The sequence below is a fragment of the Osmerus eperlanus genome, chromosome 2 (genome assembly GCF_963692335.1).
Source record: "Osmerus eperlanus chromosome 2, fOsmEpe2.1, whole genome shotgun sequence".
NCBI classification, from domain to species: Eukaryota; Metazoa; Chordata; class Actinopteri; order Osmeriformes; family Osmeridae; genus Osmerus; species Osmerus eperlanus.
Genome location: NC_085019.1, coordinates 21,729,079 through 21,796,249, shown reverse-complemented (window position 1 = coordinate 21,796,249; position 67,171 = coordinate 21,729,079). Strand labels below are relative to the sequence as shown.

Below are 67,171 nucleotides of genomic sequence, written 5' to 3'. Positions count from 1 at the left end.
GTTACCAGGGTTGGCAGGTTCCCCAGGCTCCCCCCAGTATCCAGGGCAGCCAGGGTCCCCCCAGTATCCAGGGCTGCCAGGTTCCCCCGGGTTCCCTCAGTTACCAGGCCAGCCAGGTTCCCCCGGGTTCCCAGGCCAGCCAGGTTCCCCCAGCTCCCCTCAGTTACCAGGGCTGCCAGGTTTCCCTGAGTACCCTCAGTATCCAGGGCTGCCAGGTTCCCCCGGGTTCCCTCAGTTACCAGGCCAGCCAGGTTCCCCCGGGTTCCCAGGCCAGCCAGGTTCCCCCAGCTCCCCTCAGTTACCAGGGCTGCCAGGTTTCCCTGAGTCCCCTCAGTATCCAGGGCTGCCAGGTTCCCCCGGGTTCCCTCAGTTGCCAGGTTCCCCCGGGTTCCCAGGCCAGCCAGGTTCCCCCAGCTCCCCTCAGTTACCAGGGCTGCCAGGTTTCCCTGAGTCCCCTCAGTATCCAGGGCAGCCAGGGTCCCCGCAGTATCCAGGGCTGCCAGGTTCCCCCGGGTTCCCTCAGTTACCAGGCCAGCCAGGTTCCCCCGGGTTCCCAGGCCAGCCAGGTTCCCCCAGCTCCCCTCAGTTACCAGGGCTGCCAGGTTTCCCTGAGTCCCCTCAGTATCCAGGGCTGCCAGGTTCCCCCGGGTTCCCTCAGTTAACAGGCCAGCCAGGTTCCCCCGGGTTCCCAGGCCAGCCAGGTTCCCCCAGCTCCCCTCAGTTACCAGGGCTGCCAGGTTTCCCTGAGTCCCCTCAGTATCCAGGGCTGCCAGGTTCCCCCGGGTTCCCTCAGTTGCCAGGTTCCCCCGGGTTCCCAGGCCAGCCAGGTTCCCCCAGCTCCCCTCAGTTACCAGGGCTGCCAGGTTCCCCCGGATTCCCTCAGTTACCAGGCCAGCCAGGTTCCCCCGGGTTCCCAGGCCAGCCAGGTTCCCCCAGCTCCCCTCAGTTACCAGGGCTGCCAGGTTTCCCTGAGTCCCCTCAGTATCCAGGGCTGCCAGGTTCCCCCGGGTTCCCTCAGTTGCCAGGTTCCCCCGGGTTCCCAGGCCAGCCAGGTTCCCCCAGCTCCCCTCAGTTACCAGGGCTGCCAGGTTTCCCTGAGTCCCCTCAGTATCCAGGGCAGCCAGGGTCCCCCCAGTATCCAGGGCTGCCAGGTTCCCCCGGGTTCCCTCAGTTGCCAGGCCATCCAGGTTCCCCTGGGTCCCCCCAGTTTCCAGACTCCCCTCAGTTTCCAGGGTCCCCCCCGTATCCAGGGCTGCCAGGTTTCCCCAGACCGTTCCCAACCACTGCAAGCCTTTCCAATTCTGACTCGGCAGAGCTGCCTCCATACCCCTGGTTCCCGGGCTTCCCTCTATTACCCAGACCGCTCCCAGCAACTGCCACTACAAGAGCTACGCCAGGGCTTCCTTACCACTCTTTTCCAAGGTCCCCTCAGTACCCCTGGTCTCTGACTCCTGCCAACATAGCTGGACCCACTCATCCCCAGAGGCCTCCCTGTGTTAACTCCGCCCACTACAAACGCAAGCCAAAGAGGGTTAAGCAGATGGTCCCTCCAGTGTACAACATTATGTTCCGGGACGATGCTTCCCTTCAGTTGAATGTTACACAGGCTCCAGCAGGGACCCCCAAGTCTTCCACCACTGCTGGTGTCGAGGACCAGAGGAGGATTCCTGGGTTTGGTTCTGCCAGTAGGGGTGCCCTCCCTCCTCCACCTGCTGAGGACTCGTAGCAAGTGACTCTTAACAATTCTTTTGAGTAGTTGTGTAATGTCACTTCTGCACTTTTATAATAAAGAATTCTTAACTTTAAACTGACTGGGTTGGAATTTGTTGCTGTGAACATGAATTTCTGTATGGCATGGTTTGATCATTAACTTGTTTGATTTAAATGCTTGAAACTTTACCGAGTTGGTTATTTGACATGCAGTTCTGCCCAATGGATTTGTGTACTCTAATATACTTATTCACAAGTCCGTTGGTAAGACTTTCACTCTAGACCAAAAGTGCTTGCGTTTGTCTGCCCCTCACAAAGGAAGCAGCGCTCTGAAGTGACTTTCTAGAGGATTATTGGGTTTCAGAGTGCTACTGTATAGCCCAGGCTGACACTTTCTATCCTTCAGCAGCCACGCTGAAACCACAGTTCTGTCGGCGCCTTACTCTGGTTTTGAGAATAATCTAACAAAACATTTGCCACGATTGCAGTGCAGACTTTAAAATGTAGCCTTGCCTTTTCCTCAAACCTTATAGATTCTTATGAACAAGCTACTAAAACCGATAGTCTTTGTTGTAAATATGTTAACGTTTTAAGAATGGACATTTTATTGTGGGTGCCACCGTAGCTCATTAGCTGAGACCTTGATGCAGCGGCCTCAGTTCGAATCCAGCGCCGGTCATTTCTGCATGTCACCCCCCCTACATTTCCTTTCTCAACTGTCTAATAAAGGCCAACAATATATCTTAAAACATTCTGCATATTTTATTGTACATGTGGTTTTACAGGCAGGCGCTAGACTGCCTCTGAAACGACAACGCCTCACCATTTTAATGCTACGGAGGAGACACCAGAACCTCCTGAGGGTGCAGGTGGGGACCAGAAGCCATCCCCCTCCCCTGACTTGGAGCCCCCAGATGAGGACCCACCCAGATCCAACGTGTCGGGCGGAGTCCCAGCTGTCTCTCAGGAGAATGACTGTAAAAAAATAAATAAGAAAGCTGACAAACCAGCTACAGATCCAGCTTTTCAATTCTCTCTCATAGTCTGGATGGTAATTACTTGACATTATTCAAATCAATTATTAATATATTTCATAACATATTAATAATATTTCAGAAGCAAACTGTAAGTTCAAAAACAGACATAACTAAATGGATGTAATAAAAATAATTGGAAAGTAATATTTATATGATTTCCGAGTCAGATTGGCATGAGCTCATCAGCACTAAATTGACTGAAACACATTGCCAATTGGGAGCATCAAAGTGAACCAACCCCTCTACTCTGAACAACCACTGAGAAAGTCACTTCATGACAGTGATCCAATTGCACTTCAGGTGCGTTTGAATGAAGTCTTGCCCACCTCAAATTTACAAATTTGATTGGTCGTCCAATTTGAGCGAGCACCTTAAAGCTGTGTAGAATGTGTATTTGCGTTATGTTGGGTAGGGCCGCGTTGAGAGGTTGTTCAACATGGTGTGGTGTAATTCTCAGTTTTGCTTCTTGGTACTGAGGACTTTGGCCTGTTTTGTAGCAGTTTCCTATGGAAGTATTAGAGATGGGAGCACATTTAGGTTAACAAATGAAGAGACCGATCCGACGGAATTCGAAACCAAATTTAGAAGAGACTTCCTTCGTGACGCAAATGAGCCCAGATCTCCGACTGGCGTCGTAACTGGAAACGGCTCTCTTGCCTTTGATTCAGACGGTCGGGAGTCTAACCAAACAACAGGCATGGCTTGTGAGTATACACGACATCCCTCAAGTTGGCCAACGCGTGTTTAGCGGTTCCTCCAGTATAGTAACTTCCTCCCTACTGTTTTAGCTCGGCACCTGTTGATGAATGCTAAACTAAAACGCATGGGACCTTCGGTGCAGTGCGCTGATGATGCTATGACCTTGCGGGTGAAGGGAGGGAAGACTCCTCATTTTCTGGTTGACAATGGTGAGATCAATGATGCATTTCTGTGGATTTCCCGTGAAAACGGCGAGTAGTTTGATCTGAGGATCTGCTTTCTGCAGGTGACGGGACTCTCATTCCCGTGACTCGGATGCCTTCTCAGTGTGGATTCTCTGTGAGAAGGTCACGCAGAGATGTGCTTTTTGTAGCTCCATACCAAGGCTGCCATGTTACTCAACGGGTAATTCATAATGAAGCAATGGCAGACTAGAGACGCCCCTCTTTTTATTTGGTTGCATTTGAGCCAAGTGGTCTACTCTTCCAACAGGGTGGAGATCATGTACTGCATTTAAAGCTGTGGGGGGAATCCATGACAATGTCTTGTCCTCTTGCACCTCCTCGCCCTTCAGTCTCCTGCCTCAGAAACGGCATGGTGTTGAATATGGGTAACATTGCAGCAGATGCACTCTCTGTAAAAGGTACATTTCAGCAGTTGCTCTCGTTTTGAAACAAGCCAATCCGAGTTTGTCTACTGTGTTTCAACAACCGTTTGCCAAGTGACCTGATGGTTAACTCTTTCTCGTTTAGTCTCTAACGTATGGGAGCCCCTGCTGTCATCCAGACAACTTTGTGGATTTTCTGTGGCATCACATTCTAGCAGATTGATGATCAGGGCTCCTTACAAAGAACCCTGCGTCAAGATGGAGGTTTAGTGCCAACTTCTGATCACAAATATGTGTATGGTGTATATTTGGGTCTTCCACTAATGCTTTTGTGTTTACAGGATCAGGTGCATGTTCTTGTCCTGCTGATGAATGGCCAACAGTTTGCAGTATCCTGCCCATCTCCACCTGCTGCTCCGGCAACAACTGATCCCCTGACACCAGACAATCTTCCTTACCCTCAGTTTCCAGGGCTGCCGGGCTCCCCCGGGTCCCCCCAGTATCCAGGGCTGCCGGGGTCCCCCCAGTATCCAGGGCTGCCGGGCTCCCCCGGGTCCCCCCAGTATCCAGGGCTGCCGGGCTCCCCCGGGTCCCCCCAGTATCCAGGGGTGCCGGGCTCCCCCGGGTCCCCCCAGTATCCAGGCCAGCCAGGTTCCCCCGGGTCCCCCCAGTTTCCAGGGTCCCCCCAGTATCCAGGGCAGCCAGGGTCCCCTCAGTATCCAGGGCTGCCAGGTTACCCCGGCTCCCCCCAGTTTCCAGGCTCACCTCAGTTCCCAGGGCTGCCAGGTTCCCCCCAGTTCCCAGGGCTGCCAGGGTCCCCTCAGTTCCCAGGCCTGCCAGGTTCCCCTGAGTACCCTCAGTATCCAGGGCAGCCAGGTTCACCTCAGTATCCAGGGCAGCCAGGTTCCCCTCAGTCCCCTCAGCTTCCAGGGTCCCTCGAGTATCCAGGGCAGCCAGGTTCCACAGGGTCCCCCCAGTTTCCGGGCTCCCCTCAGTTTCCAGGACTGCCAGGTTCCCCAGGCTCTCCTCAATATCCAGGTCTGCCAGGTTCCTCAGGGTCCCCTCAGTTCCCAGGCTCACCTCAGTTACCAGAGCTGCCAGGTTCCCCCCAGTATCCAGGGCTGCCGGGTTCCCCCGGGACCCCTCAGTTTCCAGGTTCCCCTGGGTCCCCCCAGTTCCCAGGCCAGCCAGGTTCCCCCGGGTCCCCCCAGTTTCCAGGGTCCCCCCAGTATCCAGCACTGCCAGGTTCCCCAGGCTCTCCTCAATTTCCAGGTCTGCCAGGGTTCCCTCAGTTCCCAGGCCTGCCAGGTTCCCCTGAGTACCCTCAGTATCCAGGGCAGCCAGGTTCCCCTCAGTATCCAGGGCAGCCAGGTTCCCCTCAGTCCCCTCAGCTTCCAGGGTCCCTCGAGTATCCAGGGCAGCCAGTTTCCCCTCAGTCCCCTCAGCTTCCGGCCTCACCTCAGTTACCAGGGCAGCCAGGTTCCCCCGGGTCCCCCCAGTTTCCAGGCTCACCTCAGTTACCAGGGTTGGCAGGTTCCCCAGGCTCCCCCCAGTATCCAGGGCAGCCAGGGTCCCCCCAGTATCCAGGGCTGCCAGGTTCCCCTGAGTCCCCTCAGTTCCCAGGCCTGCCAGGTTTCCCTGAGTACCCTCAGTATCCAGGGCAGCCAGGGTCCCCCCAGTATCCAGGGCTGCCAGGTTCCCCCGGGTTCCCTCAGTTACCAGGCCAGCCAGGTTCCCCTGGGTTCCCAGGCCAGCCAGGTTCCCCCAGCTCCCCTCAGTTACCAGGGCTGCCAGGTTTCCCTGAGTCCCCTCAGTATCCAGGGCAGCCAGGGTCCCCTCAGTTCCCAGGCCTGCCAGGTTCCCCTGAGTCCCCTCGGTTCCCAGGCCTGCCAGGTTCCCCTGAGTCCCCTCAGCTTCCGGGCTCCCCTCAGTTTCCAGGACTGCCAGGTTCCCCAGGCTCTCAATTTCCAGGGCTGCCAGGTTCCCCAGGCTCTCAATTTCCAGGGCTGCCAGGTTCCCCAGGCTCTTCTCAGTTTCCAGGGATGCCAGGTTCCCCAGGGTCACCCCAGTATCCAGGCCAGCCAGGTTCCCCTGAGTCCCCTCAGTTCCCAGGCCAGCCAGGTTCCCCTGAGTCCCCTCAGTTCCCAGGCCAGCCAGGTTCCCCCGGGTCCCCCCAGTATCCAGGGCTGCCAGGGTCCCCTCAGTATCCAGGGCAGCCAGGGTCCCCTCAGTATCCAGGGCAGCCAGGTTTCGCTGAGTCCCCTCAGTTACCAGGCCAGCCAGGTTCCCCCGGGTCCCCCCAGTATCCAGGGCTGCCAGGATACCCTCAGTTCCCAGGCTCCACTCAGTTACCAGGGTTGGCAGGTTCCCCAGGCTCCCCCCAGTATCCAGGGCAGCCAGGGTCCCCCCAGTATCCAGGGCTGCCAGGTTCCCCCGGGTTCCCTCAGTTACCAGGCCAGCCAGGTTCCCCCGGGTTCCCAGGCCAGCCAGGTTCCCCCAGCTCCCCTCAGTTACCAGGGCTGCCAGGTTTCCCTGAGTCCCCTCAGTATCCAGGGCTGCCAGGTTCCCCCGGGTTCCCTCAGTTACCAGGCCAGCCAGGTTCCCCCGGGTTCCCAGGCCAGCCAGGTTCCCCCAGCTCCCCTCAGTTACCAGGGCTGCCAGGTTTCCCTGAGTCCCCTCAGTATCCAGGGCTGCCAGGTTCCCCCGGGTTCCCTCAGTTGCCAGGTTCCCCCGGGTTCCCAGGCCAGCCAGGTTCCCCCAGCTCCCCTCAGTTACCAGGGCTGCCAGGTTTCCCTGAGTCCCCTCAGTATCCAGGGCAGCCAGGGTCCCCGCAGTATCCAGGGCTGCCAGGTTCCCCCGGGTTCCCTCAGTTACCAGGCCAGCCAGGTTCCCCCGGGTTCCCAGGCCAGCCAGGTTCCCCCAGCTCCCCTCAGTTACCAGGGCTGCCAGGTTTCCCTGAGTCCCCTCAGTATCCAGGGCTGCCAGGTTCCCCCGGGTTCCCTCAGTTGCCAGGTTCCCCCGGGTTCCCAGGCCAGCCAGGTTCCCCCAGCTCCCCTCAGTTACCAGGGCTGCCAGGTTTCCCTGAGTCCCCTCAGTATCCAGGGCAGCCAGGGTCCCCTCAGTTCCCAGGCCTGCCAGGTTCCCCTGAGTCCCCTCGGTTCCCAGGCCTGCCAGGTTCCCCTGAGTCCCCTCAGCTTCCGGGCTCCCCTCAGTTTCCAGGACTGCCAGGTTCCCCAGGCTCTCAATTTCCAGGGCTGCCAGGTTCCCCAGGCTCTCAATTTCCAGGGCTGCCAGGTTCCCCAGGGTCACCCCAGTATCCAGGCCAGCCAGGTTCCCCTGAGTCCCCTCAGTTCCCAGGCCAGCCAGGTTCCCCTGAGTCCCCTCAGTTCCCAGGCCAGCCAGGTTCCCCCGGGTCCCCCCAGTATCCAGGGCTGCCAGGGTCCCCTCAGTATCCAGGGCAGCCAGGGTCCCCTCAGTATCCAGGGCAGCCAGGTTTCGCTGAGTCCCCTCAGTTACCAGGCCAGCCAGGTTCCCCCGGGTCCCCCCAGTATCCAGGGCTGCCAGGATACCCTCAGTTCCCAGGCTCCACTCAGTTACCAGGGTTGGCAGGTTCCCCAGGCTCCCCCCAGTATCCAGGGCAGCCAGGGTCCCCCCAGTATCCAGGGCTGCCAGGTTCCCCCGGGTTCCCTCAGTTACCAGGCCAGCCAGGTTCCCCCGGGTTCCCAGGCCAGCCAGGTTCCCCCAGCTCCCCTCAGTTACCAGGGCTGCCAGGTTTCCCTGAGTACCCTCAGTATCCAGGGCTGCCAGGTTCCCCCGGGTTCCCTCAGTTACCAGGCCAGCCAGGTTCCCCCGGGTTCCCAGGCCAGCCAGGTTCCCCCAGCTCCCCTCAGTTACCAGGGCTGCCAGGTTTCCCTGAGTCCCCTCAGTATCCAGGGCTGCCAGGTTCCCCCGGGTTCCCTCAGTTACCAGGCCAGCCAGGTTCCCCCGGGTTCCCAGGCCAGCCAGGTTCCCCCAGCTCCCCTCAGTTACCAGGGCTGCCAGGTTTCCCTGAGTCCCCTCAGTATCCAGGGCTGCCAGGTTCCCCCGGGTTCCCTCAGTTGCCAGGTTCCCCCGGGTTCCCAGGCCAGCCAGGTTCCCCCAGCTCCCCTCAGTTACCAGGGCTGCCAGGTTCCCCTGGGTTCCCTCAGTTACCAGGCCAGCCAGGTTCCCCCGGGTTCCCAGGCCAGCCAGGTTCCCCCAGCTCCCCTCAGTTACCAGGGCTGCCAGGTTTCCCTGAGTCCCCTCAGTATCCAGGGCTGCCAGGTTCCCCCGGGTTCCCTCAGTTGCCAGGTTCCCCCGGGTTCCCAGGCCAGCCAGGTTCCCCCAGCTCCCCTCAGTTACCAGGGCTGCCAGGTTTCCCTGAGTCCCCTCAGTATCCAGGGCAGCCAGGGTCCCCCCAGTATCCAGGGCTGCCAGGTTCCCCCGGGTTCCCTCAGTTGCCAGGCCATCCAGGTTCCCCTGGGTCCCCCCAGTTTCCAGACTCCCCTCAGTTTCCAGGGTCCCCCCCGTATCCAGGGCTGCCAGGTTTCCCCAGACCGTTCCCAACCACTGCAAGCCTTTCCAATTCTGACTCGGCAGAGCTGCCTCCATACCCCTGGTTCCCGGGCTTCCCTCTATTACCCAGACCGCTCCCAGCAACTGCCACTACAAGAGCTACGCCAGGGCTTCCTTACCACTCTTTTCCAAGGTCCCCTCAGTACCCCTGGTCTCTGACTCCTGCCAACATAGCTGGACCCACTCATCCCCAGAGGCCTCCCTGTGTTAACTCCGCCCACTACAAACGCAAGCCAAAGAGGGTTAAGCAGATGGTCCCTCCAGTGTACAACATTATGTTCCGGGACGATGCTTCCCTTCAGTTGAATGTTACACAGGCTCCAGCAGGGACCCCCAAGTCTTCCACCACTGCTGGTGTCGAGGACCAGAGGAGGATTCCTGGGTTTGGTTCTGCCAGTAGGGGTGCCCTCCCTCCTCCACCTGCTGAGGACTCGTAGCAAGTGACTCTTAACAATTCTTTTGAGTAGTTGTGTAATGTCACTTCTGCACTTTTATAATAAAGAATTCTTAACTTTAAACTGACTGGGTTGGAATTTGTTGCTGTGAACATGAATTTCTGTATGGCATGGTTTGATCATTAACTTGTTTGATTTAAATGCTTGAAACTTTACCGAGTTGGTTATTTGACATGCAGTTCTGCCCAATGGATTTGTGTACTCTAATATACTTATTCACAAGTCCGTTGGTAAGACTTTCACTCTAGACCAAAAGTGCTTGCGTTTGTCTGCCCCTCACAAAGGAAGCAGCGCTCTGAAGTGACTTTCTAGAGGATTATTGGCTTTCAGAGTGCTACTGTATAGCCCAGGCTGACACTTTCTATCCTTCAGCAGCCACGCTGAAACCACAGTTCTGTCGGCGCCTTACTCTGGTTTTGAGAATAATCTAACAAAACATTTGCCACGATTGCAGTGCAGACTTTAAAATGTAGCCTTGCCTTTTCCTCAAACCTTATAGATTCTTATGAACAAGCTACTAAAACCGATAGTCTTTGTTGTAAATATGTTAACGTTTTAAGAATGGACATTTTATTGTGGGTGCCACCGTAGCTCATTAGCTGAGACCTTGATGCAGCGGCCTCAGTTCGAATCCAGCGCCGGTCATTTCTGCATGTCACCCCCCCCTACATTTCCTTTCTCAACTGTCTAATAAAGGCCAACAATATATCTTAAAACATTCTGCATATTTTATTGTACATGTGGTTTTACAGGCAGGCGCTAGACTGCCTCTGAAACGACAACGCCTCACCATTTTAATGCTACGGAGGAGACACCAGAACCTCCTGAGGGTGCAGGTGGGGACCAGAAGCCATCCCCCTCCCCTGACTTGGAGCCCCCAGATGAGGACCCACCCAGATCCAACGTGTCGGGCGGAGTCCCAGCTGTCTCTCAGGAGAATGACTGTAAAAAAAATAAATAAGAAAGCTGACAAACCAGCTACAGATCCAGCTTTTCAATTCTCTCTCATAGTCTGGATGGTAATTACTTGACATTATTCAAATCAATTATTAATATATTTCATAACATATTAATAATATTTCAGAAGCAAACTGTAAGTTCAAAAACAGACATAACTAAATGGATGTAATAAAAATAATTGGAAAGTAATATTTATATGATTTCCGAGTCAGATTGGCATGAGCTCATCAGCACTAAATTGACTGAAACACATTGCCAATTGGGAGCATCAAAGTGAACCAACCCCTCTACTCTGAACAACCACTGAGAAAGTCACTTCATGACAGTGATCCAATTGCACTTCAGGTGCGTTTGAATGAAGTCTTGCCCACCTCAAATTTACAAATTTGATTGGTCGTCCAATTTGAGCGAGCACCTTAAAGCTGTGTAGAATGTGTATTTGCGTTATGTTGGGTAGGGCCGCGTTGAGAGGTTGTTCAACATGGTGTGGTGTAATTCTCAGTTTTGCTTCTTGGTACTGAGGACTTTGGCCTGTTTTGTAGCAGTTTCCTATGGAAGTATTAGAGATGGGAGCACATTTAGGTTAACAAATGAAGAGACCGATCCGACGGAATTCGAAACCAAATTTAGAAGAGACTTCCTTCGTGACGCAAATGAGCCCAGATCTCCGACTGGCGTCGTAACTGGAAACGGCTCTCTTGCCTTTGATTCAGACGGTCGGGAGTCTAACCAAACAACAGGCATGGCTTGTGAGTATACACGACATCCCTCAAGTTGGCCAACGCGTGTTTAGCGGTTCCTCCAGTATAGTAACTTCCTCCCTACTGTTTTAGCTCGGCACCTGTTGATGAATGCTAAACTAAAACGCATGGGACATTCGGTGCAGTGCGCTGATGATGCTATGACCTTGCGGGTGAAGGGAGGGAAGACTCCTCATTTTCTGGTTGACAATGGTGAGATCAATGATGCATTTCTGTGGATTTCCCGTGAAAACGGCGAGTAGTTTGATCTGAGGATCTGCTTTCTGCAGGTGACGGGACTCTCATTCCCGTGACTCGGATGCCTTCTCAGTGTGGATTCTCTGTGAGAAGGTCACGCAGAGATGTGCTTTTTGTAGCTCCATACCAAGGCTGCCATGTTACTCAACGGGTAATTCATAATGAAGCAATGGCAGACTAGAGACGCCCCTCTTTTTATTTGGTTGCATTTGAGCCAAGTGGTCTACTCTTCCAACAGGGTGGAGATCATGTACTGCATTTAAAGCTGTGGGGGGAATCCATGACAATGTCTTGTCCTCTTGCACCTCCTCGCCCTTCAGTCTCCTGCCTCAGAAACGGCATGGTGTTGAATATGGGTAACATTGCAGCAGATGCACTCTCTGTAAAAGGTACATTTCAGCAGTTGCTCTCGTTTTGAAACAAGCCAATCCGAGTTTGTCTACTGTGTTTCAACAACCGTTTGCCAAGTGACCTGATGGTTAACTCTCTCGTTTAGTCTAACGTATGGGAGCCCCTGCTGTCATCCAGACAACTTTGTGGATTTTCTGTGGCATCACATTCTAGCAGATTGATGATCAGGGCTCCTTACAAAGAACCCTGCGTCAAGATGGAGGTTTAGTGCCAACTTCTGATCACAAATATGTGTATGGTGTATATTTGGGTCTTCCACTAATGCTTTTGTGTTTACAGGATCAGGTGCATGTTCTTGTCCTGCTGATGAATGGCCAACAGTTTGCAGTATCCTGCCCATCTCCACCTGCTGCTCCGGCAACAACTGATCCCCTGACACCAGACAATCTTCCTTACCCTCAGTTTCCAGGGCTGCCGGGCTCCCCCGGGTCCCCCCAGTATCCAGGGCTGCCGGGGTCCCCCCAGTATCCAGGGGTGCCGGGCTCCCCCGGGTCCCCCCAGTATCCAGGCCAGCCAGGTTCCCCCGGGTCCCCCCAGTTTCCAGGGTCCCCCCAGTATCCAGGGCAGCCAGGGTCCCCTCAGTATCCAGGGCTGCCAGGTTACCCTGGCTCCCCCCAGTTTCCAGGCTCACCTCAGTTACCAGGGCTGGCAGGTTCCCCCCAGTTCCCAGGGCTGCCGGGTTCCCCCGGGACCCCCCAGTTTACAGAGTACCCCGGGTTCCCTCAGTTAACAGGCTCCCCCCAGTATCCAGGGCTGCCAGGGTCCCCTCAGTATCCAGGGCTGCCAGGTTACCACGGGTTCCCTCAGTTACCAGGCCAGCCAGCTTCCCCCGGGTCCCCCCAGTTTCCAGGTTCCCCCCAGTTCCCAGGGCTGCCGGGTCCTCAATTTCCAGGTCTGCCAGGGTTCCCTCAGTTCCCAGGCCTGCCAGGTTCCCCTGAGTACCCTCAGTATCCAGGGTAGCCAGGTTCCCCTCAGTATCCAGGGCAGCCAGGTTCCCCTCAGTCCCCTCAGCTTCCAGGGTCCCTCGAGTATCCAGGGCAGCCAGGTTCCCCTCAGTCCCCTCAGCTTCCGGGGTCACCTCAGTTACCAGGGCTAACAGGTTCCCCCGGGTCCCCTCAGTTACCAGGACAGCCAGGTTCCCCCGGGTCCCCCCAGTTTCCAGGCTCACCTCAGTTACCAGGGTTGGCAGGTTCCCCAGGCTCCCCCCAGTATCCAGGGCAGCCAGGGTCCCCCCAGTATCCAGGCCTGCCAGGTTCCCCTGAGTACCCTCAGTATCCAGGGCAGCCAGGGTCCCCCCAGTATCCAGGGCTGCCAGGTTCCCCCGGGTTCCCTCAGTTACCAGGCCAGCCAGGTTCCCCTGGGTTCCCAGGCCAGCCAGGTTCCCCCAGCTCCCCTCAGTTACCAGGGCTGCCAGGTTTCCCTGAGTCCCCTCAGTATCCAGGGCAGCCAGGGTCCCCCCAGTTCCCAGGCCTGCCAGGTTCCCCTGAGTCCCCTCAGTTCCCAGGCCTGCCAGGTTCCCCTGAGTCCCCTCAGTTCCCAGGCCTGCCAGGTTCCCCTGAGTCCCCTCAGTTCCCAGGCCTGCCAGGTTCCCCTGAGTCCCCTCAGTTCCCAGGCCTGCCAGGTTCCCCTGAGTCCCCTCAGTTCCCAGGCCTGCCAGGTTCCCCTGAGTCCCCTCAGCTTCCGGGCTCCCCTCAGTTTCCAGGACTGCCAGGTTCCCCAGGCTCTCAATTTCCAGGGCTGCCAGGTTCCCCAGGCTCTCAATTTCCAGGGCTGCCAGGTTCCCCAGGCTCTTCTCAGTTTCCAGGGATGCCAGGTTCCCCAGGGTCACCCCAGTATCCAGGTCTGCCAGGTTCCCATGAGTCCCCTCAGTTCCCAGGCCAGCCAGGTTCCCCTGAGTCCCCTCAGTTCCCAGGCCAGCCAGGTTCCCCTGAGTCCCCTCAGTTCCCAGGCCAGCCAGGTTCCCCCGGGTCCCCCCAGTATCCAGGGCTGCCAGGGTCCCCTCAGTATCCAGGGCAGCCAGGGTCCCCTCAGTATCCAGGGCAGCCAGGTTTCGCTGAGTCCCCTCAGTTACCAGGCCAGCCAGGTTCCCCCGGGTCCCCCCAGTATCCAGGGCTGCCAGGATCCCCTCAGTTCCCAGGCTCCACTCAGTTACCAGGGTTGGCAGGTTCCCCAGGCTCCCCCCAGTATCCAGGGCAGCCAGGGTCCCCCCAGTATCCAGGGCTGCCAGGTTCCCCCGGGTTCCCTCAGTTACCAGGCCAGCCAGGTTCCCCCGGGTTCCCAGGCCAGCCAGGTTCCCCCAGCTCCCCTCAGTTACCAGGGCTGCCAGGTTTCCCTGAGTCCCCTCAGTATCCAGGGCTGCCAGGTTCCCCCGGGTTCCCTCAGTTGCCAGGCCAGCCAGGTTCCCCCGGGTTCCCAGACCAGCCAGGTTCCCCCAGCTCCCCTCAGTTACCAGGGCTGCCAGGTTTCCCTGAGTCCCCTCAGTATCCAGGGCTGCCAGGTTCCCCCGGGTTCCCTCAGTTACCAGGCCAGCCAGCTTCCCCCGGGTCCCCCCAGTTTCCAGGTTCCCCCCAGTTCCCAGGGCTGCCAGGTCCTCAATTTCCAGGTCTGCCAGGGTTCCCTCAGTTCCCAGGCCTGCCAGGTTCCCCTGAGTACCCTCAGTATCCAGGGCAGCCAGGTTCCCCTCAGTATCCAGGGCAGCCAGGTTCCCCTCAGTCCCCTCAGCTTCCAGGGTCCCTCGAGTATCCAGGGCAGCCAGGTTCCCCCGGGTCCCCCCAGTTTCCAGGCTCACCTCAGTTACCAGGGTTGGCAGGTTCCCCAGGCTCCCCCCAGTATCCAGGGCAGCCAGGGTCCCCCCAGTATCCAGGGCTGCCAGGTTCCCCTGAGTCCCCTCAGTTCCCAGGCCTGCCAGGTTCCCCTGAGTACCCTCAGTATCCAGGGCAGCCAGGGTCCCCCCAGTATCCAGGGCTGCCAGGTTCCCCCGGGTTCCCTCAGTTACCAGGCCAGCCAGGTTCCCCTGGGTTCCCAGGCCAGCCAGGTTCCCCCAGCTCCCCTCAGTTACCAGGGCTGCCAGGTTCCCCTGAGTCCCCTCAGTTCCCAGGCCTGCCAGGTTCCCCTGAGTCCCCTCAGCTTCCGGGCTCCCCTCAGTTTCCAGGACTGCCAGGTTCCCCAGGCTCTCAATTTCCAGGGCTGCCAGGTTCCCCAGGCTCTTCTCAGTTTCCAGGGATGCCAGGTTCCCCAGGGTCACCCCAGTATCCAGGCCAGCCAGGTTCCCCTGAGTCCCCTCAGTTCCCAGGCCAGCCAGGTTCCCCTGAGTCCCCTCAGTTCCCAGGCCAGCCAGGTTCCCCTGGGTCCCCCCAGTATCCAGGGCTGCCAGGGTCCCCTCAGTATCCAGGGCAGCAAGGGTCCCCTCAGTATCCAGGGCAGCCAGGTTTCGCTGAGTCCCCTCAGTTACCAGGTTAGCCAGGTTCCCCCGGGTCCCCCCAGTATCCAGGGCTGCCAGGATCCCCTCAATTCCCAGGCTCCACTCAGTTACCAGGGTTGGCAGGTTCCCCAGGCTCCCCCCAGTATCCAGGGCAGCCAGGTTTCCCCGGGTTCCCTCAGTTACCAGGCCAGCCAGGTTCCCCCGGGTTCCCAGGCCAGCCAGGTTCCCCCGGCTCCCCTCAGTATCCAGGGCTGCCAGGTTTCCCTGAGTCCCCTCAGTATCCAGGGCTGCCAGGTTCCCCCGGGTTCCCTCAGTTACCAGGCCAGCCAGGTTCCCCTGGGTTCCCAGGCCAGCCAGGTTCCCCCAGCTCCCCTCAGTATCCAGGGCTGCCAGGGTCCCCCCAGTTTCCAGGGCTGCCAGGTTTCCCCGGGTTCCCTCAGTTACCAGGCCAGCCAGGTTCCCCCGGGTTCCCAGGCCAGCCAGGTTCCCCCAGCTCCCCTCAATATCCAGGCCTGCCAGGTTCCCCTGAGTCCCCTCAGTTCCCAGGCCTGCCAGGTTCCCCTGAGTCCCCTCAGCTTCCGGGCTCCCCTCAGTTTCCAGGACTGCCAGGTTCCCCAGGCTCTCAGTTTCCAGGACTGCCAGGTTCCCCAGGCTCTCAATTTCCAGGGCTGCCAGGTTCCCCAGGCTCTTCTCAGTTTCCAGGGATGCCAGGTTCCCCAGGGTCACCCCAGTATCCAGGTCTGCCAGGTTCCCCTGAGTCCCCTCAGCTTCCGGGCTCCCCTCAGTTTCCAGGACTGCCAGGTTCCCCAGGCTCTCAGTTTCCAGGACTGCCAGGTTCCCCAGGCTCTCAATTTCCAGGGCTGCCAGGTTCCCCAGGCTCTTCTCAGTTTCCAGGGATGCCAGGTTCCCCAGGGTCACCCCAGTATCCAGGTCTGCCAGGTTCCCCCGAGTCCCCTCAGTTCCCAGGGCTGCCAGGGTCCCCTCAGTATCCAGGGCAGCCAGGGTCCCCTCAGTATCCAGGGCAGCCAGGTTTCGCTGAGTCCCCTCAGTTACCAGGCCAGCCAGGTTCCCCTGGGTCCCCCCAGTATCCAGGGCTGCCAGGATCCCCTCAGTTCCCAGGCTCCACTCAGTTACCAGGGTTGCCAGGTTCCCCAGGCTCCCCCCAGTATCCAGGGCAGCCAGGGTCCCCCCAGTATCCAGGGCTGCCAGGTTCCCCCGGGTTCCCTCAGTTACCAGGCCAGCCAGGTTCCCCCGGGTTCCCAGGCCAGCCAGGTTCCCCCAGCTCCCCTCAGTTACCAGGGCTGCCAGGTTTCCCTGAGTCCCCTCAGTATCCAGGGCTGCCAGGTTCCCCCGGGTTCCCTCAGTTGCCAGGTTCCCCCGGGTTCCCAGGCCAGCCAGGTTCCCCCAGCTCCCCTCAGTTACCAGGGCTGCCAGGTTTCCCTGAGTCCCCTCAGTATCCAGGGCAGCCAGGGTCCCCCCAGTATCCAGGGCTGCCAGGTTCCCCCGGGTTCCCTCAGTTACCAGGCCAGCCAGGTTCCCCCGGGTTCCCAGGCCAGCCAGGTTCCCCCAGCTCCCCTCAGTTACCAGGGCTGCCAGGTTTCCCTGAGTCCCCTCATTATCCAGGGCAGCCAGGGTCCCCCCAGTATCCAGGGCTGCCAGGTTCCCCCGGGTTCCCTCAGTTACCAGGCCAGCCAGGTTCCCCCGGGTTACCAGGCCAGCCAGGTTCCCCCGGGTTCCCAGGCCAGCCAGGTTCCCCCAGCTCCCCTCAGTTACCAGGGCTGCCAGGTTTCCCTGAGTCCCCTCAGTATCCAGGGCAGCCAGGGTCCCCCCAGTATCCAGGGCTGCCAGGTTCTCCCGGGTTCCCTCAGTTGCCAGGCCATCCAGGTTCCCCTGGGTCCCCCCAGTTTCCAGACTCCCCTCAGTTTCCAGGGTCCCCCCCGTATCCAGGGCTGCCAGGTTTCCCCAGACCGTTCCCAACCACTGCAAGCCTTTCCAATTCTGACTCGGCAGAGCTGCCTCCATACCCCTGGTTCCCGGGCTTCCCTCTATTACCCAGACCGCTCCCAGCAACTGCCACTACAAGAGCTACGCCAGGGCTTCCTTACCACTCTTTTCCAAGGTCCCCTCAGTACCCCTGGTCTCTGACTCCTGCCAACATAGCTGGACCCACTCATCCCCAGAGGCCTCCCTGTGTTAACTCCGCCCACTACAAACGCAAGCCAAAGAGGGTTAAGCAGATGGTCCCTCCAGTGTACAACATTATGTTCCGGGACGATGCTTCCCTTCAGTTGAATGTTACACAGGCTCCAGCAGGGACCCCCAAGTCTTCCACCACTGCTGGTGTCGAGGACCAGAGGAGGATTCCTGGGTTTGGTTCTGCCAGTAGGGGTGCCCTCCCTCCTCCACCTGCTGAGGACTCGTAGCAAGTGACTCTTAACAATTCTTTTGAGTAGTTGTGTAATGTCACTTCTGCACTTTTATAATAAAGAATTCTTAACTTTAAACTGACTGGGTTGGAATTTGTTGCTGTGAACATGAATTTCTGTATGGCATGGTTTGATCATTAACTTGTTTGATTTAAATGCTTGAAACTTTACCGAGTTGGTTATTTGACATGCAGTTCTGCCCAATGGATTTGTGTACTCTAATATACTTATTCACAAGTCCGTTGGTAAGACTTTCACTCTAGACCAAAAGTGCTTGCGTTTGTCTGCCCCTCACAAAGGAAGCAGCGCTCTGAAGTGACTTTCTAGAGGATTATTGGGTTTCAGAGTGCTACTGTATAGCCCAGGCTGACACTTTCTATCCTTCAGCAGCCACGCTGAAACCACAGTTCTGTCGGCGCCTTACTCTGGTTTTGAGAATAATCTAACAAAACATTTGCCACGATTGCAGTGCAGACTTTAAAATGTAGCCTTGCCTTTTCCTCAAACCTTATAGATTCTTATGAACAAGCTACTAAAACCGATAGTCTTTGTTGTAAATATGTTAACGTTTTAAGAATGGACATTTTATTGTGGGTGCCACCGTAGCTCATTAGCTGAGACCTTGATGCAGCGGCCTCAGTTCGAATCCAGCGCCGGTCATTTCTGCATGTCACCCCCCCTACATTTCCTTTCTCAACTGTCTAATAAAGGCCAACAATATATCTTAAAACATTCTGCATATTTTATTGTACATGTGGTTTTACAGGCAGGCGCTAGACTGCCTCTGAAACGACAACGCCTCACCATTTTAATGCTACGGAGGAGACACCAGAACCTCCTGAGGGTGCAGGTGGGGACCAGAAGCCATCCCCCTCCCCTGACTTGGAGCCCCCAGATGAGGACCCACCCAGATCCAACGTGTCGGGCGGAGTCCCAGCTGTCTCTCAGGAGAATGACTGTAAAAAAATAAATAAGAAAGCTGACAAACCAGCTACAGATCCAGCTTTTCAATTCTCTCTCATAGTCTGGATGGTAATTACTTGACATTATTCAAATCAATTATTAATATATTTCATAACATATTAATAATATTTCAGAAGCAAACTGTAAGTTCAAAAACAGACATAACTAAATGGATGTAATAAAAATAATTGGAAAGTAATATTTATATGATTTCCGAGTCAGATTGGCATGAGCTCATCAGCACTAAATTGACTGAAACACATTGCCAATTGGGAGCATCAAAGTGAACCAACCCCTCTACTCTGAACAACCACTGAGAAAGTCACTTCATGACAGTGATCCAATTGCACTTCAGGTGCGTTTGAATGAAGTCTTGCCCACCTCAAATTTACAAATTTGATTGGTCGTCCAATTTGAGCGAGCACCTTAAAGCTGTGTAGAATGTGTATTTGCGTTATGTTGGGTAGGGCCGCGTTGAGAGGTTGTTCAACATGGTGTGGTGTAATTCTCAGTTTTGCTTCTTGGTACTGAGGACTTTGGCCTGTTTTGTAGCAGTTTCCTATGGAAGTATTAGAGATGGGAGCACATTTAGGTTAACAAATGAAGAGACCGATCCGACGGAATTCGAAACCAAATTTAGAAGAGACTTCCTTCGTGACGCAAATGAGCCCAGATCTCCGACTGGCGTCGTAACTGGAAACGGCTCTCTTGCCTTTGATTCAGACGGTCGGGAGTCTAACCAAACAACAGGCATGGCTTGTGAGTATACACGACATCCCTCAAGTTGGCCAACGCGTGTTTAGCGGTTCCTCCAGTATAGTAACTTCCTCCCTACTGTTTTAGCTCGGCACCTGTTGATGAATGCTAAACTAAAACGCATGGGACCTTCGGTGCAGTGCGCTGATGATGCTATGACCTTGCGGGTGAAGGGAGGGAAGACTCCTCATTTTCTGGTTGACAATGGTGAGATCAATGATGCATTTCTGTGGATTTCCCGTGAAAACGGCGAGTAGTTTGATCTGAGGATCTGCTTTCTGCAGGTGACGGGACTCTCATTCCCGTGACTCGGATGCCTTCTCAGTGTGGATTCTCTGTGAGAAGGTCACGCAGAGATGTGCTTTTTGTAGCTCCATACCAAGGCTGCCATGTTACTCAACGGGTAATTCATAATGAAGCAATGGCAGACTAGAGACGCCCCTCTTTTTATTTGGTTGCATTTGAGCCAAGTGGTCTACTCTTCCAACAGGGTGGAGATCATGTACTGCATTTAAAGCTGTGGGGGGAATCCATGACAATGTCTTGTCCTCTTGCACCTCCTCGCCCTTCAGTCTCCTGCCTCAGAAACGGCATGGTGTTGAATATGGGTAACATTGCAGCAGATGCACTCTCTGTAAAAGGTACATTTCAGCAGTTGCTCTCGTTTTGAAACAAGCCAATCCGAGTTTGTCTACTGTGTTTCAACAACCGTTTGCCAAGTGACCTGATGGTTAACTCTTTCTCGTTTAGTCTCTAACGTATGGGAGCCCCTGCTGTCATCCAGACAACTTTGTGGATTTTCTGTGGCATCACATTCTAGCAGATTGATGATCAGGGCTCCTTACAAAGAACCCTGCGTCAAGATGGAGGTTTAGTGCCAACTTCTGATCACAAATATGTGTATGGTGTATATTTGGGTCTTCCACTAATGCTTTTGTGTTTACAGGATCAGGTGCATGTTCTTGTCCTGCTGATGAATGGCCAACAGTTTGCAGTATCCTGCCCATCTCCACCTGCTGCTCCGGCAACAACTGATCCCCTGACACCAGACAATCTTCCTTACCCTCAGTTTCCAGGGCTGCCGGGCTCCCCCGGGTCCCCCCAGTATCCAGGGCTGCCGGGGTCCCCCCAGTATCCAGGGCTGCCGGGCTCCCCCGGGTCCCCCCAGTATCCAGGGCTGCCGGGCTCCCCCGGGTCCCCCCAGTATCCAGGGGTGCCGGGCTCCCCCGGGTCCCCCCAGTATCCAGGCCAGCCAGGTTCCCCCGGGTCCCCCCAGTTTCCAGGGTCCCCCCAGTATCCAGGGCAGCCAGGGTCCCCTCAGTATCCAGGGCTGCCAGGTTACCCCGGCTCCCCCCAGTTTCCAGGCTCACCTCAGTTCCCAGGGCTGCCAGGTTCCCCCCAGTTCCCAGGGCTGCCAGGGTCCCCTCAGTTCCCAGGCCTGCCAGGTTCCCCTGAGTACCCTCAGTATCCAGGGCAGCCAGGTTCACCTCAGTATCCAGGGCAGCCAGGTTCCCCTCAGTCCCCTCAGCTTCCAGGGTCCCTCGAGTATCCAGGGCAGCCAGGTTCCACAGGGTCCCCCCAGTTTCCGGGCTCCCCTCAGTTTCCAGGACTGCCAGGTTCCCCAGGCTCTCCTCAATTTCCAGGGCTGCCAGGTTCCCCAGGGTCCCCCCAATATCCAGGTCTGCCAGGTTCCTCAGGGTCCCCTCAGTTCCCAGGCTCACCTCAGTTACCAGAGCTGCCAGGTTCCCCCCAGTATCCAGGGCTGCCGGGTTCCCCCGGGACCCCTCAGTTTCCAGGTTCCCCTGGGTCCCCCCAGTTCCCAGGCCAGCCAGGTTCCCCCGGGTCCCCCCAGTTTCCAGGGTCCCCCCAGTATCCAGCACTGCCAGGTTCCCCAGGCTCTCCTCAATTTCCAGGTCTGCCAGGGTTCCCTCAGTTCCCAGGCCTGCCAGGTTCCCCTGAGTACCCTCAGTATCCAGGGCAGCCAGGTTCCCCTCAGTATCCAGGGCAGCCAGGTTCCCCTCAGTCCCCTCAGCTTCCAGGGTCCCTCGAGTATCCAGGGCAGCCAGTTTCCCCTCAGTCCCCTCAGCTTCCGGCCTCACCTCAGTTACCAGGGCAGCCAGGTTCCCCCGGGTCCCCCCAGTTTCCAGGCTCACCTCAGTTACCAGGGTTGGCAGGTTCCCCAGGCTCCCCCCAGTATCCAGGGCAGCCAGGGTCCCCCCAGTATCCAGGGCTGCCAGGTTCCCCTGAGTCCCCTCAGTTCCCAGGCCTGCCAGGTTTCCCTGAGTACCCTCAGTATCCAGGGCAGCCAGGGTCCCCCCAGTATCCAGGGCTGCCAGGTTCCCCCGGGTTCCCTCAGTTACCAGGCCAGCCAGGTTCCCCTGGGTTCCCAGGCCAGCCAGGTTCCCCCAGCTCCCCTCAGTTACCAGGGCTGCCAGGTTTCCCTGAGTCCCCTCAGTATCCAGGGCAGCCAGGGTCCCCTCAGTTCCCAGGCCTGCCAGGTTCCCCTGAGTCCCCTCGGTTCCCAGGCCTGCCAGGTTCCCCTGAGTCCCCTCAGCTTCCGGGCTCCCCTCAGTTTCCAGGACTGCCAGGTTCCCCAGGCTCTCAATTTCCAGGGCTGCCAGGTTCCCCAGGCTCTCAATTTCCAGGGCTGCCAGGTTCCCCAGGCTCTTCTCAGTTTCCAGGGATGCCAGGTTCCCCAGGGTCACCCCAGTATCCAGGCCAGCCAGGTTCCCCTGAGTCCCCTCAGTTCCCAGGCCAGCCAGGTTCCCCAGGGTCACCCCAGTATCCAGGTCTGCCAGGTTCCCCCGAGTCCCCTCAGTTCCCAGGGCTGCCAGGGTCCCCTCAGTATCCAGGGCAGCCAGGGTCCCCTCAGTATCCAGGGCAGCCAGGTTTCGCTGAGTCCCCTCAGTTACCAGGCCAGCCAGGTTCCCCTGGGTCCCCCCAGTATCCAGGGCTGCCAGGATCCCCTCAGTTCCCAGGCTCCACTCAGTTACCAGGGTTGCCAGGTTCCCCAGGCTCCCCCCAGTATCCAGGGCAGCCAGGGTCCCCCCAGTATCCAGGGCTGCCAGGTTCCCCCGGGTTCCCTCAGTTACCAGGCCAGCCAGGTTCCCCCGGGTTCCCAGGCCAGCCAGGTTCCCCCAGCTCCCCTCAGTTACCAGGGCTGCCAGGTTTCCCTGAGTCCCCTCAGTATCCAGGGCTGCCAGGTTCCCCCGGGTTCCCTCAGTTGCCAGGTTCCCCCGGGTTCCCAGGCCAGCCAGGTTCCCCCAGCTCCCCTCAGTTACCAGGGCTGCCAGGTTTCCCTGAGTCCCCTCAGTATCCAGGGCAGCCAGGGTCCCCCCAGTATCCAGGGCTGCCAGGTTCCCCCGGGTTCCCTCAGTTACCAGGCCAGCCAGGTTCCCCCGGGTTCCCAGGCCAGCCAGGTTCCCCCAGCTCCCCTCAGTTACCAGGGCTGCCAGGTTTCCCTGAGTCCCCTCATTATCCAGGGCAGCCAGGGTCCCCCCAGTATCCAGGGCTGCCAGGTTCCCCCGGGTTCCCTCAGTTACCAGGCCAGCCAGGTTCCCCCGGGTTACCAGGCCAGCCAGGTTCCCCCGGGTTCCCAGGCCAGCCAGGTTCCCCCAGCTCCCCTCAGTTACCAGGGCTGCCAGGTTTCCCTGAGTCCCCTCAGTATCCAGGGCTGCCAGGTTCCCCCGGGTTCCCTCAGTTACCAGGCCAGCCAGGTTCCCCCGGGTTCCCAGGCCAGCCAGGTTCCCCCAGCTCCCCTCAGTTACCAGGGCTGCCAGGTTTCCCTGAGTCCCCTCAGTATCCAGGGCTGCCAGGTTCCCCCGGGTTCCCTCAGTTGCCAGGTTCCCCCGGGTTCCCAGGCCAGCCAGGTTCCCCCAGCTCCCCTCAGTTACCAGGGCTGCCAGGTTTCCCTGAGTCCCCTCAGTATCCAGGGCAGCCAGGGTCCCCGCAGTATCCAGGGCTGCCAGGTTCCCCCGGGTTCCCTCAGTTACCAGGCCAGCCAGGTTCCCCCGGGTTCCCAGGCCAGCCAGGTTCCCCCAGCTCCCCTCAGTTACCAGGGCTGCCAGGTTTCCCTGAGTCCCCTCAGTATCCAGGGCTGCCAGGTTCCCCCGGGTTCCCTCAGTTACCAGGCCAGCCAGGTTCCCCCGGGTTCCCAGGCCAGCCAGGTTCCCCCAGCTCCCCTCAGTTACCAGGGCTGCCAGGTTTCCCTGAGTCCCCTCAGTATCCAGGGCTGCCAGGTTCCCCCGGGTTCCCTCAGTTGCCAGGTTCCCCCGGGTTCCCAGGCCAGCCAGGTTCCCCCAGCTCCCCTCAGTTACCAGGGCTGCCAGGTTCCCCCGGGTTCCCTCAGTTACCAGGCCAGCCAGGTTCCCCCGGGTTCCCAGGCCAGCCAGGTTCCCCCAGCTCCCCTCAGTTACCAGGGCTGCCAGGTTTCCCTGAGTCCCCTCAGTATCCAGGGCTGCCAGGTTCCCCCGGGTTCCCTCAGTTGCCAGGTTCCCCCGGGTTCCCTCAGTTGCCAGGTTCCCCCGGGTTCCCAGGCCAGCCAGGTTCCCCCAGCTCCCCTCAGTTACCAGGGCTGCCAGGTTTCCCTGAGTCCCCTCAGTATCCAGGGCAGCCAGGGTCCCCGCAGTATCCAGGGCTGCCAGGTTCCCCCGGGTTCCCTCAGTTACCAGGCCAGCCAGGTTCCCCCGGGTTCCCAGGCCAGCCAGGTTCCCCCAGCTCCCCTCAGTTACCAGGGCTGCCAGGTTTCCCTGAGTCCCCTCAGTATCCAGGGCTGCCAGGTTCCCCCGGGTTCCCTCAGTTACCAGGCCAGCCAGGTTCCCCCGGGTTCCCAGGCCAGCCAGGTTCCCCCAGCTCCCCTCAGTTACCAGGGCTGCCAGGTTTCCCTGAGTCCCCTCAGTATCCAGGGCTGCCAGGTTCCCCCGGGTTCCCTCAGTTGCCAGGTTCCCCCGGGTTCCCAGGCCAGCCAGGTTCCCCCAGCTCCCCTCAGTTACCAGGGCTGCCAGGTTCCCCCGGGTTCCCTCAGTTACCAGGCCAGCCAGGTTCCCCCGGGTTCCCAGGCCAGCCAGGTTCCCCCAGCTCCCCTCAGTTACCAGGGCTGCCAGGTTTCCCTGAGTCCCCTCAGTATCCAGGGCTGCCAGGTTCCCCCGGGTTCCCTCAGTTGCCAGGTTCCCCCGGGTTCCCAGGCCAGCCAGGTTCCCCCAGCTCCCCTCAGTTACCAGGGCTGCCAGGTTTCCCTGAGTCCCCTCAGTATCCAGGGCAGCCAGGGTCCCCCCAGTATCCAGGGCTGCCAGGTTCCCCCGGGTTCCCTCAGTTGCCAGGCCATCCAGGTTCCCCTGGGTCCCCCCAGTTTCCAGACTCCCCTCAGTTTCCAGGGTCCCCCCCGTATCCAGGGCTGCCAGGTTTCCCCAGACCGTTCCCAACCACTGCAAGCCTTTCCAATTCTGACTCGGCAGAGCTGCCTCCATACCCCTGGTTCCCGGGCTTCCCTCTATTACCCAGACCGCTCCCAGCAACTGCCACTACAAGAGCTACGCCAGGGCTTCCTTACCACTCTTTTCCAAGGTCCCCTCAGTACCCCTGGTCTCTGACTCCTGCCAACATAGCTGGACCCACTCATCCCCAGAGGCCTCCCTGTGTTAACTCCGCCCACTACAAACGCAAGCCAAAGAGGGTTAAGCAGATGGTCCCTCCAGTGTACAACATTATGTTCCGGGACGATGCTTCCCTTCAGTTGAATGTTACACAGGCTCCAGCAGGGACCCCCAAGTCTTCCACCACTGCTGGTGTCGAGGACCAGAGGAGGATTCCTGGGTTTGGTTCTGCCAGTAGGGGTGCCCTCCCTCCTCCACCTGCTGAGGACTCGTAGCAAGTGACTCTTAACAATTCTTTTGAGTAGTTGTGTAATGTCACTTCTGCACTTTTATAATAAAGAATTCTTAACTTTAAACTGACTGGGTTGGAATTTGTTGCTGTGAACATGAATTTCTGTATGGCATGGTTTGATCATTAACTTGTTTGATTTAAATGCTTGAAACTTTACCGAGTTGGTTATTTGACATGCAGTTCTGCCCAATGGATTTGTGTACTCTAATATACTTATTCACAAGTCCGTTGGTAAGACTTTCACTCTAGACCAAAAGTGCTTGCGTTTGTCTGCCCCTCACAAAGGAAGCAGCGCTCTGAAGTGACTTTCTAGAGGATTATTGGGTTTCAGAGTGCTACTGTATAGCCCAGGCTGACACTTTCTATCCTTCAGCAGCCACGCTGAAACCACAGTTCTGTCGGCGCCTTACTCTGGTTTTGAGAATAATCTAACAAAACATTTGCCACGATTGCAGTGCAGACTTTAAAATGTAGCCTTGCCTTTTCCTCAAACCTTATAGATTCTTATGAACAAGCTACTAAAACCGATAGTCTTTGTTGTAAATATGTTAACGTTTTAAGAATGGACATTTTATTGTGGGTGCCACCGTAGCTCATTAGCTGAGACCTTGATGCAGCGGCCTCAGTTCGAATCCAGCGCCGGTCATTTCTGCATGTCACCCCCCCTACATTTCCTTTCTCAACTGTCTAATAAAGGCCAACAATATATCTTAAAACATTCTGCATATTTTATTGTACATGTGGTTTTACAGGCAGGCGCTAGACTGCCTCTGAAACGACAACGCCTCACCATTTTAATGCTACGGAGGAGACACCAGAACCTCCTGAGGGTGCAGGTGGGGACCAGAAGCCATCCCCCTCCCCTGACTTGGAGCCCCCAGATGAGGACCCACCCAGATCCAACGTGTCGGGCGGAGTCCCAGCTGTCTCTCAGGAGAATGACTGTAAAAAAATAAATAAGAAAGCTGACAAACCAGCTACAGATCCAGCTTTTCAATTCTCTCTCATAGTCTGGATGGTAATTACTTGACATTATTCAAATCAATTATTAATATATTTCATAACATATTAATAATATTTCAGAAGCAAACTGTAAGTTCAAAAACAGACATAACTAAATGGATGTAATAAAAATAATTGGAAAGTAATATTTATATGATTTCCGAGTCAGATTGGCATGAGCTCATCAGCACTAAATTGACTGAAACACATTGCCAATTGGGAGCATCAAAGTGAACCAACCCCTCTACTCTGAACAACCACTGAGAAAGTCACTTCATGACAGTGATCCAATTGCACTTCAGGTGCGTTTGAATGAAGTCTTGCCCACCTCAAATTTACAAATTTGATTGGTCGTCCAATTTGAGCGAGCACCTTAAAGCTGTGTAGAATGTGTATTTGCGTTATGTTGGGTAGGGCCGCGTTGAGAGGTTGTTCAACATGGTGTGGTGTAATTCTCAGTTTTGCTTCTTGGTACTGAGGACTTTGGCCTGTTTTGTAGCAGTTTCCTATGGAAGTATTAGAGATGGGAGCACATTTAGGTTAACAAATGAAGAGACCGATCCGACGGAATTCGAAACCAAATTTAGAAGAGACTTCCTTCGTGACGCAAATGAGCCCAGATCTCCGACTGGCGTCGTAACTGGAAACGGCTCTCTTGCCTTTGATTCAGACGGTCGGGAGTCTAACCAAACAACAGGCATGGCTTGTGAGTATACACGACATCCCTCAAGTTGGCCAACGCGTGTTTAGCGGTTCCTCCAGTATAGTAACTTCCTCCCTACTGTTTTAGCTCGGCACCTGTTGATGAATGCTAAACTAAAACGCATGGGACCTTCGGTGCAGTGCGCTGATGATGCTATGACCTTGCGGGTGAAGGGAGGGAAGACTCCTCATTTTCTGGTTGACAATGGTGAGATCAATGATGCATTTCTGTGGATTTCCCGTGAAAACGGCGAGTAGTTTGATCTGAGGATCTGCTTTCTGCAGGTGACGGGACTCTCATTCCCGTGACTCGGATGCCTTCTCAGTGTGGATTCTCTGTGAGAAGGTCACGCAGAGATGTGCTTTTTGTAGCTCCATACCAAGGCTGCCATGTTACTCAACGGGTAATTCATAATGAAGCAATGGCAGACTAGAGACGCCCCTCTTTTTATTTGGTTGCATTTGAGCCAAGTGGTCTACTCTTCCAACAGGGTGGAGATCATGTACTGCATTTAAAGCTGTGGGGGGAATCCATGACAATGTCTTGTCCTCTTGCACCTCCTCGCCCTTCAGTCTCCTGCCTCAGAAACGGCATGGTGTTGAATATGGGTAACATTGCAGCAGATGCACTCTCTGTAAAAGGTACATTTCAGCAGTTGCTCTCGTTTTGAAACAAGCCAATCCGAGTTTGTCTACTGTGTTTCAACAACCGTTTGCCAAGTGACCTGATGGTTAACTCTTTCTCGTTTAGTCTCTAACGTATGGGAGCCCCTGCTGTCATCCAGACAACTTTGTGGATTTTCTGTGGCATCACATTCTAGCAGATTGATGATCAGGGCTCCTTACAAAGAACCCTGCGTCAAGATGGAGGTTTAGTGCCAACTTCTGATCACAAATATGTGTATGGTGTATATTTGGGTCTTCCACTAATGCTTTTGTGTTTACAGGATCAGGTGCATGTTCTTGTCCTGCTGATGAATGGCCAACAGTTTGCAGTATCCTGCCCATCTCCACCTGCTGCTCCGGCAACAACTGATCCCCTGACACCAGACAATCTTCCTTACCCTCAGTTTCCAGGGCTGCTGGGCTCCCCCGGGTCCCCCCAGTATCCAGGGCTGCCGGGCTCCCCCGGGTCCCCCCAGTATCCAGGGCTGCCGGGCTCCCCCGGGTCCCCCCAGTATCCAGGGCTGCCGGGGTCCCCCGGGTCCCCCCAGTATCCAGGGCTGCCGGGGTCCCCCCAGTATCCAGGGCTGCCGGGCTCCCCCGGGTCCCCCCAGTATCCAGGGCTGCCGGGCTCCCCCGGGTCCCCCCAGTATCCAGGGCTGCCGGGCTCCCCCGGGTCCCCCCAGTATCCAGGCCAGCCAGGTTCCCCCGGGTCCCCCCAGTTTCCAGGGTCCCCCCAGTATCCAGGGCAGCCAGGGTCCCCTCAGTATCCAGGGCTGCCAGGTTACCCCGGCTCCCCCCAGTTTCCAGGCTCACCTCAGTTACCAGGGCTGCCAGGTTCCCCCCAGTTCCCAGGGCTGCCGGGTTCCCCCGGGACCCCCCAGTTTAGAGTACCCCGGGTTCCCTCAGTTAACAGGCTCCCCCCAGTATCCAGGGCTGCCAGGGTCCCCTCAGTATCCAGGGCTGCCAGGTTACCACGGGTTCCCTCAGTTACCAGGCCAGCCAGCTTCCCCCGGGTCCCCCCAGTTTCCAGGTTCCCCCCAGTTCCCAGGGCTGCCGGGTTCCCCTGAGTACCCTCAGTATCCAGGGCAGCCAGGTTCCCCTCAGTATCCAGGGCAGCCAGGTTCCCCTCAGTATCCAGGGCAGCCAGGTTCCCCTCAGTCCCCTCAGCTTCCAGGGTCCCTCGAGTATCCAGGGCAGCCAGGTTCCCCTCAGTCCCCTCAGCTTCCGGGGTCACCTCAGTTACCAGGGCTAACCTGTTCCCCCGGGTCCCCTCAGTTACCAGGACAGCCAGGTTCCCCCGGGTCCCCCCAGTTTCCAGGCTCACCTCAGTTACCAGGGTTGGCAGGTTCCCCAGGGTCCCCCCAGTATCCAGGGCTGCCAGGTTCCCCTGAGTCCCCTCAGTTCCCAGGCCTGCCAGGTTCCCCTGAGTACCCTCAGTATCCAGGGCAGCCAGGGTCCCCCCAGTATCCAGGGCTGCCAGGTTCCCCCGGGTTCCCTCAGTTACCAGGCCAGCCAGGTTCCCCTGGGTTCCCAGGCCAGCCAGGTTCCCCCAGATCCCCTCAGTTACCAGGGCTGCCAGGTTTCCCTGAGTCCCCTCAGTATCCAGGGCAGCCAGGGTCCCCTCAGTTCCCAGGCCTGCCAGGTTCCCCTGAGTCCCCTCAGTTCCCAGGCCTGCCAGGTTCCCCTGAGTCCCCTCAGTTCCCAGGCCTGCCAGGTTCCCCTGAGTCCCCTCAGCTTCCGGGCTCCCCTCAGTTTCCAGGACTGCCAGGTTCCCCAGGCTCTCAATTTCCAGGGCTGCCAGGTTCCCCAGGCTCTTCTCAGTTTCCAGGGATGCCAGGTTCCCCAGGGTCACCCCAGTATCCAGGTCTGCCAGGTTCCCCTGAGTCCCCTCAGTTCCCAGGCCAGCCAGGTTCCCCTGAGTCCCCTCAGTTCCCAGGCCAGCCAGGTTCCCCTGAGTCCCCTCAGTTCCCAGGCCAGCCAGGTTCCCCCGGGTCCCCCCAGTATCCAGGGCAGCCAGGGTCCCCTCAGTATCCAGGGCAGCCAGGGTCCCCTCAGTATCCAGGGCAGCCAGGTTTCGCTGAGTCCCCTCAGTTACCAGGCCAGCCAGGTTCCCCCGGGTCCCCCCAGTATCCAGGGCTGCCAGGATCCCCTCAGTTCCCAGGCTCCACTCAGTTACCAGGGTTGGCAGGTTCCCCAGGCTCCCCCCAGTATCCAGGGCAGCCAGGGTCCCCCCAGTATCCAGGGCTGCCAGGTTCCCCCGGGTTCCCTGAGTTACCAGGCCAGCCAGGTTCCCCCGGGTTCCCAGGCCAGCCAGGTTCCCCCAGCTCCCCTCAGTTACCAGGGCTGCCAGGTTTCCCTGAGTCCCCTCAGTATCCAGGGCTGCCAGGTTCCCCCGGGTTCCCTCAGTTGCCAGGCCAGCCAGGTTCCCCCGGGTTCCCAGACCAGCCAGGTTCCCCCAGCTCCCCTCAGTTACCAGGGCTGCCAGGTTTCCCTGAGTCCCCTCAGTATCCAGGGCTGCCAGGTTCCCCCGGGTTCCCTCAGTTACCAGGCCAGCCAGCTTCCCCCGGGTCCCCCCAGTTTCCAGGTTCCCCCCAGTTCCCAGGGCTGCCGGGTCCTCAATTTCCAGGTCTGCCAGGGTTCCCTCAGTTCCCAGGCCTGCCAGGTTCCCCTGAGTACCCTCAGTATCCAGGGCAGCCAGGTTCCCCTCAGTATCCAGGGCAGCCAGGTTCCCCTCAGTCCCCTCAGCTTCCAGGGTCCCTCGAGTATCCAGGGCAGCCAGGTTCCCCTCAGTCCCCTCAGCTTCCGGGGTCACCTCAGTTACCAGGGCTAACAGGTTCCCCCGGGTCCCCTCAGTTACCAGGACAGCCAGGTTCCCCCGGGTCCCCTCAGTTGCCAGGCCAGCCAGGTTCCCCCGGGTTCCCAGACCAGCCAGGTTCCCCCAGCTCCCCTCAGTATCCAGGGCTGCCAGGTTTCCCTGAGTCCCCTCAGTATCCAGGGCTGCCAGGTTCCCCCGGGTTCCCTCAGTTACCAGGCCAGCCAGGTTCCCCTGGGTTCCCAGGCCAGCCAGGTTCCCCCAGCTCCCCTCAGTATCCAGGGCTGCCAGGGTCCCCCCAGTTTCCAGGACTGCCAGGTTCCCCAGGCTCTCAGTTTCCAGGACTGCCAGGTTCCCCAGGCTCTCAATTTCCAGGGCTGCCAGGTTCCCCAGGCTCTTCTCAGTTTCCAGGGATGCCAGGTTCCCCAGGGTCACCCCAGTATCCAGGTCTGCCAGGTTCCCCCGAGTCCCCTCAGTTCCCAGGGCTGCCAGGGTCCCCTCAGTTCCCAGGGCTGCCAGGGTCCCCTCAGTATCCAGGGCAGCCAGGGTCCCCTCAGTATCCAGGGCAGCCAGGTTTCGCTGAGTCCCCTCAGTTACCAGGCCAGCCAGGTTCCCCTGGGTCCCCCCAGTATCCAGGGCTGCCAGGATCCCCTCAGTTCCCAGGCTCCACTCAGTTACCAGGGTTGGCAGGTTCCCCAGGCTCCCCCCAGTATCCAGGGCAGCCAGGGTCCCCCCAGTATCCAGGGCTGCCAGGTTCCCTCAGTTACCAGGCCAGCCAGGTTCCCCCGGGTTCCCAGGCCAGCCAGGTTCCCCCAGCTCCCCTCAGTTACCAGGGCTGCCAGGTTTCCCTGAGTCCCCTCAGTATCCAGGGCTGCCAGGTTCCCCCGGGTTCCCTCAGTTGCCAGGTTCCCCCGGGTTCCCAGGCCAGCCAGGTTCCCCCAGCTCCCCTCAGTTACCAGGGCTGCCAGGTTTCCCTGAGTCCCCTCAGTATCCAGGGCAGCCAGGGTCCCCCCAGTATCCAGGGCTGCCAGGTTCCCCCGGGTTCCCTCAGTTACCAGGCCAGCCAGGTTCCCCCGGGTTCCCAGGCCAGCCAGGTTCCCCCAGCTCCCCTCAGTTACCAGGGCTGCCAGGTTTCCCTGAGTCCCCTCATTATCCAGGGCAGCCAGGGTCCCCCCAGTATCCAGGGCTGCCAGGTTCCCCCGGGTTTCCTCAGTTACCAGGCCAGCCAGGTTCCCCCGGGTTACCAGGCCAGCCAGGTTCCCCCGGGTTACCAGGCCTGCCAGGTTCCCCCGGGTTCCCAGGCCAGCCAGGTTCCCCCAGCTCCCCTCAGTTACCAGGGCTGCCAGGTTTCCCCGGGTTCCCTCAGTTGCCAGGTTCCCCCGGGTTCCCAGGCCAGCCAGGTTCCCCCAGCTCCCCTCAGTTACCAGGGCTGCCAGGTTTCCCTGAGTCCCCTCAGTATCCAGGGCAGCCAGGGTCCCCCCAGTATCCAGGGCTGCCAGGTTCCCCCGGGTTCCCTCAGTTGCCAGGCCATCCAGGTTCCCCTGGGTCCCCCCAGTTTCCAGACTCCCCTCAGTTTCCAGGGTCCCCCCCGTATCCAGGGCTGCCAGGTTTCCCCAGACCGTTCCCAACCACTGCAAGCCTTTCCAATTCTGACTCGGCAGAGCTGCCTCCATACCCCTGGTTCCCGGGCTTCCCTCTATTACCCAGACCGCTCCCAGCAACTGCCACTACAAGAGCTACGCCAGGGCTTCCTTACCACTCTTTTCCAAGGTCCCCTCAGTACCCCTGGTCCCTGACTCCTGCCAACATAGCTGGACCCACTCATCCCCAGAGGCCTCCCTGTGTTAACTCCGCCCACTACAAACGCAAGCCAAAGAGGGTTAAGCAGATGGTCCCTCCAGTGTACAACATTATGTTCCGGGACGATGCTTCCCTTCAGTTGAATGTTACACAGGCTCCAGCAGGGACCCCCAAGTCTTCCACCACTGCTGGTGTCGAGGACCAGAGGAGGATTCCTGGGTTTGGTTCTGCCAGTAGGGGTGCCCTCCCTCCTCCACCTGCTGAGGACTCGTAGCAAGTGACTCTTAACAATTCTTTTGAGTAGTTGTGTAATGTCACTTCTGCACTTTTATAATAAAGAATTCTTAACTTTAAACTGACTGGGTTGGAATTTGTTGCTGTGAACATGAATTTCTGTATGGCATGGTTTGATCATTAACTTGTTTGATTTAAATGCTTGAAACTTTACCGAGTTGGTTATTTGACATGCAGTTCTGCCCAATGGATTTGTGTACTCTAATATACTTATTCACAAGTCCGTTGGTAAGACTTTCACTCTAGACCAAAAGTGCTTGCGTTTGTCTGAAGGAGGACGTGAGACATAGCGCGCCACTAGCAACGCGTCATTTTATGCGCAGGGCACTCCCTCCTAATAGGGCGGGGTATATAAGGGATTCCCGGCATATGCATCGCTAGTGCGACATAGACTTTAGTCTTCCTGCTGGTATGTCGTGTCTTTCCGGGTCTGATTTGGAGGAGTTCCATGGGGAGTCATTGGTCGACGACGGACCTTGTGAGGAAGCGGGGATCCCTCCAGCCGGAGGTTTCAAACCCCGTCGGAGTTCTCGTCTGGCGGTGAGGCAGCCGGTCCCGATCGAGGAATGGCCCGTTCCTCGACTCCTTTGCGGATACTATGAGAAGGGCCTTAGTCCACCTGTCGGTCTGTCCCATGAGGAGTTATACCTCCATTTCATGGACGCGTGTGAGGAGGATGCCGGGGTTTCCGTTCCCCGCAAAGCGCTGGGGAAGAGCAAGTGGGGTTCCGCTGCGGGTGCTGGCCTGGCCAAGAAGCCCAGAGCGGGGTCCGCAGGAGGCTCGTTCGTACCGCCGCCCGACCCCGTGCAGTTTCCTGCTCCCGTGACGAGGCCCGATCCCGTGCTGGCGGCACATAGATCTGCGGAGCACGCTCACCGGCATGGATGCCCGTCTCCAGCACCTCGAGGGAGCCAGGGCCTTGGGTGCGGCTCCCGTAGCCGCGGCTGCGGGCGTGCTTACTGCGGTGCAGGAGATCCGGCCCTCGTACGTCTTGGCCAGCGCGGTGCCGGCCGCTGCCTCTGGGGCCTCCTTTCTGCCTCCGTCGGCCGCCGTTCCGGCGAGTCTCCGCGACCAGATCCTTTCAGGTAAGGATGTGAACCTGGTGAAGATCTTGCTGTGTGGGCCTGACTCAGTCGAAAGCCGCATGGTAGAGTGCGGTAACGTGGCTGTGTTTTTGCGGGACGCCGATCCCCGTCTGACTAAGACGCTCACGATGTCGGAATTCGTCGTGGCTTTTGGGGTTTTCCGTGACGTCTTGTGCGAGGGGTTCCCCGGGAGGCGTGTCGAACTGGACACGTATCTGGCCATCATAGCTGACCTGTCGCTCACCTACGGGGGAACGCTGTTCTACGAATATCACAAGGGTTTCTCTGCCAAGGCAGCCCTCTACGTTCAGCGTTTTAATATACGTCTGGACTGGTCCGTGCTAGATCTCGAGCTGGTTAGCCGCACATTCACCGGGGTTCGTCCCTTGTCGTGTGTGGTGTGTGGGTCTTTCTCCCATCCTACTGGGCTTTGCCCTCTCACGGTGCCGTCTAAAATGGGGGAACCTTCCCGTGACGCGAAGCCTGGGTCCAGCGGCATGGAGCGTCGCTCCTCCAGACGCCAGGTGGTTAATGCTGGTTCCGCTCCTCCCGTGTGCATGTATTTCAATGAGGGGGCCTGTACCTACCCTAATTGTCGATTTCTTCATGTCTGCAGTCAGTGCTCGGACGCCCATCCGAGGTCGACCTGCCCGCGTCGGTTCCGACCGGCGGGCAAGGGCATGAAATAAATAACCATCCTTCTACCCCTGTTGACATTGGTCGTCTTTCTGACGTTTTGAGTGGTCACCCCAACCGATGTTTTGTGAAGTACCTCCTCACTGGGTTGCGGGAAGGGTTTATGGTTGGGGTGGAATGTGTGCCCACTGTAACTCATGTGTGTACTAATTTGCAATCGGCGCTCAGGGAGCCCGACGTGGTAGATGCGTTACTCGCTAAAGAGATCGGCAAGGGGTATTTGCTGGGGCCGTTTGCGGAGTCGCCGTTTCCCGTGTTTCGCGTGAGTCCCATTGGCGTGGCTACTCGCAAATATTCTGGGAAGAAACGGCTGATCGTTGACCTGTCGGCTCCGCACAATACTTGGGTCCCTAACATTAACAGCCTGATTCCTTCGGAGGCGTTTTCTCTGTATTACACTACCATCGATCACGCGATTCGGTTGATCAAACATCATTTGGGGGTGCCGCTCTCGGAGGAGAAGACGCAGGGGCCTCTCACGTCCATCGAGTTTTTGGGCATTCAGCTGGACAGCCTGTTGATGCGTGCGTCTCTCCCGGCGGAGAAGCTCGAGCGGGTGCGCGCTGTTCTGGCGGCGGCGGCTGCGTCGGTTTCATTGACTTAACGGGATCTTTTGTCGTTGCTCGGGCACCTGAATTTTGCTATGCGCATCATTCCCCACGGTCGGTCGTTCGTCTCCCGTCTGCTCGTCGTGGCTAACAGTGCGTTCACACTGCAGCGGAGCGGGCGGCGCGCGGCGTCGGCTTCCAATTCATTTTCAATGAAACCAGGCGTTGACGCTCGCGTAGGGCATTGTGGGAAGGCGAGCGGAGCGGAGCGGAGCGTTGCAAGTTGGATTTTCTCAACTTTATGTAAATGAGGAGCGTGAAAACGCTAGCGTTGGCCAATCGGATTGTTTTCTTGTTTCTTGTAACGTAGCAACTGTTCGTCATGGTAAACATTTCTAGGTTTGACAATTTCAAGATGGAGGAGAAACTTTTCGTATGTGTCTGCACACCCAGTTCTGTTCAGAACAAAGTTACTAATGTGACGAGCCTGAATTTAAAGATTACATTAAACTAATAATGCATGGTGCATGGTTGCCGATGTCGTCATTGTTCCTAGTGTGTTTTTATAGCCTACTTTTAAATGTAGTCGTCACATTACGTGACTGTTCTGTGCCACTGCTAGCTCGCTAGCCCAGCCTACAAACGACTGGTTGAGTGACCGGTGGCGTAACATGTATTCTACTGTAATCTTGCACTAGTAAAATCTTGCACTTACATAAATGTTGTGTAAAAGTGGTATTTTGATCGATATTGTGAGTACATGAACCCAAATCTGCACGCTTGGCCATGACTACAACAGTGACCTTAGAGAACTACAACTCTGTATTAACTTGTCTAACACGCCCCCGAGCGTGGTGTACTGTGGGAAGGCAAGCGATGCAGAGCGTTAAAAAACGCTGCAGTGTGAACGCACTGTTAGTCTGTTCCGGCGCTGCACGACGTTGTGCGTTTGGATGAGGGTTGCCAGTCCGATTTGCGTTTTTGGGCCGTGCTTTGCGAGCATTGGAACGGTTTGTCGTTTTTTTTACAACGACGAGGTGGAGACGTCCAGCGCCTTGGCGTTCTACACCGATGCGGCGTTGTCCATTGGGTTTGGGGTTTTTTTCGCGAACGAGTGGTTCAGCGAGTCGTGGCCCGTTGAACTGGAGTTTCTGGCGCGCGATTGCAAATCCACAGCATTGTACGAACTGTATCCTATTGTCGTAGCGTGTCTTTTGTGGGGTAAACACTGGTGTAGGAAGAGGATTGTGGTGTTCTGTGATAACGAGGGCACGGTGAACATCATCAACAAGGGTAGATCTTCCGTTGCATTGATGAACAAATTAGTGAGGCGTCTGACCTGGACATGCATCACAGGCAATTTCGTGTTGCGGGCCGCATACATTCCTGGGTTCCTGAACAATGTGGCTGATGCTCTGTCACGTTTTCAATTTCAGGAGTTCCGGGCACTATGTCCGGAGGCAGAGCCGGGCGGCCTGGTGTGCCCAGCGTTTCAGGAGACACTGTTAGATTAGACAGGTCACTAGAAGGCTACATGACGGTCGCTGCTCGATACATGCGAGCAGGCTTAGGCAAGGGCACATTAAAATCCTACGATTGTGCTTGGTTGTATTACTGTTCCTTCTGCCGCGCACTCGATACACCCCCTCACCCGGTGAGCCTGCTCGTCATATGCGCATACATCGTTCACTGCTTCACCTCCCGGAAGCTCCAGCCGTCGACAATCAAGGCAGCGGTGGCCGGCATTCAGTTCCATCTCAGATGTCTGGACCCTTCTGTGCAGAGCCTATTGGGGAACCCGTCGGTTCGACTATTATTCAACGGGCTGCGGAAAGAGCGACCGCAAAGCAATGACAGGCGACTTCCCATAACCCTTCCTATACTTCAGCACTTGGTGTCAGCGTTGCGGGCGGGGTGTTTTAACGTTCCCACTGATGTCATGCTAGAAGCTGTGTGTCTCATGGCTTTTTATGGGTTCATGCGGTGCGACGAATTCACTTGTCAGTCAAGCACATTTGAAACCACGCACGATCTCACCCTCGGCGATTTAACCATGGATACGGGTATGTACACAGTGGTGTTGAAACACAGCAAGGGTGTGAAGGCCGGTGTGAGTACTCCTGTCATCGTATCGCGGAATAACTCAGCTTTCTGTCCCCTCTCCTCCATGGCGAAATATCTCCGATGGCGTTCGTCCACGGCAACGAGCGAGCCCCTGTTCGTCACCGATGCTGGGAAAGCCATGACCCGTTACTGGTTCACTGGGAGGCTCGGAATCCTGTGCCGGCGCTGTGGTCTGGACCCCAAGCTGTACACGGCGCACTCGTTCCGGATTGGTGCGGCTACGTCAGCGTCTCAAGTGGTCTCAGCCTCGACGCTGAAAGTCATGGGTCGTTGGTCATCTGCAAGTGTTCAACGTTACATCAGACTGAATGCCACTGATGTTCTGGAAGGCCAGAGGAGAATGGCTTCCACTCTCCCTACCTCCCAATAACATGCTTTCACGTGTGTATCGCATTTCGTTCACTAATACCATGTGTATGTGCATATTAACCATAATAAATGTCATCAGGTGGCTGGCCGGGCGCGGGTATGCAGCAGCACGTAACAGGCGACAAGCACCATCAACGTTGGTAAATCGAGGCCGTGCCTCAGTTGGGAATACGAGGTGTGGCTCAGTTGGTAAGTAGAGGCCGTGCCTCAGTTGGTATGTCGAGGCAGTGCCTCAGTTGGTATGATGAGGCAGTGCCTCAGTTGGTATGACGAGGCAGTGCCTCAGTTGGTATGTCGAAGGCCGTGCCTCAGTTGGTATGTCGAGGCCGTGCCTCAGTTGGTATGTCGAGGCCGTGCCTCAGTTGGTATGCCAAGGCGTGCCTCAGATGGTATGCCGAGGCGTGCCTCAGTTGGTATGCCGAGGCAGTGCCTCCGTTGGTATGTTCGAGGCAGTGCCTCAGTTGGTTTCACGAGGCAGTGCCTCAGTTGGTATGTCGAGGCGGTGCCTCAGTTGGTATGACGAGGCGGTGCCTCAGTTGGTATGTTCGAGGCAGGGCCTCAGTTGGTATGACGAGGCGGTGCCTCAGTTGGTATGTGAGGCAGTGACTCAGATGGTACCACTTCATTCGATTCATTTCGGTCACGAGATGCATCCGGGGCACCAGGGCGCTGGGATTCAATGCTGAGGTATGTATGGGTAACATGACGCCCATCTCATTCTTTTGCAGGGGCACCAACTATACACAGGAGTCTCTTCGTGGTCTCATTTGGCATGTGGTTTTGTGTTGGGGAATGCGTCGCCGCTCTCTGCTCGGAGGTCGAGACGGTGTCTCGTCGGATGCGGCAGGGAGCCGATGCGAGCAGAACCACAATGCCAAATCAAATCAAATGTACAATCGTGTTTGTATAGTGGGAAATAAAGTATTCGTAAAGTCATACTGAGTCCTCCTGCCTGAAACAAGCGGAGCTGGTTCATGAAGGAGGACGTGAGACATAGCGCGCCACTAGCAACGCGTCATTTTATGCGCAGGGCACTCCCTCCTAATAGGGCGGGGTATATAAGGGATTCCCGGCATATGCATCGCTAGTGCGACATAGACTTCAGTCTTCCTGCTGCCTCCGCCTCCCCGGCCTCCACCCTTGGTTCTGTTTTCTGTTTCCTGTTTCAGGGGGAATGCGTCGCCGCTCTCTGCTCGGAGGTCGAGACGGTGTCTCGTCGGATGCGGCAGGGAGCCGATGAGAGCAGAACCACAATGCCAAATCAAATCAAATGTACAATCGTGTTTGTATAGTGGGAAATAAAGTATTCGTAAAGTCATACTGAGTCCTCCTGCCTGAACCACAGTTCTGTCGGCGCCTTACTCTGGTTTTGAGAATAATCTAACAAAACATTTGCCACGATTGCAGTGCAGACTTTAAAATGTAGCCTTGCCTTTTCCTCAAACCTTATAGATTCTTATGAACAAGCTACTAAAACCGATAGTCTTTGTTGTAAATATGTTAACGTTTTAAGAATGGACATTTTATTGTGGGTGCCACCGTAGCTCATTAGCTGAGACCTTGATGCAGCGGCCTCAGTTCGAATCCAGCGCCGGTCATTTCTGCATGTCACCCCCCCCTACATTTCCTTTCTCAACTGTCTAATAAAGGCCAACAATATATCTTAAAACATTCTGCATATTTTATTGTACATGTGGTTTTACAGGCAGGTGCTAGACTGCCTCTGAAACGACAACGCCTCACCATTTTAATGCTACGGAGGAGACACCAGAACCTCCTGAGGGTGCAGGTGGGGACCAGAAGCCATCCCCCTCCCCTGACTTGGAGCCCCCAGATGAGGACCCACCCAGATCCAACGTGTCGGGCGGAGTCCCAGCTGTCTCTCAGGAGAATGACTGTAAAAAAATAAATAAGAAAGCTGACAAACCAGCTACAGATCCAGCTTTTCAATTCTCTCTCATAGTCTGGATGGTAATTACTTGACATTATTCAAATCAATTATTAATATATTTCATAACATATTAATAATATTTCAGAAGCAAACTGTAAGTTCAAAAACAGACATAACTAAATGGATGTAATAAAAATAATTGGAAAGTAATATTTATATGATTTCCGAGTCAGATTGGCATGAGCTCATCAGCACTAAATTGACTGAAACACATTGCCAATTGGGAGCATCAAAGTGAACCAACCCCTCTACTCTGAACAACCACTGAGAAAGTCACTTCATGACAGTGATCCAATTGCACTTCAGGTGCGTTTGAATGAAGTCTTGCCCACCTCAAATTTACAAATTTGATTGGTCGTCCAATTTGAGCGAGCACCTTAAAGCTGTGTAGAATGTGTATTTGCGTTATGTTGGGTAGGGCCGCGTTGAGAGGTTGTTCAACATGGTGTGGTGTAATTCTCAGTTTTGCTTCTTGGTACTGAGGACTTTGGCCTGTTTTGTAGCAGTTTCCTATGGAAGTATTAGAGATGGGAGCACATTTAGGTTAACAAATGAAGAGACCGATCCGACGGAATTCGAAACCAAATTTAGAAGAGACTTCCTTCGTGACGCAAATGAGCCCAGATCTCCGACTGGCGTCGTAACTGGAAACGGCTCTCTTGCCTTTGATTCAGACGGTCGGGAGTCTAACCAAACAACAGGCATGGCTTGTGAGTATACACGACATCCCTCAAGTTGGCCAACGCGTGTTTAGCGGTTCCTCCAGTATAGTAACTTCCTCCCTACTGTTTTAGCTCGGCACCTGTTGATGAATGCTAAACTAAAACGCATGGGACCTTCGGTGCAGTGCGCTGATGATGCTATGACCTTGCGGGTGAAGGGAGGGAAGACTCCTCATTTTCTGGTTGACAATGGTGAGATCAATGATGCATTTCTGTGGATTTCCCGTGAAAACGGCGAGTAGTTTGATCTGAGGATCTGCTTTCTGCAGGTGACGGGACTCTCATTCCCGTGACTCGGATGCCTTCTCAGTGTGGATTCTCTGTGAGAAGGTCACGCAGAGATGTGCTTTTTGTAGCTCCATACCAAGGCTGCCATGTTACTCAACGGGTAATTCATAATGAAGCAATGGCAGACTAGAGACGCCCCTCTTTTTATTTGGTTGCATTTGAGCCAAGTGGTCTACTCTTCCAACAGGGTGGAGATCATGTACTGCATTTAAAGCTGTGGGGGGAATCCATGACAATGTCTTGTCCTCTTGCACCTCCTCGCCCTTCAGTCTCCTGCCTCAGAAACGGCATGGTGTTGAATATGGGTAACATTGCAGCAGATGCACTCTCTGTAAAAGGTACATTTCAGCAGTTGCTCTCGTTTTGAAACAAGCCAATCCGAGTTTGTCTACTGTGTTTCAACAACCGTTTGCCAAGTGACCTGATGGTTAACTCTTTCTCGTTTAGTCTCTAACGTATGGGAGCCCCTGCTGTCATCCAGACAACTTTGTGGATTTTCTGTGGCATCACATTCTAGCAGATTGATGATCAGGGCTCCTTACAAAGAACCCTGCGTCAAGATGGAGGTTTAGTGCCAACTTCTGATCACAAATATGTGTATGGTGTATATTTGGGTCTTCCACTAATGCTTTTGTGTTTACAGGATCAGGTGCATGTTCTTGTCCTGCTGATGAATGGCCAACAGTTTGCAGTATCCTGCCCATCTCCACCTGCTGCTCCGGCAACAACTGATCCCCTGACACCAGACAATCTTCCTTACCCTCAGTTTCCAGGGCTGCCGGGCTCCCCCGGGTCCCCCCAGTATCCAGGACTGCCGGGCTCCCCCGGGTCCCCCCAGTATCCAGGGCTGCCGGGCTCCCCCGGGTCCCCCCAGTATCCAGGGCTGCCGGGCTCCCCCGGGTCCCCCCAGTATCCAGGGCTGCCGGGCTCCCCCGGGTCCCCCCAGTATCCAGGGCTGCCGGGGTCCCCCCAGTATCCAGGGCTGCCGGGCTCCCCCGGGTCCCCCCAGTATCCAGGGCTGCCGGGCTCCCCCGGGTCCCCCCAGTATCCAGGGCTGCCGGGCTCCCCCGGGTCCCCCCAGTATCCAGGCCAGCCAGGTTCCCCCGGGTCCCCCCAGTTTCCAGGGTCCCCCCAGTATCCAGGGCAGCCAGGGTCCCCTCAGTATCCAGGGCTGCCAGGTTACCCCGGCTCCCCCCAGTTTCCAGGCTCACCTCAGTTACCAGGGCTGCCAGGTTCCCCCCAGTTCCCAGGGCTGCCGGGTTCCCCCGGGACCCCTCAGTTTCCAGGTTCCCCTGGGTTCCCACAGTTACCAGGACTGCCAGGTTCCCCTGAGTCCCCTCAGGTTCCAGGCTCCCCCCAGTATCCAGGGCTGCCAGGTTCCCATGAGTCCCCTCAGTATCCAGGGCTGCCAGGGTTCCCTCAGTTACCAGGCCAGCCAGGTTCCCCCGGGTCCCCCCAGTTTCTAGGGTCCCCCCAGTATCCAGGGCAGCCAGGTTCCACAGGGTCCCCCCAGTTTCCGGGCTCCCCTCAGTTTCCAGGACTGCCAGGTTCCCCAGGCTCTCCTCAATTTCCAGGTCTGCCAGGTTCCCCTCAGTTCCCAGGCCTGCCAGGTTCCCCTGAGTACCCTCAGTATCCAGGGCAGCCAGGTTCACCTCAGTATCCAGGGCAGCCAGGTTCCCCTCAGTCCCCTCAGCTTCCAGGGTCCCTCGAGTATCCAGGGCAGCCAGGTTCCACAGGGTCCCCCCAGTTTCCGGGCTCCCTTCAGTTTCCAGGACTGCAAGGTTCCCCAGGCTCTCCTCAATTTCCAGGGCTGCCAGGTTCCCCAGGGTCCCCCCAATATCCAGGTCTGCCAGGTTCCCCAGGGTCCCCTCAGTTCCCAGGCTCACCTCAGTTACCAGAGCTGCCAGGTTCCCCCCAGTATCCAGGGCTGCCGGGTTCCCCCGGGACCCCTCAGTTTCCAGGTTCCCCTGGGTCCCCCCAGTTCCCAGGCCAGCCAGGTTCCCCCGGGTCCCCCCAGTTTCCAGGGTCCCCCCAGTATCCAGCACTGCCAGGTTCCCCAGGCTCTCCTCAATTTCCAGGTCTGCCAGGGTTCCCTCAGTTCCCAGGCCTGCCAGGTTCCCCTGAGTACCCTCAGTATCCAGGGCAGCCAGGTTCCCCTCAGTATCCAGGGCAGCCAGGTTCCCCTCAGTCCCCTCAGCTTCCAGGGTCCCTCGAGTATCCAGGGCAGCCAGGTTCCCCTCAGTCCCCTCAGCTTCCGGCCTCACCTCAGTTACCAGGGCTAACAGGTTCCCCCGGGTCCCCTCAGTTACCAGGACAGCCAGGTTCCCCCGGGTCCCCCCAGTTTCCAGGCTCACCTCAGTTACCAGGGTTGGCAGGTTCCCCAGGCTCCCCCCAGTATCCAGGGCAGCCAGGGTCCCCCCAGTATCCAGGGCTGCCAGGTTCCCCTGAGTCCCCTCAGTTCCCAGGCCTGCCAGGTTTCCCTGAGTACCCTCAGTATCCAGGGCAGCCAGGGTCCCCCCAGTATCCAGAGCTGCCAGGTTCCCCCGGGTTCCCTCAGTTACCAGGCCAGCCAGGTTCCCCTGGGTTCCCAGGCCAGCCAGGTTCCCCCAGCTCCCCTCAGTTACCAGGGCTGCCAGGTTTCCCTGAGTCCCCTCAGTATCCAGGGCAGCCAGGGTCCCCTCAGTTCCCAGGCCTGCCAGGTTCCCCTGAGTCCCCTCGGTTCCCAGGCCTGCCAGGTTCCCCTGAGTCCCCTCAGCTTCCGGGCTCCCCTCAGTTTCCAGGACTGCCAGGTTCCCCAGGCTCTCAATTTCCAGGGCTGCCAGGTTCCCCAGGCTCTCAATTTCCAGGGCTGCCAGGTTCCCCTGAGTCCCCTCAGTTCCCAGGCCAGCCAGGTTCCCCCGGGTCCCCCCAGTATCCAGGGCTGCCAGGGTCCCCTCAGTATCCAGGGCAGCCAGGGTCCCCTCAGTATCCAGGGCAGCCAGGTTTCGCTGAGTCCCCTCAGTTACCAGGCCAGCCAGGTTCCCCCGGGTCCCCCCAGTATCCAGGGCTGCCAGGATACCCTCAGTTCCCAGGCTCCACTCAGTTACCAGGGTTGGCAGGTTCCCCAGGCTCCCCCCAGTATCCAGGGCAGCCAGGGTCCCCCCAGTATCCAGGGCTGTCAGGTTCCCCCGGGTTCCCTCAGTTACCAGGCCAGCCAGGTTCCCCCGGGTTCCCAGGCCAGCCAGGTTCCCCCAGCTCCCCTCAGTTACCAGGGCTGCCAGGTTTCCCTGAGTCCCCTCAGTATCCAGGGCTGCCAGGTTTCCCTGAGTCCCCTCAGTATCCAGGGCTGCCAGGTTCCCCCGGGTTCCCTCAGTTACCAGGCCAGCCAGGTTCCCCCGGGTTCCCAGGCCAGCCAGGTTCCCCCAGCTCCCCTCAGTTACCAGGGCTGCCAGTTTTCCCTGAGTCCCCTCAGTATCCAGGGCTGCCAGGTTCCCCCGGGTTCCCTCAGTTGCCAGGTTCCCCCGGGTTCCCAGGCCAGCCAGGTTCCCCCAGCTCCCCTCAGTTACCAGGGCTGCCAGGTTTCCCTGAGTCCCCTCAGTATCCAGGGCAGCCAGGGTCCCCGCAGTATCCAGGGCTGCCAGGTTCCCCCGGGTTCCCTCAGTTACCAGGCCAGCCAGGTTCCCCCGGGTTCCCAGGCCAGCCAGGTTCCCCCAGCTCCCCTCAGTTACCAGGGCTGCCAGGTTTCCCTGAGTCCCCTCAGTATCCAGGGCTGCCAGGTTCCCCCGGGTTCCCTCAGTTGCCAGGTTCCCCCGGGTTCCCAGGCCAGCCAGGTTCCCCCAGCTCCCCTCAGTTACCAGGGCTGCCAGGTTTCCCTGAGTCCCCTCAGTATCCAGGGCAGCCAGGGTCCCCCCAGTATCCAGGGCTGCCAGGTTCCCCCGGGTTCCCTCAGTTGCCAGGCCATCCAGGTTCCCCTGGGTCCCCCCCGTATCCAGGGCTGCCAGGTTTCCCCAGACCGTTCCCAACCACTGCAAGCCTTTCCAATTCTGACTCGGCAGAGCTGCCTCCATACCCCTGGTTCCCGGGCTTCCCTCTATTACCCAGACCGCTCCCAGCAACTGCCACTACAAGAGCTACGCCAGGGCTTCCTTACCACTCTTTTCCAAGGTCCCCTCAGTACCCCTGGTCTCTGACTCCTGCCAACATAGCTGGACCCACTCATCCCCAGAGGCCTCCCTGTGTTAACTCCGCCCACTACAAACGCAAGCCAAAGAGGGTTAAGCAGATGGTCCCTCCAGTGTACAACATTATGTTCCGGGACGATGCTTCCCTTCAGTTGAATGTTACACAGGCTCCAGCAGGGACCCCCAAGTCTTCCACCACTGCTGGTGTCGAGGACCAGAGGAGGATTCCTGGGTTTGGTTCTGCCAGTAGGGGTGCCCTCCCTCCTCCACCTGCTGAGGACTCGTAGCAAGTGACTCTTAACAATTCTTTTGAGTAGTTGTGTAATGTCACTTCTGCACTTTTATAATAAAGAATTCTTAACTTTAAACTGACTGGGTTGGAATTTGTTGCTGTGAACATGAATTTCTGTATGGCATGGTTTGATCATTAACTTGTTTGATTTAAATGCTTGAAACTTTACCGAGTTGGTTATTTGACATGCAGTTCTGCCCAATGGATTTGTGTACTCTAATATACTTATTCACAAGTCCGTTGGTAAGACTTTCACTCTAGACCAAAAGTGCTTGCGTTTGTCTGCCCCTCACAAAGGAAGCAGCGCTCTGAAGTGACTTTCTAGAGGATTATTGGGTTTCAGAGTGCTACTGTATAGCCCAGGCTGACACTTTCTATCCTTCAGCAGCCACGCTGAAACCACAGTTCTGTCGGCGCCTTACTCTGGTTTTGAGAATAATCTAACAAAACATTTGCCACGATTGCAGTGCAGACTTTAAAATGTAGCCTTGCCTTTTCCTCAAACCTTATAGATTCTTATGAACAAGCTACTAAAACCGATAGTCTTTGTTGTAAATATGTTAACGTTTTAAGAATGGACATTTTATTGTGGGTGCCACCGTAGCTCATTAGCTGAGACCTTGATGCAGCGGCCTCAGTTCGAATCCAGCGCCGGTCATTTCTGCATGTCACCCCCCCTACATTTCCTTTCTCAACTGTCTAATAAAGGCCAACAATATATCTTAAAACATTCTGCATATTTTATTGTACATGTGGTTTTACAGGCAGGCGCTAGACTGCCTCTGAAACGACAACGCCTCACCATTTTAATGCTACGGAGGAGACACCAGAACCTCCTGAGGGTGCAGGTGGGGACCAGAAGCCATCCCCCTCCCCTGACTTGGAGCCCCCAGATGAGGACCCACCCAGATCCAACGTGTCGGGCGGAGTCCCAGCTGTCTCTCAGGAGAATGACTGTAAAAAAATAAATAAGAAAGCTGACAAACCAGCTACAGATCCAGCTTTTCAATTCTCTCTCATAGTCTGGATGGTAATTACTTGACATTATTCAAATCAATTATTAATATATTTCATAACATATTAATAATATTTCAGAAGCAAACTGTAAGTTCAAAAACAGACATAACTAAATGGATGTAATAAAAATAATTGGAAAGTAATATTTATATGATTTCCGAGTCAGATTGGCATGAGCTCATCAGCACTAAATTGACTGAAACACATTGCCAATTGGGAGCATCAAAGTGAACCAACCCCTCTACTCTGAACAACCACTGAGAAAGTCACTTCATGACAGTGATCCAATTGCACTTCAGGTGCGTTTGAATGAAGTCTTGCCCACCTCAAATTTACAAATTTGATTGGTCGTCCAATTTGAGCGAGCACCTTAAAGCTGTGTAGAATGTGTATTTGCGTTATGTTGGGTAGGGCCGCGTTGAGAGGTTGTTCAACATGGTGTGGTGTAATTCTCAGTTTTGCTTCTTGGTACTGAGGACTTTGGCCTGTTTTGTAGCAGTTTCCTATGGAAGTATTAGAGATGGGAGCACATTTAGGTTAACAAATGAAGAGACCGATCCGACGGAATTCGAAACCAAATTTAGAAGAGACTTCCTTCGTGACGCAAATGAGCCCAGATCTCCGACTGGCGTCGTAACTGGAAACGGCTCTCTTGCCTTTGATTCAGACGGTCGGGAGTCTAACCAAACAACAGGCATGGCTTGTGAGTATACACGACATCCCTCAAGTTGGCCAACGCGTGTTTAGCGGTTCCTCCAGTATAGTAACTTCCTCCCTACTGTTTTAGCTCGGCACCTGTTGATGAATGCTAAACTAAAACGCATGGGACCTTCGGTGCAGTGCGCTGATGATGCTATGACCTTGCGGGTGAAGGGAGGGAAGACTCCTCATTTTCTGGTTGACAATGGTGAGATCAATGATGCATTTCTGTGGATTTCCCGTGAAAACGGCGAGTAGTTTGATCTGAGGATCTGCTTTCTGCAGGTGACGGGACTCTCATTCCCGTGACTCGGATGCCTTCTCAGTGTGGATTCTCTGTGAGAAGGTCACGCAGAGATGTGCTTTTTGTAGCTCCATACCAAGGCTGCCATGTTACTCAACGGGTAATTCATAATGAAGCAATGGCAGACTAGAGACGCCCCTCTTTTTATTTGGTTGCATTTGAGCCAAGTGGTCTACTCTTCCAACAGGGTGGAGATCATGTACTGCATTTAAAGCTGTGGGGGGAATCCATGACAATGTCTTGTCCTCTTGCACCTCCTCGCCCTTCAGTCTCCTGCCTCAGAAACGGCATGGTGTTGAATATGGGTAACATTGCAGCAGATGCACTCTCTGTAAAAGGTACATTTCAGCAGTTGCTCTCGTTTTGAAACAAGCCAATCCGAGTTTGTCTACTGTGTTTCAACAACCGTTTGCCAAGTGACCTGATGGTTAACTCTTTCTCGTTTAGTCTCTAACGTATGGGAGCCCCTGCTGTCATCCAGACAACTTTGTGGATTTTCTGTGGCATCACATTCTAGCAGATTGATGATCAGGGCTCCTTACAAAGAACCCTGCGTCAAGATGGAGGTTTAGTGCCAACTTCTGATCACAAATATGTGTATGGTGTATATTTGGGTCTTCCACTAATGCTTTTGTGTTTACAGGATCAGGTGCATGTTCTTGTCCTGCTGATGAATGGCCAACAGTTTGCAGTATCCTGCCCATCTCCACCTGCTGCTCCGGCAACAACTGATCCCCTGACACCAGACAATCTTCCTTACCCTCAGTTTCCAGGGCTGCCGGGCTCCCCCGGGTCCCCCCAGTATCCAGGGCTGCCGGGGTCCCCCCAGTATCCAGGGCTGCCGGGCTCCCCCGGGTCCCCCCAGTATCCAGGGCTGCCGGGCTCCCCCGGGTCCCCCCAGTATCCAGGGGTGCCGGGCTCCCCCGGGTCCCCCCAGTATCCAGGCCAGCCAGGTTCCCCCGGGTCCCCCCAGTTTCCAGGGTCCCCCCAGTATCCAGGGCAGCCAGGGTCCCCTCAGTATCCAGGGCTGCCAGGTTACCCCGGCTCCCCCCAGTTTCCAGGCTCACCTCAGTTCCCAGGGCTGCCAGGTTCCCCCCAGTTCCCAGGGCTGCCAGGGTCCCCTCAGTTCCCAGGCCTGCCAGGTTCCCCTGAGTACCCTCAGTATCCAGGGCAGCCAGGTTCCCCTCAGTCCCCTCAGCTTCCAGGGTCCCTCGAGTATCCAGGGCAGCCAGGTTCCACAGGGTCCCCCCAGTTTCCGGGCTCCCCTCAGTTTCCAGGACTGCCAGGTTCCCCAGGCTCTCCTCAATTTCCAGGGCTGCCAGGTTCCCCAGGGTCCCCCCAATATCCAGGTCTGCCAGGTTCCTCAGGGTCCCCTCAGTTCCCAGGCTCACCTCAGTTACCAGAGCTGCCAGGTTCCCCCCAGTATCCAGGGCTGCCGGGTTCCCCCGGGACCCCTCAGTTTCCAGGTTCCCCTGGGTCCCCCCAGTTCCCAGGCCAGCCAGGTTCCCCCGGGTCCCCCCAGTTTCCAGGGTCCCCCCAGTATCCAGCACTGCCAGGTTCCCCAGGCTCTCCTCAATTTCCAGGTCTGCCAGGGTTCCCTCAGTTCCCAGGCCTGCCAGGTTCCCCTGAGTACCCTCAGTATCCAGGGCAGCCAGGTTCCCCTCAGTATCCAGGGCAGCCAGGTTCCCCTCAGTCCCCTCAGCTTCCAGGGTCCCTCGAGTATCCAGGGCAGCCAGTTTCCCCTCAGTCCCCTCAGCTTCCGGCCTCACCTCAGTTACCAGGGCAGCCAGGTTCCCCCGGGTCCCCCCAGTTTCCAGGCTCACCTCAGTTACCAGGGTTGGCAGGTTCCCCAGGCTCCCCCCAGTATCCAGGGCAGCCAGGGTCCCCCCAGTATCCAGGGCTGCCAGGTTCCCCTGAGTCCCCTCAGTTCCCAGGCCTGCCAGGTTTCCCTGAGTACCCTCAGTATCCAGGGCAGCCAGGGTCCCCCCAGTATCCAGGGCTGCCAGGTTCCCCCGGGTTCCCTCAGTTACCAGGCCAGCCAGGTTCCCCTGGGTTCCCAGGCCAGCCAGGTTCCCCCAGCTCCCCTCAGTTACCAGGGCTGCCAGGTTTCCCTGAGTCCCCTCAGTATCCAGGGCAGCCAGGGTCCCCTCAGTTCCCAGGCCTGCCAGGTTCCCCTGAGTCCCCTCGGTTCCCAGGCCTGCCAGGTTCCCCTGAGTCCCCTCAGCTTCCGGGCTCCCCTCAGTTTCCAGGACTGCCAGGTTCCCCAGGCTCTCAATTTCCAGGGCTGCCAGGTTCCCCAGGCTCTCAATTTCCAGGGCTGCCAGGTTCCCCAGGCTCTTCTCAGTTTCCAGGGATGCCAGGTTCCCCAGGGTCACCCCAGTATCCAGGCCAGCCAGGTTCCCCTGAGTCCCCTCAGTTCCCAGGCCAGCCAGGTTCCCCTGAGTCCCCTCAGTTCCCAGGCCAGCCAGGTTCCCCCGGGTCCCCCCAGTATCCAGGGCTGCCAGGGTCCCCTCAGTATCCAGGGCAGCCAGGGTCCCCTCAGTATCCAGGGCAGCCAGGGTCCCCTCAGTATCCAGGGCAGCCAGGTTTCGCTGAGTCCCCTCAGTTACCAGGCCAGCCAGGTTCCCCCGGGTCCCCCCAGTATCCAGGGCTGCCAGGATACCCTCAGTTCCCAGGCTCCACTCAGTTACCAGGGTTGGCAGGTTCCCCAGGCTCCCCCCAGTATCCAGGGCAGCCAGGGTCCCCCCAGTATCCAGGGCTGCCAGGTTCCCCCGGGTTCCCTCAGTTACCAGGCCAGCCAGGTTCCCCCGGGTTCCCAGGCCAGCCAGGTTCCCCCAGCTCCCCTCAGTTACCAGGGCTGCCAGGTTTCCCTGAGTCCCCTCAGTATCCAGGGCTGCCAGGTTCCCCCGGGTTCCCTCAGTTACCAGGCCAGCCAGGTTCCCCCGGGTTCCCAGGCCAGCCAGGTTCCCCCAGCTCCCCTCAGTTACCAGGGCTGCCAGGTTTCCCTGAGTCCCCTCAGTATCCAGGGCTGCCAGGTTCCCCCGGGTTCCCTCAGTTGCCAGGTTCCCCCGGGTTCCCAGGCCAGCCAGGTTCCCCCAGCTCCCCTCAGTTACCAGGGCTGCCAGGTTTCCCTGAGTCCCCTCAGTATCCAGGGCAGCCAGGGTCCCCGCAGTATCCAGGGCTGCCAGGTTCCCCCGGGTTCCCTCAGTTACCAGGCCAGCCAGGTTCCCCCGGGTTCCCAGGCCAGCCAGGTTCCCCCAGCTCCCCTCAGTTACCAGGGCTGCCAGGTTTCCCTGAGTCCCCTCAGTATCCAGGGCTGCCAGGTTCCCCCGGGTTCCCTCAGTTGCCAGGTTCCCCCGGGTTCCCAGGCCAGCCAGGTTCCCCCAGCTCCCCTCAGTTACCAGGGCTGCCAGGTTTCCCTGAGTCCCCTCAGTATCCAGGGCAGCCAGGGTCCCCTCAGTTCCCAGGCCTGCCAGGTTCCCCTGAGTCCCCTCGGTTCCCAGGCCTGCCAGGTTCCCCTGAGTCCCCTCAGCTTCCGGGCTCCCCTCAGTTTCCAGGACTGCCAGGTTCCCCAGGCTCTCAATTTCCAGGGCTGCCAGGTTCCCCAGGCTCTCAATTTCCAGGGCTGCCAGGTTCCCCAGGGTCACCCCAGTATCCAGGCCAGCCAGGTTCCCCTGAGTCCCCTCAGTTCCCAGGCCAGCCAGGTTCCCCTGAGTCCCCTCAGTTCCCAGGCCAGCCAGGTTCCCCCGGGTCCCCCCAGTATCCAGGGCTGCCAGGGTCCCCTCAGTATCCAGGGCAGCCAGGGTCCCCTCAGTATCCAGGGCAGCCAGGTTTCGCTGAGTCCCCTCAGTTACCAGGCCAGCCAGGTTCCCCCGGGTCCCCCCAGTATCCAGGGCTGCCAGGATACCCTCAGTTCCCAGGCTCCACTCAGTTACCAGGGTTGGCAGGTTCCCCAGGCTCCCCCCAGTATCCAGGGCAGCCAGGGTCCCCCCAGTATCCAGGGCTGCCAGGTTCCCCCGGGTTCCCTCAGTTACCAGGCCAGCCAGGTTCCCCCGGGTTCCCAGGCCAGCCAGGTTCCCCCAGCTCCCCTCAGTTACCAGGGCTGCCAGGTTTCCCTGAGTACCCTCAGTATCCAGGGCTGCCAGGTTCCCCCGGGTTCCCTCAGTTACCAGGCCAGCCAGGTTCCCCCGGGTTCCCAGGCCAGCCAGGTTCCCCCAGCTCCCCTCAGTTACCAGGGCTGCCAGGTTTCCCTGAGTCCCCTCAGTATCCAGGGCTGCCAGGTTCCCCCGGGTTCCCTCAGTTGCCAGGTTCCCCCGGGTTCCCAGGCCAGCCAGGTTCCCCCAGCTCCCCTCAGTTACCAGGGCTGCCAGGTTTCCCTGAGTCCCCTCAGTATCCAGGGCAGCCAGGGTCCCCGCAGTATCCAGGGCTGCCAGGTTCCCCCGGGTTCCCTCAGTTACCAGGCCAGCCAGGTTCCCCCGGGTTCCCAGGCCAGCCAGGTTCCCCCAGCTCCCCTCAGTTACCAGGGCTGCCAGGTTTCCCTGAGTCCCCTCAGTATCCAGGGCTGCCAGGTTCCCCCGGGTTCCCTCAGTTGCCAGGTTCCCCCGGGTTCCCAGGCCAGCCAGGTTCCCCCAGCTCCCCTCAGTTACCAGGGCTGCCAGGTTCCCCCGGGTTCCCTCAGTTACCAGGCCAGCCAGGTTCCCCCGGGTTCCCAGGCCAGCCAGGTTCCCCCAGCTACCCTCAGTTACCAGGGCTGCCAGGTTTCCCTGAGTCCCCTCAGTATCCAGGGCTGCCAGGTTCCCCCGGGTTCCCTCAGTTGCCAGGTTCCCCCGGGTTCCCAGGCCAGCCAGGTTCCCCCAGCTCCCCTCAGTTACCAGGGCTGCCAGGTTTCCCTGAGTCCCCTCAGTATCCAGGGCAGCCAGGGTCCCCCCAGTATCCAGGGCTGCCAGGTTCCCCCGGGTTCCCTCAGTTGCCAGGCCATCCAGGTTCCCCTGGGTCCCCCCAGTTTCCAGACTCCCCTCAGTTTCCAGGGTCCCCCCCGTATCCAGGGCTGCCAGGTTTCCCCAGACCGTTCCCAACCACTGCAAGCCTTTCCAATTCTGACTCGGCAGAGCTGCCTCCATACCCCTGGTTCCCGGGCTTCCCTCTATTACCCAGACCGCTCCCAGCAACTGCCACTACAAGAGCTACGCCAGGGCTTCCTTACCACTCTTTTCCAAGGTCCCCTCAGTACCCCTGGTCTCTGACTCCTGCCAACATAGCTGGACCCACTCATCCCCAGAGGCCTCCCTGTGTTAACTCCGCCCACTACAAACGCAAGCCAAAGAGGGTTAAGCAGATGGTCCCTCCAGTGTACAACATTATGTTCCGGGACGATGCTTCCCTTCAGTTGAATGTTACACAGGCTCCAGCAGGGACCCCCAAGTCTTCCACCACTGCTGGTGTCGAGGACCAGAGGAGGATTCCTGGGTTTGGTTCTGCCAGTAGGGGTGCCCTCCCTCCTCCACCTGCTGAGGACTCGTAGCAAGTGACTCTTAACAATTCTTTTGAGTAGTTGTGTAATGTCACTTCTGCACTTTTATAATAAAGAATTCTTAACTTTAAACTGACTGGGTTGGAATTTGTTGCTGTGAACATGAATTTCTGTATGGCATGGTTTGATCATTAACTTGTTTGATTTAAATGCTTGAAACTTTACCGAGTTGGTTATTTGACATGCAGTTCTGCCCAATGGATTTGTGTACTCTAATATACTTATTCACAAGTCCGTTGGTAAGACTTTCACTCTAGACCAAAAGTGCTTGCGTTTGTCTGAAGGAGGACGTGAGACATAGCGCGCCACTAGCAACGCGTCATTTTATGCGCAGGGCACTCCCTCCTAATAGGGCGGGGTATATAAGGGATTCCCGGCATATGCATCGCTAGTGCGACATAGACTTTAGTCTTCCTGCTGGTATGTCGTGTCTTTCCGGGTCTGATTTGGAGGAGTTCCATGGGGAGTCATTGGTCGACGACGGACCTTGTGAGGAAGCGGGGATCCCTCCAGCCGGAGGTTTCAAACCCCGTCGGAGTTCTCGTCTGGCGGTGAGGCAGCCGGTCCCGATCGAGGAATGGCCCGTTCCTCGACTCCTTTGCGGATACTATGAGAAGGGCCTTAGTCCACCTGTCGGTCTGTCCCATGAGGAGTTATACCTCCATTTCATGGACGCGTGTGAGGAGGATGCCGGGGTTTCCGTTCCCCGCAAAGCGCTGGGGAAGAGCAAGTGGGGTTCCGCTGCGGGTGCTGGCCTGGCCAAGAAGCCCAGAGCGGGGTCCGCAGGAGGCTCGTTCGTACCGCCGCCCGACCCCGTGCAGTTTCCTGCTCCCGTGACGAGGCCCGATCCCGTGCTGGCGGCACTGATAGATCTGCGGAGCACGCTCACCGGCATGGATGCCCGTCTCCAGCACCTCGAGGGAGCCAGGGCCTTGGGTGCGGCTCCCGTAGCCGCGGCTGCGGGCGTGCTTACTGCGGTGCAGGAGATCCGGCCCTCGTACGTCTTGGCCAGCGCGGTGCCGGCCGCTGCCTCTGGGGCCTCCTTTCTGCCTCCGTCGGCCGCCGTTCCGGCGAGTCTCCGCGACCAGATCCTTTCAGGTAAGGATGTGAACCTGGTGAAGATCTTGCTGTGTGGGCCTGACTCAGTCGAAAGCCGCATGGTAGAGTGCGGTAACGTGGCTGTGTTTTTGCGGGACGCCGATCCCCGTCTGACTAAGACGCTCACGATGTCGGAATTCGTCGTGGCTTTTGGGGTTTTCCGTGACGTCTTGTGCGAGGGGTTCCCCGGGAGGCGTGTCGAACTGGACACGTATCTGGCCATCATAGCTGACCTGTCGCTCACCTACGGGGGAACGCTGTTCTACGAATATCACAAGGGTTTCTCTGCCAAGGCAGCCCTCTACGTTCAGCGTTTTAATATACGTCTGGACTGGTCCGTGCTAGATCTCGAGCTGGTTAGCCGCACATTCACCGGGGTTCGTCCCTTGTCGTGTGTGGTGTGTGGGTCTTTCTCCCATCCTACTGGGCTTTGCCCTCTCACGGTGCCGTCTAAAATGGGGGAACCTTCCCGTGACGCGAAGCCTGGGTCCAGCGGCATGGAGCGTCGCTCCTCCAGACGCCAGGTGGTTAATGCTGGTTCCGCTCCTCCCGTGTGCATGTATTTCAATGAGGGGGCCTGTACCTACCCTAATTGTCGATTTCTTCATGTCTGCAGTCAGTGCTCGGACGCCCATCCGAGGTCGACCTGCCCGCGTCGGTTCCGACCGGCGGGCAAGGGCATGAAATAAATAACCATCCTTCTACCCCTGTTGACATTGGTCGTCTTTCTGACGTTTTGAGTGGTCACCCCAACCGATGTTTTGTGAAGTACCTCCTCACTGGGTTGCGGGAAGGGTTTATGGTTGGGGTGGAATGTGTGCCCACTGTAACTCATGTGTGTACTAATTTGCAATCGGCGCTCAGGGAGCCCGACGTGGTAGATGCGTTACTCGCTAAAGAGATCGGCAAGGGGTATTTGCTGGGGCCGTTTGCGGAGTCGCCGTTTCCCGTGTTTCGCGTGAGTCCCATTGGCGTGGCTACTCGCAAATATTCTGGGAAGAAACGGCTGATCGTTGACCTGTCGGCTCCGCACAATACTTGGGTCCCTAACATTAACAGCCTGATTCCTTCGGAGGCGTTTTCTCTGTATTACACTACCATCGATCACGCGATTCGGTTGATCAAACATCATTTGGGGGTGCCGCTCTCGGAGGAGAAGACGCAGGGGCCTCTCACGTCCATCGAGTTTTTGGGCATTCAGCTGGACAGCCTGTTGATGCGTGCGTCTCTCCCGGCGGAGAAGCTCGAGCGGGTGCGCGCTGTTCTGGCGGCGGCGGCTGCGTCGGTTTCATTGACTTAACGGGATCTTTTGTCGTTGCTCGGGCACCTGAATTTTGCTATGCGCATCATTCCCCACGGTCGGTCGTTCGTCTCCCGTCTGCTCGTCGTGGCTAACAGTGCGTTCACACTGCAGCGGAGCGGGCGGCGCGCGGCGTCGGCTTCCAATTCATTTTCAATGAAACCAGGCGTTGACGCTCGCGTAGGGCATTGTGGGAAGGCGAGCGGAGCGGAGCGGAGCGTTGCAAGTTGGATTTTCTCAACTTTATGTAAATGAGGAGCGTGAAAACGCTAGCGTTGGCCAATCGGATTGTTTTCTTGTTTCTTGTAACGTAGCAACTGTTCGTCATGGTAAACATTTCTAGGTTTGACAATTTCAAGATGGAGGAGAAACTTTTCGTATGTGTCTGCACACCCAGTTCTGTTCAGAACAAAGTTACTAATGTGACGAGCCTGAATTTAAAGATTACATTAAACTAATAATGCATGGTGCATGGTTGCCGATGTCGTCATTGTTCCTAGTGTGTTTTTATAGCCTACTTTTAAATGTAGTCGTCACATTACGTGACTGTTCTGTGCCACTGCTAGCTCGCTAGCCCAGCCTACAAACGACTGGTTGAGTGACCGGTGGCGTAACATGTATTCTACTGTAATCTTGCACTAGTAAAATCTTGCACTTACATAAATGTTGTGTAAAAGTGGTATTTTGATCGATATTGTGAGTACATGAACCCAAATCTGCACGCTTGGCCATGACTACAACAGTGACCTTAGAGAACTACAACTCTGTATTAACTTGTCTAACACGCCCCCGAGCGTGGTGTACTGTGGGAAGGCAAGCGATGCAGAGCGTTAAAAAACGCTGCAGTGTGAACGCACTGTTAGTCTGTTCCGGCGCTGCACGACGTTGTGCGTTTGGATGAGGGTTGCCAGTCCGATTTGCGTTTTTGGGCCGTGCTTTGCGAGCATTGGAACGGTTTGTCGTTTTTTTTACAACGACGAGGTGGAGACGTCCAGCGCCTTGGCGTTCTACACCGATGCGGCGTTGTCCATTGGGTTTGGGGTTTTTTTCGCGAACGAGTGGTTCAGCGAGTCGTGGCCCGTTGAACTGGAGTTTCTGGCGCGCGATTGCAAATCCACAGCATTGTACGAACTGTATCCTATTGTCGTAGCGTGTCTTTTGTGGGGTAAACACTGGTGTAGGAAGAGGATTGTGGTGTTCTGTGATAACGAGGGCACGGTGAACATCATCAACAAGGGTAGATCTTCCGTTGCATTGATGAACAAATTAGTGAGGCGTCTGACCTGGACATGCATCACAGGCAATTTCGTGTTGCGGGCCGCATACATTCCTGGGTTCCTGAACAATGTGGCTGATGCTCTGTCACGTTTTCAATTTCAGGAGTTCCGGGCACTATGTCCGGAGGCAGAGCCGGGCGGCCTGGTGTGCCCAGCGTTTCAGGAGACACTGTTAGATTAGACAGGTCACTAGAAGGCTACATGACGGTCGCTGCTCGATACATGCGAGCAGGCTTAGGCAAGGGCACATTAAAATCCTACGATTGTGCTTGGTTGTATTACTGTTCCTTCTGCCGCGCACTCGATACACCCCCTCACCCGGTGAGCCTGCTCGTCATATGCGCATACATCGTTCACTGCTTCACCTCCCGGAAGCTCCAGCCGTCGACAATCAAGGCAGCGGTGGCCGGCATTCAGTTCCATCTCAGATGTCTGGACCCTTCTGTGCAGAGCCTATTGGGGAACCCGTCGGTTCGACTATTATTCAACGGGCTGCGGAAAGAGCGACCGCAAAGCAATGACAGGCGACTTCCCATAACCCTTCCTATACTTCAGCACTTGGTGTCAGCGTTGCGGGCGGGGTGTTTTAACATTCCCACTGATGTCATGCTAGAAGCTGTGTGTCTCATGGCTTTTTATGGGTTCATGCGGTGCGACGAATTCACTTGTCAGTCAAGCACATTTGAAACCACGCACGATCTCACCCTCGGCGATTTAACCATGGATACGGGTATGTACACAGTGGTGTTGAAACACAGCAAGGGTGTGAAGGCCGGTGTGAGTACTCCTGTCATCGTATCGCGGAATAACTCAGCTTTCTGTCCCCTCTCCTCCATGGCGAAATATCTCCGATGGCGTTCGTCCACGGCAACGAGCGAGCCCCTGTTCGTCACCGATGCTGGGAAAGCCATGACCCGTTACTGGTTCACTGGGAGGCTCGGAATCCTGTGCCGGCGCTGTGGTCTGGACCCCAAGCTGTACACGGCGCACTCGTTCCGGATTGGTGCGGCTACGTCAGCGTCTCAAGTGGTCTCAGCCTCGACGCTGAAAGTCATGGGTCGTTGGTCATCTGCAAGTGTTCAACGTTACATCAGACTGAATGCCACTGATGTTCTGGAAGGCCAGAGGAGAATGGCTTCCACTCTCCCTACCTCCCAATAACATGCTTTCACGTGTGTATCGCATTTCGTTCACTAATACCATGTGTATGTGCATATTAACCATAATAAATGTCATCAGGTGGCTGGCCGGGCGCGGGTATGCAGCAGCACGTAACAGGCGACAAGCACCATCAACGTTGGTAAATCGAGGCCGTGCCTCAGTTGGGAATACGAGGTGTGGCTCAGTTGGTAAGTAGAGGCCGTGCCTCAGTTGGTATGTCGAGGCAGTGCCTCAGTTGGTATGATGAGGCAGTGCCTCAGTTGGTATGACGAGGCAGTGCCTCAGTTGGTATGTCGAAGGCCGTGCCTCAGTTGGTATGTCGAGGCCGTGCCTCAGTTGGTATGTCGAGGCCGTGCCTCAGTTGGTATGCCAAGGCGTGCCTCAGATGGTATGCCGAGGCGTGCCTCAGTTGGTATGCCGAGGCAGTGCCTCCGTTGGTATGTTCGAGGCAGTGCCTCAGTTGGTTTCACGAGGCAGTGCCTCAGTTGGTATGTCGAGGCGGTGCCTCAGTTGGTATGACGAGGCGGTGCCTCAGTTGGTATGTTCGAGGCAGGGCCTCAGTTGGTATGACGAGGCGGTGCCTCAGTTGGTATGTGAGGCAGTGACTCAGATGGTACCACTTCATTCGATTCATTTCGGTCACGAGATGCATCCGGGGCACCAGGGCGCTGGGATTCAATGCTGAGGTATGTATGGGTAACATGACGCCCATCTCATTCTTTTGCAGGGGCACCAACTATACACAGGAGTCTCTTCGTGGTCTCATTTGGCATGTGGTTTTGTGTTGGGGAATGCGTCGCCGCTCTCTGCTCGGAGGTCGAGACGGTGTCTCGTCGGATGCGGCAGGGAGCCGATGCGAGCAGAACCACAATGCCAAATCAAATCAAATGTACAATCGTGTTTGTATAGTGGGAAATAAAGTATTCGTAAAGTCATACTGAGTCCTCCTGCCTGAAACAAGCGGAGCTGGTTCATGAAGGAGGACGTGAGACATAGCGCGCCACTAGCAACGCGTCATTTTATGCGCAGGGCACTCCCTCCTAATAGGGCGGGGTATATAAGGGATTCCCGGCATATGCATCGCTAGTGCGACATAGACTTCAGTCTTCCTGCTGCCTCCGCCTCCCCGGCCTCCACCCTTGGTTCTGTTTTCTGTTTCCTGTTTCAGGGGGAATGCGTCGCCGCTCTCTGCTCGGAGGTCGAGACGGTGTCTCGTCGGATGCGGCAGGGAGCCGATGAGAGCAGAACCACAATGCCAAATCAAATCAAATGTACAATCGTGTTTGTATAGTGGGAAATAAAGTATTCGTAAAGTCATACTGAGTCCTCCTGCCTGAACCACAGTTCTGTCGGCGCCTTACTCTGGTTTTGAGAATAATCTAACAAAACATTTGCCACGATTGCAGTGCAGACTTTAAAATGTAGCCTTGCCTTTTCCTCAAACCTTATAGATTCTTATGAACAAGCTACTAAAACCGATAGTCTTTGTTGTAAATATGTTAACGTTTTAAGAATGGACATTTTATTGTGGGTGCCACCGTAGCTCATTAGCTGAGACCTTGATGCAGCGGCCTCAGTTCGAATCCAGCGCCGGTCATTTCTGCATGTCACCCCCCCCTACATTTCCTTTCTCAACTGTCTAATAAAGGCCAACAATATATCTTAAAACATTCTGCATATTTTATTGTACATGTGGTTTTACAGGCAGGTGCTAGACTGCCTCTGAAACGACAACGCCTCACCATTTTAATGCTACGGAGGAGACACCAGAACCTCCTGAGGGTGCAGGTGGGGACCAGAAGCCATCCCCCTCCCCTGACTTGGAGCCCCCAGATGAGGACCCACCCAGATCCAACGTGTCGGGCGGAGTCCCAGCTGTCTCTCAGGAGAATGACTGTAAAAAAATAAATAAGAAAGCTGACAAACCAGCTACAGATCCAGCTTTTCAATTCTCTCTCATAGTCTGGATGGTAATTACTTGACATTATTCAAATCAATTATTAATATATTTCATAACATATTAATAATATTTCAGAAGCAAACTGTAAGTTCAAAAACAGACATAACTAAATGGATGTAATAAAAATAATTGGAAAGTAATATTTATATGATTTCCGAGTCAGATTGGCATGAGCTCATCAGCACTAAATTGACTGAAACACATTGCCAATTGGGAGCATCAAAGTGAACCAACCCCTCTACTCTGAACAACCACTGAGAAAGTCACTTCATGACAGTGATCCAATTGCACTTCAGGTGCGTTTGAATGAAGTCTTGCCCACCTCAAATTTACAAATTTGATTGGTCGTCCAATTTGAGCGAGCACCTTAAAGCTGTGTAGAATGTGTATTTGCGTTATGTTGGGTAGGGCCGCGTTGAGAGGTTGTTCAACATGGTGTGGTGTAATTCTCAGTTTTGCTTCTTGGTACTGAGGACTTTGGCCTGTTTTGTAGCAGTTTCCTATGGAAGTATTAGAGATGGGAGCACATTTAGGTTAACAAATGAAGAGACCGATCCGACGGAATTCGAAACCAAATTTAGAAGAGACTTCCTTCGTGACGCAAATGAGCCCAGATCTCCGACTGGCGTCGTAACTGGAAACGGCTCTCTTGCCTTTGATTCAGACGGTCGGGAGTCTAACCAAACAACAGGCATGGCTTGTGAGTATACACGACATCCCTCAAGTTGGCCAACGCGTGTTTAGCGGTTCCTCCAGTATAGTAACTTCCTCCCTACTGTCTTAGCTCGGCACCTGTTGATGAATGCTAAACTAAAACGCATGGGACCTTCGGTGCAGTGCGCTGATGATGCTATGACCTTGCGGGTGAAGGGAGGGAAGACTCCTCATTTTCTGGTTGACAATGGTGAGATCAATGATGCATTTCTGTGGATTTCCCGTGAAAACGGCGAGTAGTTTGATCTGAGGATCTGCTTTCTGCAGGTGACGGGACTCTCATTCCCGTGACTCGGATGCCTTCTCAGTGTGGATTCTCTGTGAGAAGGTCACGCAGAGATGTGCTTTTTGTAGCTCCATACCAAGGCTGCCATGTTACTCAACGGGTAATTCATAATGAAGCAATGGCAGACTAGAGACGCCCCTCTTTTTATTTGGTTGCATTTGAGCCAAGTGGTCTACTCTTCCAACAGGGTGGAGATCATGTACTGCATTTAAAGCTGTGGGGGGAATCCATGACAATGTCTTGTCCTCTTGCACCTCCTCGCCCTTCAGTCTCCTGCCTCAGAAACGGCATGGTGTTGAATATGGGTAACATTGCAGCAGATGCACTCTCTGTAAAAGGTACATTTCAGCAGTTGCTCTCGTTTTGAAACAAGCCAATCCGAGTTTGTCTACTGTGTTTCAACAACCGTTTGCCAAGTGACCTGATGGTTAACTCTTTCTCGTTTAGTCTCTAACGTATGGGAGCCCCTGCTGTCATCCAGACAACTTTGTGGATTTTCTGTGGCATCACATTCTAGCAGATTGATGATCAGGGCTCCTTACAAAGAACCCTGCGTCAAGATGGAGGTTTAGTGCCAACTTCTGATCACAAATATGTGTATGGTGTATATTTGGGTCTTCCACTAATGCTTTTGTGTTTACAGGATCAGGTGCATGTTCTTGTCCTGCTGATGAATGGCCAACAGTTTGCAGTATCCTGCCCATCTCCACCTGCTGCTCCGGCAACAACTGATCCCCTGACACCAGACAATCTTCCTTACCCTCAGTTTCCAGGGCTGCCGGGCTCCCCCGGGTCCCCCCAGTATCCAGGACTGCCGGGCTCCCCCGGGTCCCCCCAGTATCCAGGGCTGCCGGGCTCCCCCGGGTCCCCCCAGTATCCAGGGCTGCCGGGCTCCCCCGGGTCCCCCCAGTATCCAGGGCTGCCGGGGTCCCCCCAGTATCCAGGGCTGCCGGGCTCCCCCGGGTCCCCCCAGTATCCAGGGCTGCCGGGCTCCCCCGGGTCCCCCCAGTATCCAGGGCTGCCGGGCTCCCCCGGGTCCCCCCAGTATCCAGGCCAGCCAGGTTCCCCCGGGTCCCCCCAGTTTCCAGGGTCCCCCCAGTATCCAGGGCAGCCAGGGTCCCCTCAGTATCCAGGGCTGCCAGGTTACCCCGGCTCCCCCCAGTTTCCAGGCTCACCTCAGTTACCAGGGCTGCCAGGTTCCCCCCAGTTCCCAGGGCTGCCGGGTTCCCCCGGGACCCCTCAGTTTCCAGGTTCCCCTGGGTTCCCACAGTTACCAGGACTGCCAGGTTCCCCTGAGTCCCCTCAGGTTCCAGGCTCCCCCCAGTATCCAGGGCTGCCAGGTTCCCATGAGTCCCCTCAGTATCCAGGGCTGCCAGGGTTCCCTCAGTTACCAGGCCAGCCAGGTTCCCCCGGGTCCCCCCAGTTTCTAGGGTCCCCCCAGTATCCAGGGCAGCCAGGTTCCACAGGGTCCCCCCAGTTTCCGGGCTCCCCTCAGTTTCCAGGACTGCCAGGTTCCCCAGGCTCTCCTCAATTTCCAGGTCTGCCAGGTTCCCCTCAGTTCCCAGGCCTGCCAGGTTCCCCTGAGTACCCTCAGTATCCAGGGCAGCCAGGTTCACCTCAGTATCCAGGGCAGCCAGGTTCCCCTCAGTCCCCTCAGCTTCCAGGGTCCCTCGAGTATCCAGGGCAGCCAGGTTCCACAGGGTCCCCCCAGTTTCCGGCCTCCCTTCAGTTTCCAGGACTGCAAGGTTCCCCAGGCTCTCCTCAATTTCCAGGGCTGCCAGGTTCCCCAGGGTCCCCCCAATATCCAGGTCTGCCAGGTTCCCCAGGGTCCCCTCAGTTCCCAGGCTCACCTCAGTTACCAGAGCTGCCAGGTTCCCCCCAGTATCCAGGGCTGCCGGGTTCCCCCGGGACCCCTCAGTTTCCAGGTTCCCCTGGGTCCCCCCAGTTCCCAGGCCAGCCAGGTTCCCCCGGGTCCCCCCAGTTTCCAGGGTCCCCCCAGTATCCAGCACTGCCAGGTTCCCCAGGCTCTCCTCAATTTCCAGGTCTGCCAGGGTTCCCTCAGTTCCCAGGCCTGCCAGGTTCCCCTGAGTACCCTCAGTATCCAGGGCAGCCAGGTTCCCCTCAGTATCCAGGGCAGCCAGGTTCCCCTCAGTCCCCTCAGCTTCCAGGGTCCCTCGAGTATCCAGGGCAGCCAGGTTCCCCTCAGTCCCCTCAGCTTCCGGCCTCACCTCAGTTACCAGGGCTAACAGGTTCCCCCGGGTCCCCTCAGTTACCAGGACAGCCAGGTTCCCCCGGGTCCCCCCAGTTTCCAGGCTCACCTCAGTTACCAGGGTTGGCAGGTTCCCCAGGCTCCCCCCAGTATCCAGGGCAGCCAGGGTCCCCCCAGTATCCAGGGCTGCCAGGTTCCCCTGAGTCCCCTCAGTTCCCAGGCCTGCCAGGTTTCCCTGAGTACCCTCAGTATCCAGGGCAGCCAGGGTCCCCCCAGTATCCAGAGCTGCCAGGTTCCCCCGGGTTCCCTCAGTTACCAGGCCAGCCAGGTTCCCCTGGGTTCCCAGGCCAGCCAGGTTCCCCCAGCTCCCCTCAGTTACCAGGGCTGCCAGGTTTCCCTGAGTCCCCTCAGTATCCAGGGCAGCCAGGGTCCCCTCAGTTCCCAGGCCTGCCAGGTTCCCCTGAGTCCCCTCGGTTCCCAGGCCTGCCAGGTTCCCCTGAGTCCCCTCAGCTTCCGGGCTCCCCTCAGTTTCCAGGACTGCCAGGTTCCCCAGGCTCTCAATTTCCAGGGCTGCCAGGTTCCCCAGGCTCTTCTCAGTTTCCAGGGATGCCAGGTTCCCCAGGGTCACCCCAGTATCCAGGCCAGCCAGGTTCCCCTGAGTCCCCTCAGTTCCCAGGCCAGCCAGGTTCCCCTGAGTCCCCTCAGTTCCCAGGCCAGCCAGGTTCCCCCGGGTCCCCCCAGTATCCAGGGCTGCCAGGGTCCCCTCAGTATCCAGGGCAGCCAGGGTCCCCTCAGTATCCAGGGCAGCCAGGTTTCGCTGAGTCCCCTCAGTTACCAGGCCAGCCAGGTTCCCCCGGGTCCCCCCAGTATCCAGGGCTGCCAGGATACCCTCAGTTCCCAGGCTCCACTCAGTTACCAGGGTTGGCAGGTTCCCCAGGCTCCCCCCAGTATCCAGGGCAGCCAGGGTCCCCCCAGTATCCAGGGCTGTCAGGTTCCCCCGGGTTCCCTCAGTTACCAGGCCAGCCAGGTTCCCCCGGGTTCCCAGGCCAGCCAGGTTCCCCCAGCTCCCCTCAGTTACCAGGGCTGCCAGGTTTCCCTGAGTCCCCTCAGTATCCAGGGCTGCCAGGTTCCCCCGGGTTCCCTCAGTTGCCAGGTTCCCCCGGGTTCCCAGGCCAGCCAGGTTCCCCCAGCTCCCCTCAGTTACCAGGGCTGCCAGGTTTCCCTGAGTCCCCTCAGTATCCAGGGCAGCCAGGGTCCCCGCAGTATCCAGGGCTGCCAGGTTCCCCCGGGTTCCCTCAGTTACCAGGCCAGCCAGGTTCCCCCGGGTTCCCAGGCCAGCCAGGTTCCCCCAGCTCCCCTCAGTTACCAGGGCTGCCAGGTTTCCCTGAGTCCCCTCAGTATCCAGGGCTGCCAGGTTCCCCCGGGTTCCCTCAGTTGCCAGGTTCCCCCGGGTTCCCTCAGTTGCCAGGTTCCCCCGGGTTCCCAGGCCAGCCAGGTTCCCCCAGCTCCCCTCAGTTACCAGGGCTGCCAGGTTTCCCTGAGTCCCCTCAGTATCCAGGGCAGCCAGGGTCCCCCCAGTATCCAGGGCTGCCAGGTTCCCCCGGGTTCCCTCAGTTACCAGGCCAGCCAGGTTCCCCCGGGTTCCCAGGCCAGCCAGGTTCCCCCAGCTCCCCTCAGTTACCAGGGCTGCCAGGTTTCCCTGAGTCCCCTCAGTATCCAGGGCTGCCAGGTTCCCCCGGGTTCCCTCAGTTGCCAGGTTCCCCCGGGTTCCCAGGCCAGCCAGGTTCCCCCAGCTCCCCTCAGTTACCAGGGCTGCCAGGTTTCCCTGAGTCCCCTCAGTATCCAGGGCAGCCAGGGTCCCCCCAGTATCCAGGGCTGCCAGGTTCCCCCGGGTTCCCTCAGTTGCCAGGCCATCCAGGTTCCCCTGGGTCCCCCCCGTATCCAGGGCTGCCAGGTTTCCCCAGACCGTTCCCAACCACTGCAAGCCTTTCCAATTCTGACTCGGCAGAGCTGCCTCCATACCCCTGGTTCCCGGGCTTCCCTCTATTACCCAGACCGCTCCCAGCAACTGCCACTACAAGAGCTACGCCAGGGCTTCCTTACCACTCTTTTCCAAGGTCCCCTCAGTACCCCTGGTCTCTGACTCCTGCCAACATAGCTGGACCCACTCATCCCCAGAGGCCTCCCTGTGTTAACTCCGCCCACTACAAACGCAAGCCAAAGAGGGTTAAGCAGATGGTCCCTCCAGTGTACAACATTATGTTCCGGGACGATGCTTCCCTTCAGTTGAATGTTACACAGGCTCCAGCAGGGACCCCCAAGTCTTCCACCACTGCTGGTGTCGAGGACCAGAGGAGGATTCCTGGGTTTGGTTCTGCCAGTAGGGGTGCCCTCCCTCCTCCACCTGCTGAGGACTCGTAGCAAGTGACTCTTAACAATTCTTTTGAGTAGTTGTGTAATGTCACTTCTGCACTTTTATAATAAAGAATTCTTAACTTTAAACTGACTGGGTTGGAATTTGTTGCTGTGAACATGAATTTCTGTATGGCATGGTTTGATCATTAACTTGTTTGATTTAAATGCTTGAAACTTTACCGAGTTGGTTATTTGACATGCAGTTCTGCCCAATGGATTTGTGTACTCTAATATACTTATTCACAAGTCCGTTGGTAAGACTTTCACTCTAGACCAAAAGTGCTTGCGTTTGTCTGCCCCTCACAAAGGAAGCAGCGCTCTGAAGTGACTTTCTAGAGGATTATTGGGTTTCAGAGTGCTACTGTATAGCCCAGGCTGACACTTTCTATCCTTCAGCAGCCACGCTGAAACCACAGTTCTGTCGGCGCCTTACTCTGGTTTTGAGAATAATCTAACAAAACATTTGCCACGATTGCAGTGCAGACTTTAAAATGTAGCCTTGCCTTTTCCTCAAACCTTATAGATTCTTATGAACAAGCTACTAAAACCGATAGTCTTTGTTGTAAATATGTTAACGTTTTAAGAATGGACATTTTATTGTGGGTGCCACCGTAGCTCATTAGCTGAGACCTTGATGCAGCGGCCTCAGTTCGAATCCAGCGCCGGTCATTTCTGCATGTCACCCCCCCTACATTTCCTTTCTCAACTGTCTAATAAAGGCCAACAATATATCTTAAAACATTCTGCATATTTTATTGTACATGTGGTTTTACAGGCAGGCGCTAGACTGCCTCTGAAACGACAACGCCTCACCATTTTAATGCTACGGAGGAGACACCAGAACCTCCTGAGGGTGCAGGTGGGGACCAGAAGCCATCCCCCTCCCCTGACTTGGAGCCCCCAGATGAGGACCCACCCAGATCCAACGTGTCGGGCGGAGTCCCAGCTGTCTCTCAGGAGAATGACTGTAAAAAAATAAATAAGAAAGCTGACAAACCAGCTACAGATCCAGCTTTTCAATTCTCTCTCATAGTCTGGATGGTAATTACTTGACATTATTCAAATCAATTATTAATATATTTCATAACATATTAATAATATTTCAGAAGCAAACTGTAAGTTCAAAAACAGACATAACTAAATGGATGTAATAAAAATAATTGGAAAGTAATATTTATATGATTTCCGAGTCAGATTGGCATGAGCTCATCAGCACTAAATTGACTGAAACACATTGCCAATTGGGAGCATCAAAGTGAACCAACCCCTCTACTCTGAACAACCACTGAGAAAGTCACTTCATGACAGTGATCCAATTGCACTTCAGGTGCGTTTGAATGAAGTCTTGCCCACCTCAAATTTACAAATTTGATTGGTCGTCCAATTTGAGCGAGCACCTTAAAGCTGTGTAGAATGTGTATTTGCGTTATGTTGGGTAGGGCCGCGTTGAGAGGTTGTTCAACATGGTGTGGTGTAATTCTCAGTTTTGCTTCTTGGTACTGAGGACTTTGGCCTGTTTTGTAGCAGTTTCCTATGGAAGTATTAGAGATGGGAGCACATTTAGGTTAACAAATGAAGAGACCGATCCGACGGAATTCGAAACCAAATTTAGAAGAGACTTCCTTCGTGACGCAAATGAGCCCAGATCTCCGACTGGCGTCGTAACTGGAAACGGCTCTCTTGCCTTTGATTCAGACGGTCGGGAGTCTAACCAAACAACAGGCATGGCTTGTGAGTATACACGACATCCCTCAAGTTGGCCAACGCGTGTTTAGCGGTTCCTCCAGTATAGTAACTTCCTCCCTACTGTTTTAGCTCGGCACCTGTTGATGAATGCTAAACTAAAACGCATGGGACCTTCGGTGCAGTGCGCTGATGATGCTATGACCTTGCGGGTGAAGGGAGGGAAGACTCCTCATTTTCTGGTTGACAATGGTGAGATCAATGATGCATTTCTGTGGATTTCCCGTGAAAACGGCGAGTAGTTTGATCTGAGGATCTGCTTTCTGCAGGTGACGGGACTCTCATTCCCGTGACTCGGATGCCTTCTCAGTGTGGATTCTCTGTGAGAAGGTCACGCAGAGATGTGCTTTTTGTAGCTCCATACCAAGGCTGCCATGTTACTCAACGGGTAATTCATAATGAAGCAATGGCAGACTAGAGACGCCCCTCTTTTTATTTGGTTGCATTTGAGCCAAGTGGTCTACTCTTCCAACAGGGTGGAGATCATGTACTGCATTTAAAGCTGTGGGGGGAATCCATGACAATGTCTTGTCCTCTTGCACCTCCTCGCCCTTCAGTCTCCTGCCTCAGAAACGGCATGGTGTTGAATATGGGTAACATTGCAGCAGATGCACTCTCTGTAAAAGGTACATTTCAGCAGTTGCTCTCGTTTTGAAACAAGCCAATCCGAGTTTGTCTACTGTGTTTCAACAACCGTTTGCCAAGTGACCTGATGGTTAACTCTTTCTCGTTTAGTCTCTAACGTATGGGAGCCCCTGCTGTCATCCAGACAACTTTGTGGATTTTCTGTGGCATCACATTCTAGCAGATTGATGATCAGGGCTCCTTACAAAGAACCCTGCGTCAAGATGGAGGTTTAGTGCCAACTTCTGATCACAAATATGTGTATGGTGTATATTTGGGTCTTCCACTAATGCTTTTGTGTTTACAGGATCAGGTGCATGTTCTTGTCCTGCTGATGAATGGCCAACAGTTTGCAGTATCCTGCCCATCTCCACCTGCTGCTCCGGCAACAACTGATCCCCTGA

At 56.4% G+C, this 67,171-nt stretch overlaps 5 protein-coding genes, 1 long non-coding RNA gene and 1 pseudogene across 6 annotated transcripts; 3 read left to right on the top strand and 4 right to left on the bottom strand.

Annotated features, from left to right (window-relative positions):
- Positions 1-558: 558 nt before the first annotated feature.
- LOC134038457 (cuticle collagen 2C-like) lies at positions 559-1,071 on the bottom strand (annotated as a pseudogene).
- A 9,448-nt stretch (positions 1,072-10,519) lies between these two features.
- On the top strand, positions 10,520-11,442 carry LOC134015211 (uncharacterized). The gene is made up of 4 exons (XR_009929084.1): positions 10,520-10,810; positions 10,895-11,014; positions 11,092-11,210; positions 11,298-11,442. It is a non-coding gene; the product is annotated as an uncharacterized LOC134015211 (long non-coding RNA).
- A 10,242-nt stretch (positions 11,443-21,684) lies between these two features.
- Positions 21,685-24,676, top strand: LOC134038450 (collagen alpha-2(IV) chain-like). The gene is made up of 6 exons (XM_062483815.1): positions 21,685-22,680; positions 22,744-22,779; positions 22,879-23,067; positions 23,131-23,328; positions 23,365-23,417; positions 24,536-24,676. The coding sequence occupies exons 1-6, from the start codon at positions 21,720-21,722 to the stop codon at positions 24,674-24,676; spliced, it is 1,578 nt and encodes a 525-aa protein (XP_062339799.1). The 5' UTR covers positions 21,685-21,719.
- Positions 24,677-26,336: 1,660 nt separating this feature from the next.
- Positions 26,337-32,175, top strand: LOC134038443 (uncharacterized). The gene is made up of 10 exons (XM_062483803.1): positions 26,337-26,627; positions 26,712-26,831; positions 26,909-27,027; positions 27,115-27,265; positions 27,375-27,493; positions 27,571-27,755; positions 29,082-29,136; positions 29,510-29,602; positions 30,065-30,197; positions 31,913-32,175. Exons 1-10 carry the CDS (start codon positions 26,360-26,362, stop codon positions 32,173-32,175), a joined length of 1,506 nt encoding a protein of 501 aa, XP_062339787.1. The 5' UTR covers positions 26,337-26,359.
- An 8,820-nt stretch (positions 32,176-40,995) lies between these two features.
- LOC134038437 (collagen alpha-1(XII) chain-like) lies at positions 40,996-42,714 on the bottom strand (the record flags this gene model as incomplete). The annotated part of the gene is given in 3 exon segments (XM_062483790.1): positions 40,996-41,043; positions 41,199-41,270; positions 42,643-42,714. Coding segments are annotated over 3 exon segments (192 nt in total), but the record flags the coding sequence as incomplete, so codon positions are not given.
- A 4,546-nt stretch (positions 42,715-47,260) lies between these two features.
- LOC134038428 (cuticle collagen 34-like) lies at positions 47,261-49,585 on the bottom strand (the record flags this gene model as incomplete). Its single annotated transcript, XM_062483776.1, is given in 2 exon segments — positions 47,261-47,341; positions 49,520-49,585. Coding segments are annotated over 2 exon segments (147 nt in total), but the record flags the coding sequence as incomplete, so codon positions are not given.
- A 1,137-nt stretch (positions 49,586-50,722) lies between these two features.
- Positions 50,723-51,283, bottom strand: LOC134038412 (cuticle collagen dpy-13-like; the record flags this gene model as incomplete). Its single annotated transcript, XM_062483774.1, is given in 3 exon segments — positions 50,723-50,745; positions 50,971-50,986; positions 51,236-51,283. Coding segments are annotated over 3 exon segments (87 nt in total), but the record flags the coding sequence as incomplete, so codon positions are not given.
- Positions 51,284-67,171: the final 15,888 nt, after the last annotated feature.

Excerpts from the sequence above, each read along its gene's own strand:
- LOC134038450 (XM_062483815.1), top strand. The coding sequence starts at position 21,720 with ATGCCAGGTTCCCCAGGGTCACCCCAGTATCCAGGCCAGCCAGGTTCC. Across the intron at positions 22,780-22,878 it reads CGGGTTCCCAGGCCAGCCAG|GTTCCCCCGGGTTCCCAGGC; the intron begins GTTCCCCCAGCT and ends CTCAGTTGCCAG. Across the intron at positions 23,329-23,364 it reads CGGGTTCCCAGGCCAGCCAG|GTTCCCCCGGGTTCCCTCAG; the intron begins GTTCCCCCAGCT and ends CAGGGCTGCCAG.
- LOC134038443 (XM_062483803.1), top strand. The coding sequence starts at position 26,360 with ATGGTGTGGTGTAATTCTCAGTTTTGCTTCTTGGTACTGAGGACTTTG. Across the intron at positions 26,628-26,711 it reads CCAAACAACAGGCATGGCTT|CTCGGCACCTGTTGATGAAT; the intron begins GTGAGTATACAC and ends CTACTGTTTTAG. Across the intron at positions 27,266-27,374 it reads AGATGCACTCTCTGTAAAAG|TCTCTAACGTATGGGAGCCC; the intron begins GTACATTTCAGC and ends TTTCTCGTTTAG.